This window comes from Triticum dicoccoides, chromosome 2A (genome assembly GCF_002162155.2).
Source record: "Triticum dicoccoides isolate Atlit2015 ecotype Zavitan chromosome 2A, WEW_v2.0, whole genome shotgun sequence".
NCBI lineage: Eukaryota > Viridiplantae > Streptophyta > Magnoliopsida > Poales > Poaceae > Triticum > Triticum dicoccoides.
The window spans coordinates 770,962,214-771,033,901 of NC_041382.1; the positions used below are offsets into that span (position 1 = coordinate 770,962,214).

The 71,688-nt window shown below is 42.4% G+C and overlaps 5 protein-coding genes across 5 annotated transcripts in view; 3 read left to right on the plus strand and 2 right to left on the minus strand.

Annotated features, from left to right (window-relative positions):
- Positions 1-34,049: 34,049 nt before the first annotated feature.
- Positions 34,050-39,448, minus strand: LOC119352437. Its single transcript, XM_037619071.1, has 9 exons — positions 39,195-39,448; positions 38,495-38,544; positions 36,811-36,889; positions 36,583-36,705; positions 36,408-36,488; positions 35,645-35,872; positions 35,447-35,542; positions 35,171-35,312; positions 34,050-34,490 (listed from the first exon to the last, which is right to left on the minus strand). Exons 2-9 carry the CDS (start codon positions 38,503-38,505, stop codon positions 34,345-34,347), a joined length of 906 nt encoding a protein of 301 aa, XP_037474968.1. The 5' UTR covers positions 38,506-38,544; positions 39,195-39,448; the 3' UTR covers positions 34,050-34,344.
- A 3,107-nt stretch (positions 39,449-42,555) lies between these two features.
- LOC119357172 (phosphomannomutase) lies at positions 42,556-45,351 on the plus strand. The gene is made up of 10 exons (XM_037624157.1): positions 42,556-42,967; positions 43,092-43,158; positions 43,290-43,366; positions 43,448-43,483; positions 43,577-43,632; positions 43,710-43,809; positions 43,908-44,003; positions 44,078-44,167; positions 44,376-44,427; positions 45,021-45,351. The coding sequence occupies exons 1-10, from the start codon at positions 42,848-42,850 to the stop codon at positions 45,074-45,076; spliced, it is 750 nt and encodes a 249-aa protein (XP_037480054.1). The 5' UTR covers positions 42,556-42,847; the 3' UTR covers positions 45,077-45,351.
- A 1,625-nt stretch (positions 45,352-46,976) lies between these two features.
- Positions 46,977-48,552, plus strand: LOC119357170 (F-box/FBD/LRR-repeat protein At5g22660-like). The gene is made up of 3 exons (XM_037624155.1): positions 46,977-47,803; positions 47,952-48,107; positions 48,190-48,552. Exons 1-3 carry the CDS (start codon positions 46,985-46,987, stop codon positions 48,373-48,375), a joined length of 1,161 nt encoding a protein of 386 aa, XP_037480052.1. The 5' UTR covers positions 46,977-46,984; the 3' UTR covers positions 48,376-48,552.
- Positions 48,553-66,830: 18,278 nt separating this feature from the next.
- LOC119357171 (F-box/FBD/LRR-repeat protein At5g22660-like) lies at positions 66,831-69,480 on the plus strand. The gene is made up of 4 exons (XM_037624156.1): positions 66,831-66,983; positions 67,502-68,334; positions 68,635-68,790; positions 68,880-69,480. Exons 2-4 carry the CDS (start codon positions 67,519-67,521, stop codon positions 69,063-69,065), a joined length of 1,158 nt encoding a protein of 385 aa, XP_037480053.1. The 5' UTR covers positions 66,831-66,983; positions 67,502-67,518; the 3' UTR covers positions 69,066-69,480.
- Positions 69,481-70,315: 835 nt separating this feature from the next.
- The window catches only part of LOC119357169 (multiple RNA-binding domain-containing protein 1-like), a 5,032-nt gene continuing 3,659 nt past the window's right edge, over positions 70,316-71,688 (minus strand). Inside the window, exon 2 of the mRNA XM_037624154.1 lies at positions 70,316-71,688. This exon is cut by the window's right edge and continues 1,958 nt beyond it. Coding sequence (XP_037480051.1) covers positions 70,711-71,688 — 978 coding nt within the window. The 3' untranslated portion in view covers positions 70,316-70,710.

The following is a 71,688-nucleotide window of genomic DNA, read 5'->3' on the forward strand; positions in this document are numbered from 1 at the left end:
GTAATGTTACCATCTATGAAGCTCGACTTGTGGGAAAGAGTCTTTTCACAAGTTCAAGGAGTTGACTACGATGAGAATTTCTCACCCGTAGCGATGCTTAAGTCTGTCGGAATCATGTTAGCATTAGCTGTATTTTTCGATTATGAAATCTGACAGATGGATGTCAAAACAAGTTTTCTTACCAGTTTTCGTAAGAAAAAGTTGTATGTGATATAATAAAAGGTTTTGTCGATCCTAAGGATGCTAAAAGGTATGCTGGCTCAAGCAATCCTTCTATGGACTAGAGCAAGCACCTCGGAGTCAGAATATATGCTTTGATGGAGTGATCAAAGCTTTTAGATTTATACAATGTTTGCTAGAAACTTGTATTTACAAGAAAGTGAGTGGGAGCACTACAACACTTCTCATAAGTATATGTGGATGACATATTGTTGATCCGAAATAATGTAGAATTTCTAGAAAGCATAAATGGTTCTTTGAAGAGTGTTTTTCAAAGGAAGACCTGGATAAAGCTGCTTACATATTGGGCATCAAGATCTATAGAGATAGATCAAAACGCCTGATGATACTTTCAAAGAACGCACACCTTGACATGTTTTTGAAGGAGTTCAAAATAGATCAGTCAAAGAAGGGGTTCTTACCTAAGTTGTAAGGTGTGAAGTTGAGTAAGACTCAAAGATTGACCACGGCAGAAGAAAGAGGAAGGACGAAGGTCGTCCCCTATGCTTTTGTCATAGGCTCTATACGGTATGCCATGATGAGTACCGCGCCAGATGTGTGCCTTGCGACATGTCTGGCAAGAGGGTACAAAGGTGATCTAGGATTGGATCACCAGATAGCGGTCAAAATTGTCCTTAGAGGAATAAGGAAATGTTTCTCAGTTATGGAGGTGATAAAGAGTTCGACATAAAGAGTTATGTCGATGCAAGCTTAACACCTATCCGGATAGCTCTGAGTAGCGATACCGGATACGTATAATGGAGCAACAATTTGGAATAGCTCCAAGTGGAACGTGGTAGTAGCATCCACGATATGACATAAAGTTTTGCGAAATACATAGGGATCTAAATATGGCAAGACCCATTGACTACAACCTCTCTCACAAGAATAACATGATCAAACCCAGAACTCATTGAGTGTTAATCACATAGTGATGTGAACTAGATTATTGAGTCTAGTAAACTCTTTGGATGTTGGTCACATGGCTATGTGACCTGTGAGTGTTAATCACATGGCGATGTGAACTAGATTATTGACTCTAGTGCAAGTGGGAGACTGTTCGAAATATGCCCTAGAGGCAATAATAAATTAGTTATTATTATTATGTTTCATTGTTCATGATAATCGTTTATTATCCATGCTAGAATTGTATTGATAGGAAACTCAGATACATGTGTGGATACATAGACAACACCATGTCCCTAGTAAGCCTCTAGTTGACTAGCTCGTTGATCAATAGATGGTTACAGTTTCCTGACCATGGACATTGGATGTCGTTAATAACGGGATCACATCATTAGGAGAATGATGTGATGGACAAGACCCAATCCTAAGCCTAGCACAAGATCGTTTAGTTCGTATGCTAAAGCTTTTCTAATGTCAAGTATCATTTCCTTAGACCATGAGATTGTGCAACTCCCGGTAGGAGTGCTTTGTGTGTACCAAACGTCACAACGTAACTGGGTGGCTATAAAGGTGCACTACGGGTATCTCCGAAAGTGTCTGTTGGGTTGGCACGAATCAAGACTGGGATTTGTCACTCCGTGTAAACGGAGAGGTATCTCTGGGCCCACTCGGTAGGACATCATCATAATGTGCACAATGTGACCAAGGAGTTGATCACGGGATGATGTGTTACGGAACGAGTAAAGAGACTTGCCGGTAACGAGGTTGAACAAGGTATGGGGATACCGACGATCGAATCTCGAGCAAGTATCGTACCGCTAGACAAAGGGAATTGTATATACGAGATTGATTGAATCCTTCGCATCATGGTTCATCCGATGAGATCATCGTGGAGCATGTGGGAACCAACATGAGTATCCAGATCCCGTTGTTGGTTATTGACCGGAGAGTTGTCTCGGCCATGTCTGCATGAGTCCCGAACCCATAGGGTCTACACACTTAAGGTTCGATGACGCTAGGGTTATAGGGAAAGTATGTATGCGGTTAACGAATGTTTCGGAGTCTCGGATGAGATCCCGGACGTCACGAGGAGTTCCGGAATGGTCCGGAGGTAAATATTTATATATAGGAAGTATGGTTTTGGCCACCGAAAGTGTTCCGAGTATCACCGGTAGTGTACTGGGACCACCGGAGGGTCCCGGAGGTCCACCGGGAGGGGCCACCAGCCCCGGAGGCCTACATGGGCCAATAGTGGGAAGGGACCAGCCCCTAGGTGGGCTGGGGCGCCTCCCACCAAGGCCCAAGGCGCCTCCAAGAGGGTAAGGGGGCAAACCCTAGGGCAGGTGGGCCCTAAGGCCCACCCCAGGTGCGCCTCCCCCTCTCCCCCTTGTGGCCGCCACCCTAGATGGGATCTAGGGCTGCCGCACCCCTTGGGGTGGGAACCCTAGTTGGGGGCGCAGCCCTCCCTCTCCCCCTATATATAGTGGAGGCAAAGGGGCAGCCCAACACACGATTCAATCTCCCTGTTGGTGCAGCCCTACCCCTCTCCCTCCTCACCTCTCGTAGTGCTTGGCGAAGCCCTGCTGGAGTCCCGCGCTCCTCCACCACCACCATGCCGTCGTGCTGCTGCTGGACGGAGTCTTCCCCAACCTATCCTTCTCCCCTTGCTGGATCAAGGCGTAGGAGACGTCACCGGGCTGCACGTGTGTTGAACGCGGAGGCGCGGTTGTTCGGCGGTTGGATCGGAATCAACCGTGATCGGAATCGCTGCGAGTACGACTCCTTCATCCGCGTTCTTGCAACGCTTCCGCTTAGCGATATACAAGGGTATGTAGATGCACTCCCCTTCCCCTCGTTTCTAGATTACTCCATAGATTGATCTTGGTGATGCGTAGAAAATTTTAAATTTCTGCTACGATCCCCAACACGGCGGTCGGTTGAGACTGGAACCGGTCGACCGGCACCTACCATCGCCCAAGTGAAATACATAATAGTTGTAAACATATTGTGTTTGTGGAAACAAGCTGGATGTCATGGAACTAATATGCACGGCTAAGAATCAGATCGACAATATTTTGGGGATGATTATTGACCTTGCTTTATTAGCTAAATTTGTTATTAGGAAAAAACCATAACTAAAGCAAATTATATTTCTCTTGGGCCATCAATGCTCTATGTATGTACCAAATCACATGAACCTTAATTGGCATGGAATATAACATGGTTATGTTGTGCAGTTGATTTTTTTAGTCAAATTATAACATGAAACATTTGTACTAATCGAGTGAGCCAACCACATCTCGTATGTGCATAAATAAATCATCTAGTCCAATGAAGCAACATTTAATCTAGCCGCCTCCGATTCCATTCCTTTGCCAGCCGCACAAGGGCATGGGACATAACCTTGCCCCTCTCATTTTCTTTCATGGCAGCGCACTAGAATCCTCATCCCCTACCTTCCTTCTCTAGGTCTAGATGACGACGGCGCTGCTTGCGTGAGGTGACAACGCAGGCTAGGAAGAAGGAGATAATCGAATGTGTCTACCCCTCGTGATGGTCTGGCGAAACAAATCCAACCTCCTCCACTCTTATCTAGCTACATGGAGCATGTCGATGACGTGGATCCGATGTCTTCTCAACCCATTGCGTCTTGAGGGAGCGGACCCAACTTCCTCCCACTTGGATCCTGGGACATATAATCTGTCACTTCAATCCTTCAAATTCCTGATTACTTTTGATATCTTTTTCTGATTGTTCTACCCCCCCCTGATTATCTGGAGCAAAAATTTCTACAGGGTTTCGGTGGCCAGGGATAGACAGGAGCTAACACGGGGTTAGGCGGAATCTTTGTGTTGGCAGCGAAAGCCAAGACCAACTATAGCGGCTCCTTCAACAAGAAGTGGCCTGCCGAGAAGCTAAATAAACTAAACGGCTACATGGTGACCATCCAGAGCATCCTTGTCTCCATTGGTTAATTCCATGTGCATGTGCATATGATATCCTAGCATGCTCTTGTTACTTGGATTGAAGTGGTATTGGGCATATGAAGCCCAAAATTACAATGTGGATGAGTAGGACTGACCCATGGGACCCCATTTGGAAATAGTTGGCTTATCCACCTTGTTTCTTACTCACAAGATGCTTATTGACATTAGTTTGTTGACAACCTCGTTCATACAAGTAGTCCCTGTAGATTGCAATTCTTTTACACATAAATGCAGACATTTTCTTGCTTTAATATCTTTGTTATAAGTACAAACCGAGGAAATTATGGAGATCGATTATAATGTCAGGACAAGCTTTGTGGTAAAATGTCTTTTTTAGTAAATAACACTTTCACATGATAAATTATGAATTTTTTGGGTACATGCGAGATAGAAAATCTTTAGCCTCTTATCTTTTATTCCCAGAACAATGACACTATAATTTCTTGTAAATTGATCACTCATTTGGTTTGCCTAAAGAATTGACTAACACTAATTTGCAACAAGAGTTTGCTCCACTTTCACATTTCTATCTAAGTGGAAAAAGTGCAACTTACACTTTTCACATATACAAAATTTACACAGAAAATTTGCAATATTCTCAATCTCATATTTGTTTTTCTCTCTTCCTTCTTTTCTCTCTTTTCTCTTCCCTTTATCTCTTCTATTTTCCCTCATCTCTCTTCTCATTTATAACATCACATTTCATACGAACATGTAAATTTGCAACCAATAGAAAAAATTGCAATCGCTTCATATATTTGATGTTTGTCACAATCATACAACCATTCATCACCATCACAAATCACAAAAGGCATTAAAATTAGAAATAAAAAGTGGCAGCCTACCTTGGGGCGGTAACGATAGTGGGAGTGGCTGGAGTAACTGGGAAGGAGGGTGGATGACAAATGGAGGTGGAGCTCGGCGACATGGAGGTCATGTCGGAGAAGATAAGAGGATCTTGGAAAGTGTCGGCAGTGGAACTCAGATGGGGCGAAGTGAGGAGGAGATGGGAGGGGAAGCATGCTGGGGGAAGGAGGGCCAGATGGCTAGCAGGGTGGCGAATGGGAGGCGGCGATGGAAGATAGGGTCGGCGCCAGTGGGAGAGGCACAGAAAAGGTATAGATGGTAGCTAGGGTTATGTGCGGCGTGTTCAAAATTGGTCATTGATTTGCCTAGAATTTAAAAAATTGATTTGCAATGAAAGTTTGCACTACTTGAATATTTCTAGTTAAGTGGAAAAAGTGCAACTTACATTTTCTATAAACTAAAGTTGCCCTTTTCTAAATCAATTGGTATATACCAAACAATCATTCAATTATGAGTTGTAGCATGAAGATCAACATGCAACGGGCTGAGAAATAAGTGGTCTAAAAATGACATTTACACTAGATATTAGTTCAATCATGGTTGCACGAATAAGGGCGCATCTTAGTGTTGCGGCTCGGGCCCAGGTATATAAGAAATAACCATGATCCTGGTCATAGGGTTCCTCCCCCTTCTGTTGTTATTATCCCTTCACCTACCTCATGTGTGTGTTTGCCCCCCTTTGTCCAACTCCGCTCTCCCTCTCTACCTCTCATTTGTCCCCGCGTTCTCCCCCTCCTTCCCGACTCTGTAGCAATATCTCCCATGATTGAAGTTATGTATGTAAGGTTGATCCATTGCATTTGTGTGCATGGCCTGGGCGCTGCCATAAAAGGCATTTTTTAGTATACACATTGTGCGAAACCTAAGGTACATTTGAGGATAGTAAAAATAAAGTATATTACTATGTTACATTAAATTATGTAATGCGAAGCACAAATGAATATTTGCATGCCTTACATTTAATCCTTTCAGAATTTTCAAGCTCAAACTACTTTTCTTTTGGAGGATACTTTGAGATAATAGAAGCTTCTTGCACACAGACTTGCCTTCTTGAGTCCTTGGTCAAACAATCGAGGCCACTGGCAACATTACTTTGACCACCGGCCGGCTTGTCGAGTAACAAAGGAGAAAATAGGAGCAAACATTGAGGGTAATGCTATATAAGAGTTCATTGATGAATGTTGGTGCATGTGACCTTAACTAAAGATGGGCTATGTAGGTGGACAGTTGACTTTGCTTTGTTTTTGCTATGTAGCAGATAGTGTAAATGATAAATAACGACACTTCATAGAAAAAGTTATAGTGGAATCAACTGTATTGCTACTGTACTTTTGTACCATAATCCAAATATTAACATTTTAGTTTTCCTATAAATTGGAGTTTTGTGTATTGCATATGACTTGCAATCATTTTCCTGTTTTTATTCCTTTCTTGTAAGTAAGACCCAAAGTAATCCTGCAAAAGGATTATAGCGGGAGGATGAGTTTTGTGGTAAAGATGTATCTTTTGATAAATAACTCTTTAGACTACATATTATGAATTTAATGGGCACAAGCTAGAAAGAAAATGTTTTGCCTCTTACCTTGTGTTTCCGAACCGTATATATGGCACAATTCCTTCTTGTAAATTGGTATCCCATTCAAATGGCTAACCAAAATGATATGATTTTACTCATTTTTCAAATGAGATAATATGCAAGGACGCTATCATTGGCTTAATTGGTATGTTGGCAAATACCAAACATATTTTGGTTGGTCAACAGATTGGCTTTAGAATATTTACAAATTTGTACATAATGAACTTTCCTAATGAATTCACTAACAATGACTTGCAGCAAGAGTTTGCTCCACTTGCCGAGTAGGGTGTAATAGCGTGCAAAATAGTGCAACTTACACTTTTAAAAAAACTTAAGTTGTCCTTTTGTGCTTTTTTGGTATCTATAGCAATCTGTCTATTAAGACATGGATGACCTGCATGAATACTACGATACCGGCACTATGAGCTCTAGCATGAAGATGAAAATTGCAATGGGGTGACAAATGGTGGTCTAGAATGGAATTTACACCAGATATTTGTTCAAGTACTATTGTATGATTAAGGTTCCATCTTGTTGCTAGGTCATTGGTCAATGATATGTGAGAACCAGCCCATGTCCTAGGATTCCTTATCTTTCACCGCCATGATCTACCACACAAAGCAATTTTTTCTAGTACATGTTGTGCTAAACCTAGAGTTCACTTGAGGATAGTAAAAAATAATGTGTATTAATAGGTTAAATTAAATTATTTAACAAAGCACAAATGTATATTTGCATGCCCTCCCTTTCATCCTTCTGACCTTGTCAAGCTCAATTGTCTTTTCTTTTGAAAGCAGCCTTGAGATAATAGGGGCATTTTGCACATCCATGCCTTCTTGAGTGTTTGGTCAATCAATCGAGGTCGTCCTTCATCTGCTCGATCGTGTGGATGTACGGTGGTCGGTTGAGACTGGAACCGGTCGACCGACACCTACCATCGCCCAAGTAAAATACATTATAGTTGTAAACATATTGTGTTTGTGGAAACAAGCTAGATGTCATGGAACTAATTTTCATGGCTAAGAATCAGATTGACAATATTTTGGGGATGATTGTTGACCTAGCTTTATTAGCTAAATTTGTTATTAGGAAATAAAAACCATAACTAAAGCAAATTATATTTCTCTTGGGCCATCATTGCTCTATGTATGTACCAAATCACACAAAACCTTAATTGGCATGGAATACCACATGATTATGTTGTGCAGTTGATTTTTTAGTCAAATTATAACATGAAAAATTCGTACTAATCGAATGAGCCAAACACATCTCATATGTGCATAAATAAATCATCTAGTCCAATGAAGCAACCTTTAATCTAGCCGCCTCCGATTCAATTCCTTTGCCAGCCGCACAAGGGCACGAGCCATAACCTTGCCCATCTCATTTTCTTTCATGGCGGCGCACTCGTATACTCATCCCCTACCTCCCTTCTCTAGGTCTAGATGACGACAGTGGTGCTTGCCCGAGGTGACAGTGCAGGCTAGGACGAAGGAGATAATCAAACGTGTCTACCACCTGTGATGGCCTGGCGAAACAAATCCAACCTCCTCCACTCTTATCTAGATACATGGAGCATGTCGATGACGTGGATCCGATGTCTCCTCAATCGTTGCATCTTGAGGGAGCGGACTCAACTTCCTCCCACTTGGATCCTGGGACATATAATCTGTCACTTCAATCCTTCAAATTCCTGATTACTTTTGATATCTTTTTATGATTGTTCTACCCCCCCCCCCCGATTATTTGGAGCAAAAATTTCTGCAAGGTTTCGGTGGGTCAGAGACAAACAGGAGCTAACATGGGGTTAGGCAGAATCTTTGTGATGGCAGCTAAAGCCAAGACCAACTATAGCGGCTCCTTCAACAAGAAGGGGCCTGTCGAGAAGCTAAATAAACTAAATGGCTACATGGCAACCATCCAGAGCATCCTTGTCTCCATTGGTTAATTCCATGTGCATGTGCGTCTGATATCCTAGCGTGCTCTTGTTACTTGGATTGAAGTGGTATTGGGCATGTGAAGCCCAAAATTACAATGTGGATGAGTAGGACTGACCCATGGGACCCCATTTGGAAATATTTGGCTTATCCACCTTGTTTCTTACTAACAAGATGCTTATTCGCATTAGTTTGTTGATAACCTGGTTCATACAAGTAGTCCTTATAGATTGCAATCCTTTTACCTATAAATGCAAACATTTTCTTGCTTTAATACCTTTGTTGTAAGCACAAACCGAGGAAATTATGGAGAACGATTATAATGTCAGGACTAGTTTTGTGGTAAAATGTCTTTTTTAGTAAATAACACTTTCACATGATAAATTATGAATTTTTTGAGTACATGCAAGATAGAAATTATTTAGCCTCTTATCTTTTATTCCCAGAACAATGACACTATAATTTCTTGTAAATTGATCACTCATTTGGTTTCCCTAAAGAATTGACTAACACTAATTTGCAACAAGAGTTTGCTCCACTTTCACATTTCTATCTAAGTGAAAAAGTGCAACTTACACTTTTCAACAAAAATTAGGTTGCCCTTTTTTAAATCAATTGGTATCTGCAAAACACTCAGTCCATTATGAGTCCTAGCATGAAGATGAATGTGCAGCAGGGTGACAAATAGGTGGTCTAAAAATGACATTTACACTAAATATTAGTTCAATCACTATTGTATGAATAAGGCCCTATCTTGTTGTTGTGGCTTGGGCCGCCAATATTCCAGGACCAGCCTAATCCTGGTCGTACGGTTCCTCCCCCTTTAACTGTCATTATCCCTTCACCTAACTCTGGTGTCTGTTTCCGCTCCCTCTGTCCAACTATGTTCTCCCTCTCTACCTCTCACTTCGTCCTTACCTTCTCCCCCTCCTGCCCAACTCTGTAGCGTGATATCTCCCACAATCAAAGGTATGCATTTAAGGTTAATCCATTTTATTTGTGTGCATGGCCTAGGAGCTGCCATAAAAGGCATTTTTCTAGTATACACGTTGTGCTGAACCTAAAGTTCATTTGAGGATAGTAAAAATAAAGTATATAGCAATTATACATTAAATAATGTAATGCCGAGCACAAATGAATATTTGCATGCCTTACCCTTCATCATGTCAGACTTTTCAAGCTCAGTCTACTCTTTTGGACGCTACCTTGAAATAACGTCAGCTTCTTGCACATAGACTTTCCTTCTTGACTACTTGGTCAAACAATCGAGGTCACTGCCAACATTACTTTTACCACCAGTTGGCTTGTTGAGTAACAAAGGAGAAAATAGGAGCAAACAATGAAGTTAATGCTATATAAGAATTCATTGATAATTGCCGGTGCGCGCGAACTTTATTGAAGATGGGCTATGTAGGTGAAAATTTTGCTTTGTTTTGCTAGGCCTCGGGTCAGCGATCTGTGAGAACCAACCCTAGTCCTAGGGTTTTTTCCCTTTCACCTCCATAATCTACCATACATAGCAAATTTTCCTTGTACATGTTGTGCTAAACCCAACTTCACTTGAGGATAGTAAAAATAAAGTGTATTCATAGGTTAAATTAAATTATTTAACAAAGCACAAATTTATATTTGCATTCCTTCCCTTTAATCCTCTTAATGTTCTCACACTCAATCTTGTTTTCTTTTGTATGCATCCTTGAGATAATAGGGACATTTTGCACAACCATACCTTCTTGAGTGCTTGTTAAACAATCGAGGTCATCCTTCATATGTTCGATCATGCCGCTATACGGTTGTTGGTTGAGGCTGGCACCAGTCGGCCGGGGCTGATAACCCACAAGTATAGCGGATCAATTGTAGCCTCTTTCGATAAGTAAGAGTGTCGAATCCAATGAGGAGCTAAAGGTAGAACAAATATTCCCTCAAGTTCTATCGACCACCGATACAACTCTATGCACGCTTGACGTTCGCTTTACCTAGAACAAGTATGAAACTAGAAGTACTTTGTAGGTGTTTTTGGGTAAGTTTGCAAGAAAGTAAAGAACACGAAAATAAAAGCTAGGGTCTGTTTAGATAAAGACACAACTAAATTAGTTTTAGTAGAGAGCTTGTTGTTACGAGAAAGTTATTTGTCCCTAGGCAATCGATAACTAGACCGGTAATCACTATTGCAATTTTATTTGAGGGAGAGGCATAAGCTAACATACTTTCTTTACTTGGATCATATGCACTTATGATTGGAACTCTAGCAGGCATCCGCAACTACTAAAGATTCATTAAGGTAAAACTCAACCACAACATTAAAGTATCAAGTCCCCTTTATCCCATACGCAAACAACCTACTTACTCGGGTCTGTGCTTCTGTCACTCACGCCACCCACCATAAGCAAATCATAAGCATATTGCAAACCCTACAGCGGGAATCCCTCACGCTTGCGCGACACGGAGAGCACCATAGGACAGCACCAATAATAAAACATACAACTCAAACCAATCACGATCATCAAATAGCCATTAGGACAAAACAGATCTACTCAAACATCATAGGATAGCCATACATCATTGCGAAATAATATATAGCGTTGAGCACCATGTTTAAGTAGAGATTACAGCGGGTAAGAGAGAGGTTACACCACTGCATAGAGGGGGGAAGAGTTGGTGATGATGGCGGTGAAGTTGTTGGTGAAGATGGCGGTGATGGTGATGGCCCCGGCAGCGCTCCGGCGCCACCGAAAGCAAGGGGGAGAGGCCCCCCTTCTTCTTCTTCTTCTTCCTTGACCTCCTCCCTAGATAGGATAAGGGTTTCCCCTATGGTCCTTGGCTCCCACGGTGTGGGAGGGGCGAGAGCCCCTCCGAGATTGGATCTATATCTCTGTCTCTCTCTGTTTTTGCGTTCTCCTCTGGCTCTGTTTCACCGTTTCGTATATATATGGAGATCCGTAACTCCGATTGGCCTGAAACCTTTGCCATGATTTTTTTCTGAATATTAGCTTTCTTGCGGCAAAAGAAGAATGTCAACCGCCTTACGATGGGCTCACGAGGGTAGGGGCGCGCCCTAGGGGGGGCGCCCCTACCTCGTGACCACCTTGGGCACTGGTTCGCGTTGATTGTCCTTCCGAATTTTCCATATTTTCCAAAAATAAGCTCCGTCTGTTTTTATCCCGTTTGGACTCCGTTTGATAAGGATATTCTGCGAAACCAAAAACATGCAACAGACAGGAACTGGCACTGGGCACTGGATCAATATGTTAGTCCCAAAAATAATATAAAAGTTGCCAAAAAGTATATGAAAGTTTAATAATATTGGCATGGAACAATAAAAAATTATAGATACGACAGAGACGTATCAGCATCCCCAAGCTTAATTCCTGCTCGTCCTCGAGTAGGTAAATGATAAAAAAGATAATTTTTGATGTGGAATGCTACCTAGCATAATCTTGATCATATGTCTAATCATGGCATGAATATTAAGACACGAGTGATTCAAAGCAATAGTCTATCATTTGACATTTAAGACAATAATACTTCAAGCATACCAACCAAGCAATTATGTCTTATTGAAATAACATAGCCAAAGAAAGCTCATCCCTACAAAATCATATAGTCTGGCTATGCTCCATCTTCACCACACAAAGCATTCACATCATGCACAACCCCGATGACAAGCCAAGCAATGGTTTCATACTTTTTGACGTTCTCAAACCTTTTCAACTTTCACGCAATACATGAGCGTGAGCCATGGACATAGCACTATAGGTGGAATAGAATATGATGGTGGGGGTTATGTGGAGAAGACAAAAAAGGAGAAAGTCTCACATCAACTAGGCGTATCAATGGGATATGGAGATGCCCATTAATAGATATCAATGTGAGTGAGTAGGTATTGCCATGCAACAGATGCACTAGAGCTATAAGTATATGAAAGCTCAAACTGAAACTAAGTGGGTGTGCATCCAACTTGCTTGCTCATGAAGACCTCGGGCATTTGAGGAGGCCCATCATCGGAATATACAAGCCAAGTTTTATAATGAAAATCCCCAGTAGTATATGAAAGTGTTAACTCAAGAGACTCTCTATATGAAGAACATGGTGCTACTTTGAAGCACAAGTGTGGTAAAAGGATAGTAACATTGCCCCCTTTTTGCGAGCTTCTTTTGCCCCCCCCCTTTTTTATTTAGGCTTCTTTAGCCTCTCTCTTTTTTGGGGGGCAATGCTCTAATAATGATGATCATCACACTTTTATTTACTTGCAACTCAATATTACAACTCGATATCTAGAACGAAGATATGACTCTATATGAATGCCTCCGGTGGTGTACCGGGATGTGCAATGATCTAGCGTAGCAATGACATCAAAAAATGGACAAGCCATGAAAACATCATGCTAGCTATCTTACGATCATGCAAAGCAATATGACAATGATGCTCAAGTCATGTATATGATGATGATGGAAGTTGCATGGCAATATATCTCGGAATGGCTATGGAAATGCCATAATAGGTAGGTATGGTGGCTGTTTTGAGGAAGGTATATGGTGGGTTTATGGTACTGGCGAAAGTTGCGCAGTACTAGAGAGGCTAGCAATGGTGGAAGGGTGAGAGTGCGTATAATCCATGGACTCAACATTAGTCATAAAGAACTCACATACTTATTGAAAAAATCTATTAGTCATTGAAACAAAGTACTATGCACATGCTCCTAGGGGGATAGATTGGTAGGAAAAGACCATCGCTCGTCCCCGACCGCCACTCATAAGGAAGACAATCAATAAACACCTCATGCTCCGACTTCGTTACATAACGGTTCACCATACGTGCATGCTACGGGACTTGCAAACCTCAACACAAGTATTTCTCAATTTCACAATTACTCGACTAGCATGACTCTAATATCACCATCTTTATATCGCAAAAGTATTGCAAGGAATCAAACATATCATATTCAGCGATCTACAAGTTTATGTAGGATTTTATGACTAACCATGTGAACGACCAGTTCCTGTCATCTCTCTAAATAGATATAAGTGAAGCACGAGAGTTTAATTCTTTCTACAAAAGATATGCCCGTGCTCTAACAAATATAAGTGAAGAAAAATAGCATTCTACAAATGGCGGTTGTCTAAGTGAAGAGAAACAGTTAATCCAAACTTCAAATGATATAAGTGAAGCACATGAAGCATTCTATAAAGCCATACTCAAAAGATATAAGTGAAGTGCAATGAGCATTCTATAAATCAACCAAGGACTATCTCATACCAGCATGGTGCATAAAAAGAAAAAGAAAAACCTAAATGCAAAAGAGGCTCCAAGACTTGCACATATCGCATGAACGAAACGAATCCGAAAACATACCGATATTTGTTGAAGAAAGAGGGGATGCCTCCCCAGCATCCCCAAGCTTAGAAGCTTGAGTCTCCTTGAATATTTACTTGGGGTGCCTCGGGCATCCCCAAGCTTGAGCTCTTGCCTCTCTTCCTTCTTCTCACATCGAAACCTTCTCAATCATCGAACACTTCATCCACACAAAACTTCAACAGAAAACTCGGTAAGATCCGTTAGTATAATAAAGCAAATCACTACTCTAAGTACTGTTGCAAACCAATTCATATTTTGTTTTTTGCATTGTGTCTACTGTAATATAACTTTTTCATGGCTTAATCCACTGATATAAATTGATAGGATCATCAAAACAAGCAAACTATGCATCAAAAACAGAATATGTGAAAAACAGAACAGTCTGTAACAATCTCAACATTCACCATACTTTTGATACTTGAAAAATTCTACCAAAATTAGGAAAAATAAAAAATTTGTATAGGAAGACAATGCAAAAATAATCAGAACCATTTGACGTTCCACCTAAAAATGTAAAATCGCGCACTACAGCCAAAGTTTCTGTCCTGCACCGTCCAAACTATCAAGCAAATGTAAACATCCTAAAGGCAAACCTTGGCACATTATTTTTATAATACAATGGAATTTTAAAAGGGTATAATTATCTTTGTTGAAAGGTTTCTGTAATTAAGATTCACAAAGTTCCCATGGGCATGAACAAAGTTCAAGGACGTCCCCCACTTTCACAATGCTCGTCTCTCTCACTTACACTTATCTTTTAGAAAAAGTTTTAGGTTCCCCTCTTTATTTTTGTTGTTTTTAAACTATATGAAAGCAGTCAACAGAAATAAATGACTCTCTAAAACTTTCGGGTTGTCTCCCTGGCAGCCCTTTCTTTAAAGCCGTTAAGCTAGGCATATAGTGCTCAAGTAGTGAATCCACCCGGATCCTAAGGTATATCAAAGCCAATTTTAATTAGCAATGATTTGTAATTTAGTGGTGAGCACAAGGTCACATATATCATGTAATGACGAAGTCTAACTCTCTTCCTATGCATCGGCATGTCATAAAAGAACAATTCATGCACACATAGTAAAGGCCAATGCATAGTATAAACAATTTCTTGCAATTTTGTCATATTGGAAACATAGAGAGGTGGAGATATAGTTCCTCTCTCATAATAATTTCAAGTAGGAGCAGCAAGCACATGCATATTATATTCATCAAAATCATCATGTGCAACGGTAAAAGGCAACCCATCAATATATGCCTTAATAAGAGCAAACTTCTCTGATATAGTGTAGTCGGGAGAATTCAAAAAGATAATATGACTATCATGCATGGGTGCAATAGCAACAATTTCATGTTAAACATAAGGAACTATAGCAAGTTCATCTCCATAAGCATAATTCATATTGGCATCTTGGCCACAGGCATAGCAAGCATCATCAAAAAGGGATATTTTAAAAGAATCAACGGGATCATAACAGTCATCATAGCAATCATCCTTCGGTAAGCACGAAGGGAATTTAAACAATGTATGAGTTGAAGAGTTACTCTCATTAGAAGGTGGGCACGGGTAGCTAATCCGCTCTTCCTCCTTTTGTTCTTCGCTCTCCTCCTCATCTTTTTCATCCAATGAGCTCACAGTTTATCAAATTCTTCTTCCATAGATTCCTGCAAAATATTAGTCTCTTCTTGGACAGCGGAGACTTTCTTAATAAGCGCATTAATTTCATAATTGTATTCATAATTCTCATAACACTATTTCAGGATAGCTAAATTTTCAGGTCTATAAACAGCATCATCAAAATCTTCAAACTCTTTAAACATAGATTCAATTTCATAAGCACCCTTAAAAGCAACAAATTCTTCTATTTGTTCCACATCATAGTAATCATATATACCATTAGCATAAGAAGGTAAGGTTTCATTATCATTAAATTCAGATGAAAAGGGAAGGTGTGGAGCCTTCACCTTAGAGCAACAAGTATAATCATATCTCAAGCATAGTTGCCTAGCATACCAATTCAATATATGAATTTGATCCCATAATAGTTTCCCTTTTTGTGTCAAGCGGTAATCCCTAAAGTATTCACATTGATCCAACGTTACTCCCATTACATAATTGAATGGGGTTTTCTCAGGATTATTGAAGTAGTACATAATATCTTTCAAATAACCAGCATCGAGGGTTTTAGGAGGTTCCCCATCTCCATGAGTAGCAATTACACCTAATTTTTTGGTATTTCGTGTTCCATATCCATAACTAAAGATAAAGAACAACTAAGAATAGCAAATAAAAATTACTTAGTGATAAAGCAAACAAGCACACACGAGAATATTCACCCCACGCTATTGCTCCCCGGCAACGGCGCCAGAAAAAAGTCTTGATAACCCACAAGTATAGGGGATCAATTGTAGCCTCTTTCAATAAGTAAGAGTGTCGAACCCAAAGAGGAGCTAAAGGTAGAACAAATATTCCCTCAAGTTCTATCGACCACCGATACAACTCTACACACGCTTGACGTTCACTTTACCTAGAACAAGTATGAAACTAGAAGTACTTTGTACGTGTTTTTGGGTAAGTTTGCAAGAAAGTAAAGAACACGAAAATAAAAGCTAGGGTCTGTTTAGATAAAGACACAACTAAATTAGTTTCAGTAGAGAGCTTGTTGTTACAAGAAAGTTATTTGTCCCTAGGCAATCGATAACTAGACCGGTAATCATTATTTCAATTTTATTTGAGGGAGAGGCATAAGCTAACATACTTTCTCTACTTGGATCATATGCACTTATGATTGGACCTCTAGCAAGCATCCGCAACTACTAAAGATTCATTAAGGTAAAACCCAACCATAGCATTAAAGTATCATATCCCCTTTATCCCATATGCAAACAACCTACTTACTCAGGTCTGTGCTTCTGTCACTCACGCCACCCACCATAAGCAAATCATAAGCATATTGCAAACCCTACAGCGGGAATCCCTCATGCTTGCGCGACACGGAGAGCACCATAGGACAGCACCAATAATAAAACATACAACTCAAACCAATCACGATCATCAAATAGCCATTAGGACAAAACAGATCTACTCAAACATCATAGGATAGCCATACATCATTGGGAAATAATATATAGCGTTGAGCACCATGTTTAAGTAGAGATTATAGCGGGTAAGTGAGAGGTTACACCGCTGCATAGAGGGGGGAAGAGTTGGTGAAGATGGCGGTGATGGTGATGGCCCCGGCAGCGCTCCGGCGCCACCGAAAGCAAGGGGGAGAGGGGTCCCCCTTCTTCTTCTTCTTCCTTGACCTCCTCCCTAGATGGGAGAAGGGTTTCCCCTATGGTCCTTGGCTCCCATGGCATGGGAGGGGCGAGAGCCCCTCCGAGATTGGATCTATCTCTCTGTCTCTCTCTGTTTCTGCGTTCTCCTCTAGCTCTGTTTCACCATTTTGTATATATATGGAGATCCGTAACTCCGATTGGCCTGAAACCTTTGCCGTGATTTTTTTTTCCGAATATTAGCTTTCTTGTGGCAAAATAAGAGCGTCAACCGCCTTACGGTGGGCTCACGAGGGTAGGGGCGCACCCTGGGGGGCGCCCCCTGCCTCGTGACCACCTCGAGCACTGGTTCGCGTTGATTTTCCTTCCGAATTTTCCATATTTTCCAAAAATAAGCTCCTTCCGTTTTTATCCCGTTTGGACTCCGTTTGATATGGATATTCTGCGAAACCAAAAACATGCAACATACAGGAACTGGCACTGGGCACTGGATCAATATGTTAGCCCCAAAAATAATATAAAAAGTTGCTAAAAAGTATATGAAAGTTTAATAATATTGGCATGGAACAATCAAAAATTATAGATACGATGGAGACGTATCAGGGGCCTAGCATCGCCCAAGTAAAATATATTAAAATGGTAAACATATTGTCTTTGTGGAAGAAATTGCATTCCATGGAAATAATTTGCATGGCTAAGAATCAGATCTACCATATTTTGGGGATTACTAATCATGCTTTGTTAGCTAAAGTTATTTAGTATATGTTGCTCATACTAACCTGGAAACAAAGTAGACCTAGCCAAAATAACGTTGGAGAAAAGAGACGCACCTCGATTTTGTAATTGCCAAGGTGATGTTCCATGATGATGGGTTTCTTTGCAGCCATCAACCTCCTTGCTCGCTTTTCTCTGTCGGACATCACCATCAACATATCTTAGGTAGTATCCTCTCTCTCTCTCTCTCCCTCCCTCCCCCTTTCTCTCTCGTGAAACCAAGGTGCATTTCTGAAGAGTTGATCATTACATGGAAGTTGTCAATGTCGTTGTGGCACAAAACTTTAATTTATGGGGCATCTTCATCCGAGGTGATATGCAACCTCCAAAGTTAGAATACAATCTCCTGATTCCATACAATATCTGACACATGTCTGGTATATGGTGTCGCTGATTCGGTCCTCAAGATGGATTTAAAAGGGAAACTGCCCAACTTGAAAGTTCCTCTCCTCACCAAATTGAGCAACTTTGGTTTTTGGTTCATCTTAATTCAATGTACATATGTGACCTCTAGAGCCGATGCAATATGACAATCTCTTAACTCTTGTCAAATTTATGAAGTAAAGAGTGATGTCACTTTTATGATCCGTCAAACTTATAAATTGGAACCGCCATATCACTTGTATGCTCATTTGGTTTTACACAATGTCGACATGTGCACATAATTCATTCATTTTAACTTGGTTATTTAACTTGACATTAATTAACTTTCTATTATTTTTAGTTGAGCATTTGAATTTTTAAGTCGATGATCACAGGTTTACATGGCGTTCTGAACCTTCTAGAGCGTGTGAAGACATGAATAACTGATGGTCACATCCATCGGCGGCTGTGTAGGGCACATTGAGAGGTAGCTTATGACTTAGTGATATTTTTGTTTGTCACGCTTCTAATGTTCGTGTTCGAATTGTATGTTAGTGATGTTCATGTTGTGCTTCATAATCTTCCTAGTTGTATGTTTGATTACAAGTGTGTGTGTGTGTGTATGTGGCTCAGCTATTCGTATGTGCTGCTATTTTTTGGGATGTTTTCCTAAAGATATCATTGACCGATCAATTGTGAAGTACTGGCTAGTGATGATGTCCTCTAAATTTTTTACTAATGGTCCGGGCATCAGCTATGAGTCATCACAGACCATTTTTTGGCTGGTCAGTGATGCGAGTTCTGATCAATGACCCAGATGCACTAAACAACCATTTTGTCCGTTTAGGAGCATTTTAGTAGTGTACACATCTTGACAATAAGACAAGAGAATGTGTTTTCTGATAACAATAGGGGGATCCTACAGGAACTTTGTTTTAGAATCGAGGAGGGCATGGAAACAAACCCAATCTAAACATCCTCAGGATATCCAAAAAGCGTAAACAATTCGGAAGAGTATTTTTATAAATATGCAAAGACTTGCATATTTATAGATATAACCCTCGAGAAACGGGATACGACTATGCCACTTTACTAGCTGATGTAACAAAGGTTGACAAATCAGACAAAAAATGAAGATCACACTTTAACAAAAACTGATTTGAACAAACAAACAAACACACCCACCCACCCACACACACACACACACATAGTGGTTTTTAGTCGAACAACTTATTTTTCATAACTCACACATAGAAACATTTATATAGAAAAATTGTATAGTGAAATTTTCTTTACAAAGAAAATTTTGCAATGTCATACCATGTCGCTTTACTGTCATACATGATTCTAGACATAGCAAAATTAGCATGGCATATGAAGTTTTCACAAATATACGGAATTTACATAGAAAATTTGCAATATTCTCAATAACTCTTCTCATATTTATTCTTTCTTCCATCTTCTCTCTTCACTTTTCTCTCCTCTCTCTTCCCTTTATATCTTCTCTATTCCCTCATCTCTCTTCTCATTTATAACATCGCAATTCATACAAGCATGCAAATTTCCAACCAATAGCAAAAAATTGCAACCACTTCACATATTCGATGTACATCACAATCATACAACCATTAATAACAATCACAAAAGGAATTAAAATTAGAAATAAAAAATGGCAGGTTACATTGGGGCGGTGACGATGGTGGGAGTGGCGGGTGCAGCAGGGTTGGATGGCAGATCTCAAATGGCGGTGGAGCTCGGCCACAGGGAGGACGTGTCGAGGAACATGGGAGGATCTTTGAAGGAGTCGATGGTGGAGCTCATATGGGTTAAAGTGAGGAGGAGATGGGGACGGAAGGCACGCTGGAGGAAGAAGGGGCCGATGGCTGGCAGGGTGGCAAATGGGAGGCAGCGATTGGAAGGCATTGTCAGGGTTGGTGGTAGTGATCGAGCCGAAGTATAGAGGGGAGCTAGGGTTATGTGCGGCGTGTTCAAATTTTGGGATGAAATGGGTGTGGCTAGAGTTTTGGCTATGTCCCGGGTCCAAATGTTTGCTTAGTGGCCAAGTAAACACAAGGAAAAATTCCTTTTATTTATATTCTTCCTTTTCTTTTATTTCTTTTGTTCTCTTTCTTTTCTTTATTTCTTTGCCTTTTCTTTCCTTTCTTTCTTTTCCTATCTTTAGTCTCTTTTTCTCTTTCTTTCTTTGTTTTGCTTTTCTTTCCTTTTATTTATTTATTTAATTATTTTCTTTTCTTTCTATCATTTTCTTCCCTTCATTTGTTCTCTTCTTTTTCTTTCCATGACTCAAACTAATAAGCTCCATATTGGTGGTCGAGTATTTCCACCCAGATGTTGGGAATTCCTATTCTTTTCTTAGATAAGCCTAGTAATAGATTCAAACGCAAATAAGATTTTTCCACCCACTTCTACGTCTTTAGTTGTCACTTGAGCAGAAGTAGATGCATTCATTTCCACTCCCTCGGTGCAGAGAGCCGGTGCCAACATTATAGATTACAATTTTTGTGTACATGCTAGAAAGAAAATCTTTAGCCTCTACTCTTGTGCATCCTTAAACCATGACACTATAACTTCTTGTAAATTGGTCACTCATTTGGGTTACCTAGAATTGACAAAAAATGATTTGCAACAAAAGTTTGCTCCACTTGCACATTTCTAGTAAAGTAGAAAAAGTGGAACTTACACTTTCTATAAAACTAAAGTTTCCTTTTCTAAATCAATTGGTATCTACAAAATAATTAGTCAATTATGAGTTGTAGCATGAAAATCAACATGTAATGGGCTGACAAATGGGCCGCCTAAAAATTACATTTACACTAGATATAGTTCAATCACTATTGTATGAATATGGGCCCATCATCTTGTTGTTGCGGCCCAGGCTTCCAATATACAAGGACCAACCCTGATCCTAGTCATAGGGTTACTTCCTCTTCTACTGTCAAATTTATAAACTAAATAGTCATGTCACATGTATGTTCTGTCAAACTTATAAATTGTAACAACCATATCACTTGTATGTTCATTTGGTTTTACACAATGTCGACATGTGCACACAATTCATTCATTTTAACTTCATTATTTAACTTGCTATTGATTAACTTCCTATTCTTTGTAGTTGAGTATTTGAATTTTGAAGTCAATGATCAAAGCTTTGCATGGCGTTCTTAACCTTCTAGATCGTGTGAAGACATGGATAACTGATGGTCACATGCATAGGTGGCTATGCATGGCAGATTGAGGTGTAGCATAGGAATTAGTGATATGTTTGTTTGTCACGGTTCATAAAGTTTGAGTTCGAATTGTATGTTAGTGATGTTTCTATTGTGCTTCATAGTTTTCCTATTTGTATTTTTGATTCCAAGTGTGTGTATATGTGACTCAGCTATTCGAATGTGTCTTGAGATTCTGCTATTTTTTGGGGTGTTTTCCTAAAGATATCATTGACCCTCAATTGTGAAGTGTTGGTTAGTGATGATGTCCCCTAAATTAAAATATTAATGGTCAATCCATCAGCTATGAGTCATCATAGACTAGTTTATGACTGGTCAGTGATGCGAGTTGTGATCACTGACCCGGATGCACCGAACGACCATTTGGCCCGTTTAGCAGCATTGTAGTACTGTACACATCTAGAAAATAAGACAAGGGAATGTGTATTCTGAGAGCAACAGGGGGATGCTATTAAAACTTTGTCTCAGGATGAAGGAGAGCATTGAAACAAACCCAATCTACACATTCTAGGGTTGTCGAGAAATTGTAATCAATTTGAAAGAGTACTTTTTATATATATGCAAAGACTTGCATATTTATAAATATAATTGCAATGTCATACCATGTCTCTTTAAATATAAAAAATAGCAATAGGAAAAACTTGCAAAGTCATGTTTCTTGACTTGCAATGTCAAACGAACATGTAAATTTGCAACCAATAGCAAAAAATTGCAACCACTTCATATATTTGATGTACGCCACAATCATACAACCATTAATCACCATCACAAATCACAAAAGGCATTAAATTAGAAATAAAAAATATCAGCTTACCTTGGGGTGGTGACGATGGTGGGAGTGGAGGGTGCAGCCGGTATGGAGGGTGGATCTCAAATGGAGGTGGAGCACGGTGACAGCGAGGACGTGTCGGAGAAGACGGAAGGATCTTTGAAGCTGTCGACACTGGAGCACGGATGGGGAGAAGTGAGAAGGAGATGGGGACAGGACGTGCCCTGGGGGAAGGAGGGGCAGATGGCTGGCAGGGTGGCGAATGGGAGGCGGGAATGGAAGGCAGGGTCGGGGCCAGTGGCAGAGGTAGAGGAAAGGTATAGAGGGGAGCTAGGGATATGTGCGGCTCTCAAAATTGGTCACTAATTTGGGTTGCCTAGAATTGACAAAAAATGATTTGCAACAAAAGTTTGCTCCACTTGCACATTTCTAGCTAAGTGGACAAAGTGCAACTTACACTTTCTATAAAACTAAAGTTGCCCCTTTCTAAATCAATTGGTATCTACAAAACAATTAGTCAGTTATGAGTTGTAGCATGAAGATCAACATGCAATGGGGTGACAAATAAGTGGTCCAAAACTGACATTTACACTAGATATTATTACACTCACTATTGTATGAATAAGGGCCCATCTTGTTGTTGCGGCCTGATATGTCTCCAACATATCTAGTATTTTTGATTGTTTCATGCTATTATATTATCTGCTTTGGACTCTTCCTGCTACTTCTTGAGCTTGAGTTGATTTTTCCCGTGAAGAGGAAAGAGTGATGTGACAACGTAGAGATAAGTATTTCCCTCAGTTAAGAACCAAGCTTTCAATTCAGTAGGAGGCACAAGCAAGTCTCCAATATATGCACCTGCACAAACTAACAAACATTTGCACACAACGCAAAAAAGGGCTTGTCAATCCCTTCATGGTCACTTGCAAGAGTGAGATCTAATAGACATAGATATAAAATATAAGAAAAAGGAAAAATAAAGTAAATAGAAATAAATTGCAGCGAGGTAATTTTGGATGTTTATATTTATAGATCTGAAAATAATATGATGAAAAATAGACCCGGGGGCCATAGGTTTCACTATAGGCGTCTCTCTTGAAGAAAGCATACGGTGGGTAAACAAATTACTGTTGAGCAATTGATAGAAAAGCGCAAAGTTATGACAATATCTAAGGCAATGACCATAAATATAGGCATCACGTCCGTGACAAGTAGACCGACTCCTACCTGCATCTACTACTATTACTCCACACATCGACCGCTATCCAGCATGCATCTAGAGTATTAAGTTCATAAGAACGGAGTAACGCCTTAAGCAAGATGACTTGATGTAGATGGATAGATCCAATCAATATGGTAAAAAACCATCTTTTACCCTTAATGGCAACAATACAAATACGTGCCTCGCTACCCTACTGTCACTAGGTGAGGACATCGCAGGATTGAACCCATCACAAAGCACCTCTCGCATTGCAAGAAAAACCAATCTAGTTGGCTAAACCAAATCGATAGATCGGAGAGAAATACAAAGCTATCTTAATCATGCATAAAAGAGTTCATAGAAGACTCCAATAATATTCATAGATAATCTGATCATAAATCCACAATTCATCAGATCTCAACAAACGCACCGCAAAAGAAGATTACATCGAATAGATCTCCAAGAACATCAAGGAGAACATTGTATTGAAGATCAAAGAGAGAGAAGAAGCCATCTAGCTACTAGCTATGGACCCGTAGGTATGTGGTAAACTACTCACACATCATCGGAAGGGCGGCAAGGTTGGTGTAGAGGCCCTCCGTGATCGAATCCTCCTTTGGCGGAGTGCCAAAAAAGGCCCCAAGATGGGATATCACGAGAACAGAAGCTTGCGGCAGCGGAAAAGTACTTTTGGTGTGCCTTCTAATGTAAGGGGAATATTTGGGTATTTATAGAGCTGAGATTAGGGTTAGGAGGGCTACGAGGGGCCCACAAGCCCTGAGGGCACCCCCCCGGGGCGCGGCCAGGAGGCTTGTGGCCCCTCCCAAAGCTTTTGTAGGTGTCTTGTTGTCCAAGAAAAAATGTCAAAAAGTTTCGTTCCGTTTGGTATTGCTTTTTTGTAAAAGACAAAAACAAGGAAAAAATAGCAACTCGCATTGGGCACTAGGTTAATAGGTTAGTCCCAAAAAATGATATAAATAGCATATTAATGCATATAAAACATCCAAGAATGATAATATAATAGCATGGAACAATCAAAAATTATAGATACGTTGGAGACGTATCACCCTCCGATTCCATTCCTTTGCTAACCACACAAGGGCACGAGCCGCAACTTTGCCCCTCTCATTTCTTTTCATGGCGGTGCAGTCGAATCATCATCCCCTACCTCCCTTCACTAGGTCTAGATGACGACGTCTTCTTGGTGCTTGCGGGAGGTGACAGCACATGCTAGGACGAAGGCGCTAATCCAATATGTTTGCCACCCATGATGGCCTAGCAAAACGAATCCAACCTCCTCCCACTCGGATCTGGCGACATGGAGCATGTCGATGATGTGGATTCAATATCTCCTCAGCCCGTTGCATCTTGAGGGAGCGGACCTGACTTCCTACCACTTGGATCCTAGGGCATATAATATGTCACTGCAATCCTTCAAATTCCTGATTACTTTTGAGATCTTTTTTTGATGGTTCTTCCCCGAGTTTGTTTCAAGAAAAAATTTCTATAGGGTTTCGGTGGTTCAGTGATGGACAGGACCTCATACAAGGTTACGCGAAATATTCGTGATGGCAACTAAAGCTAAGACCAAACTATAGCCGCTCCTTCAGCAAGAAGAGGCCTGCCGAGGAGCTAAATAAACTAAATGGCTACATGGCGAGCATCCAGGGCATCCTTGTGCATGTGCATATGATAGCCTAGCGTGCTCTTGTTACTTGGATTAGAGTGGTATTGGGTAGGTGAAGCCCAAAATTACAATGTGTATGAGTAGGTCTGACCCCTGAGACCCCATTTGGAAATATTTGGCTTATCCACCTTGTTTCTTACTCGCATGATCCTTATTGGCATAAGTTTGTTGACAACCTAGTTTATACAAGTAGTCTGCTTCATATAGATTGCAATTCTATGTTTAAATCCCAACATTTTGTTGTTTTTATTCCTTTGTTGTAAGAACAAACCGAATAAACTATGGAGAAGGATTATATTGTCAGGACGGGTTTTGTGGTAAAATGTCTCTTTTAGTAAATAACACTTTCGCATGATAAATTACGAACTTTTTTGGTACATGCCATGAAGAAAATCTTTATCCTCTTATCTTTTGTTTCCCAAAACAATGACACTATAATTTCTTGTAAATTGGTCACTGATTTGGTTTGTTGAAAGAATTGACTAATGCTGTTTTGCAACAAGAGTTTGCTCCACATGCACATTTCTAGTTAAGTGGAAAAAGTGCAACTTGCACTTTTCAAGAAAACTTAAGTTGCCCTATTATAAATCAATTGTTATCTGCAAAACAATCAGACAATTATGAGTTCTAGCATGACGGCGAATGTGCAATGGGGAGACAACATGAAGATGACATTTACACTAGATATTTGTTCAATCACTATTGTATGAATAAGGGCCCATCTTCTTGTTGTGGCCAGGGCCCCAGTATACAAGGACCAACCCTGATCCTAGTCATAGGGTTCCTCCCCCTGTCGTTGTCATTATCCCTTCACCTACCTCATGTGTCTGTTTGCCCTCCCTTTGTCCAACTCTGCTCTCCCTCTGTACCTCTCATTTCGTCCCCGCCTTCTCTCCCTCCTGCCCAACTCTGTAGTGTGATATCTTCCACGATTAAAGCTATGCATTTAAGGTTGATCCATCTTATTATTGTAGAAGGCCTAGGCGCTGCCATAAAAGACATTTTTTAGTATACACATTATTCTAAACCTAAGGTACATTTGAGGATAGTAAAAATAAAGTATATTACTGAAGGAAATATGCCCTAGAGGCAATAATAAAGTTGTTATTTTATATTTCCTTATATCATGATAAATGTTTATTATCCATGCTAGAATTGTATTAACCGGAAACTTGATACTTGTATGGATACATAGACAAAACACCGTGTCCCTAGTAAGCCTCTACTAGAGTAGCTCGTTAATCAAAGATGGTTAAGTTTCCTAACCATAGACATGTGTTGTCATTTGATGAACGGGACCACATCATTAGGAGAATGATGTGATGGACAAGACCCATCTGTTAGCTTAGCATGTTGATCGTTCAGTTTTATTGCTATTGCTTTCTTCATGTCAAATACATATTCCTTCGACTAGGAGATTATGCAACTCCCGGATACCGGAGGAATAAATTGTGTGCTATCAAACGTTACAACGTAACTGGGTGATTATAAAGATGCTTGTAGCGACCAGACCTCAAACGGTCCAATCTCTATGCTCCGGTGTCATCCTTGGATCAGTAATGCTGACACCACACAGTACTTGAAGGATTTATAACAGAGTAGCAATCACACACTTATTACATCGACTGTCTCAAAAGAGAACTTATTACAATAAATATGGCTTAAGGCCATCTAATAACGATAACAACGGAAGGCTTGGAAGATAAGTGAGTCCATCAACTCCAACGGCATCACTGAGTATAGAACCACGACCTAAAAACACCTTACTCGTCGTCTGAAAAGTCTGCAACATGAACGTTGCAGCCCGAAACGGGTCAGCACATGGAATATGCTGGTAATGTAACACATAGAGAGCAATAAAATAATAAGACTATACTACATGCATATTTGGCTGGTGGAAAGCTCTATAGTTACAGTTTTGCGTAAAGCCAATTTTTCCCTACTGCAAAGGAATAAATTTTATTTAACTATCATGATGGTTGTTAAACATTGAGAGTGTAGACACCCTCTCAATCCCAATTAAGCATCATCATTAAAACCCAACAAAATTAATTAGAGTAACATGATGAGATTCACATGATAATCCAAGTACTAGATACTCAAGATGTCAATAACCGGGGACACGGCTAACCATGATTAGTTTATACGCTCTGCAGAGCTTTGTGCAGTTTCCCCCACAAGACTCGATCTCCTCCGTTGGGATTCTCGCACTACATGGTGTTTGAGAAACGGATGACCGAGACATAGTCTTTCAGAAGCGCTCACACCTTACGATCGGGTAGACCGTTACACCTACTTTTCCTACATCTGCTAGTCTACCACTATAAGAGTTCGCACAACTTAGTCAACTATGCTAGAGCCCATAGTAGCTTGTGGCTGCACACGGAAGTTTCTAGTATGAATAATCTAATGATCCCTTTGGGCCTGGGTGGCGGTCCAAAACACAAACATGCAATCGCTGGAATACCCAGGTGCCTCAATCCACCCAGATGTGTATTTAAGTTGCCACCTTAGATAAACCATTAATTTTAACAAACTCACATCTGTCATGGATACACTCAACCAATCCACGTCTACTAGCATAGCATGACATAATAAGCAAACGTAGAAGTAACTCCCAAAGGTTTGATAATAACAGGTGATAGGTACTACATCATCTACTTCCCAAACCCATAATTTAATTAGATCCTAATCATGCAATGTGTGAGGTTTGATCTAATGCAATAGAAACTGGGTAGTAGGGGGTATGATCAAAGTGTTACTTGCCTTGCTGATGATCCACAAAACCTAGCGATTCGAAGTAGCAAGCGGCGCACTCCGGGTACTCGATCGCAAACAAACAAGCATACAATAAGTACTCAACTAATGCACAGGTAAAACTCAAATAAGAGACCTAACCAGAAAGTTCAACTTAAGAACTCCGGTTGGCAAAAAGAATCAAATCGAACGAAGCAACGAAAGACAAACGGCAAAAGAAACAAGCTTCATTTACTATTCTGGATCTAGGTCAAATTTTACAAAGGCAAAAACTGGTTTGAGTTGGTTAAACAGAAAGAGGGTTTCGAGACGAAACTCTAGGCGCTTGAATCGCCTGATTCTGATAAACGAGCGAAAAGTTATACTAGAACGAAAATCGGATCAGAAATCGCGATCAGAAAAATCGCGGATTTAATCCGAGAAAAAGAAAACGACGAACAGATTAATGGACGAACGTTCGTTATCTGGATCTAAACAAAGAACGCGTTCTTTAAAACGAACGAACGAGCGAACGCTCGCTAATTAACTAAACCGAGAAAAAAACCGATCTATCTAAAAACGAATCTAAAAAACCCGAAAATAAACCGGTGAAAACCAACGGTTTTCTAAAAAAATGGCGGGCGGCTCGACCTCGTCGGCGGCGAACTCCGGCGACGGCAGCGGCGGCTAGGGTTTGCAGGGCGGGGCGCGGCTTGGGCTGGGGGCGGCGCTATATAAAGCCCCGGCCAGGCGGAGTCCTGGCCGGACACGGCCCAAGGTCGGTTCGGACTTTTTTTTAAATAATTACGCTCAGAAAAAAAAGAATACTAAACTGACTTCAAAAATTCCAAAATAAATTTTCCCCGGCTTCTAAAATCAAGCCGCACAGGATGAACATTTATTTGGGGCCTAAATGCAATTTTGAAAAACGCGCATTTTTTCCTAAATTCAAATAAAATAGCAAATAAATCCAAAATAAAATCTTATTTGATTTTTTCATTAAATCCTCAATATTTCTTTATTTTTTGAGAGTCATTTTATTCCCTCTCTCATATTTTTATAATAGAAATAATTGAAGATAAAATAAATAAAATCAAATGATCCTATTTTTCAAAATTTGAGAAAACTCAAATATGAAAATAACGAAATCCCCAACTCTCTCCGAGGGTCCTTGAGTTGCGTGAAATTTCTGGATCAACCAAAATGCAATAAAATATGATATGCAATGATGATCTATTGTATAACATTCCAAATTGAAAATTTGGGATGTTACAATGCTCTACAGGTATATCCGAAGGTGTTTGTTGGGTTGGCATAGATTGAGATTAGGATTTGTCACTCCAAGTATCGGAGAGGTATCTCTGGTCCCTCTCGGTAATGCACATCATAATAAGCCTTGCAAGCAATGTGACTAATGAGTTAGTTGCAGGATGATGCATTACGGAATGAGTAAAGAGACTTGCTAGTAACGAGCTTGAACTAGGTATGAAGATACCGACGATCAAATCTCTGTCAAGTAACATATACCGATGACAAAGAAAATAACGTATGTTGTCATAACGGTTTGACGGATAAAGATCTTCGTAGAATATGTAGGAATCAATACGAGCATCTAGGTTCCTCTATTGGTTATTGACCGGAGAGGTGTCTCGGTCATATCTACATAGTTCTCGAACCCGTAGGGTCCGCACGCTTAACGTTCGATGACGATTTTGTATTATATGAGTTATATGATTCGGTGACCGAATGTTGTTCGGAGTCCCGGATGAGATCACGGACATAACGAGGAGTCTTGAAATGGTCGAGAGGTAAAGATCGATATATAGGACGATGGTATTCGGACACCGGAAGTGTTTCGGGATGCACCGGGTACTTATCGGGTCACCGGAAGGGGTTCCAGACACCCCGGGCAAAAGATATGGGCCTTATGGGCCAAGAGGGGAAACACACCAGCCACAAAGGGTCTGGTGCGCCTCCCCCATCCCATATGGGCTGGCCAAATTGGAGAAGGAAAGGGGAAGAAGGAAAGGAAAAAGGGAATATGATTCCCCCTTCCCCCTCTTCCTTCCTACTCCGAATAGGAATAGGAAAGGGGGAGGCCGAATTGGGAGGACCCCAAGTAGGATTCCTCCTACTTGGGGCGCCCCCTTGGCTGCCTCTCCTCCCCTCCAACCAATATATATGAGGGAGGGCACCGCTAGAACACAGACCAACAATTGTTAGCCGTGTGCGGCGCCCCCCTTCACAGTTTACGCCTCCGATCATATCTTCGTAGTCCTTAGGCGAAGCCCTGTACGGATCACTTCACCATCACCGTCACCACGCCGTCGTGCTGATGGAACTCATCTACTTCCTCGATACTTTGCTGGATCAAGAGTTCGAGGGACGTCATCAAGCTGAACGTGTGCAGAACTCGGTGTCGTACGTTCGGTGCTTGCTCGGTCAGAACGAGAAGAAGTTCGACTATATCAACCGCGTTATCAAATGCTTCCGCTTTCGGTCTACAAGGGTACATAGACACACTCTCCCCTTCTTGTTGCCATGCATCTTCTAGATAGATCTTGTGTGAGCGTAGGAAATTTTTGAAATTGCATGCTATGTTCCCCAACAATTACTATGTTACATTAAACTATGTAATGCCGAGCACAAATGAATGTTTGCATGCCTTACCTTTCATTCTTTGGAATTTTCAAGCTCAATCTAAATTTTTTTTTGTAGGATACCTAGAGATAACAGAACCTTCTTGCACACAGACTTGCCTTCCTGAGTCATTGGTCAAACAATTGAGGCAACTGGCAACATTACTGTTATCACCGGTCGGCTTGTCGAGTAACAACGAAGAAAATAGGAGCAAGCATTGAGGGTAATGCTATATAAGAGTTCATTGATGATTGTCGGTGTGTGCGACCTTTACTGAAGATGGGCTATGTAGGTCGATAGTTGACTTTGTTTTGTTTTTGCTAAGCAGTAATATGTGTTGATTTTGTTTTTTCCGTCAACAATACCACAAAACTCATTTCTTCGTAAAAAAAGTGCAAGTGTAATGCTTAGCCAGGTTCGTTGTTAAAACAAATCGTGATTTCGACCATATTTACAGTTACTTTTTTTTGGGAAAAAATGGGTGCACCTACCCCAGGTGCCCTTCGTTCAATGCATGAAGCTAGAGGTCCTGCTTGTCTCCGCAAAGGGCCTTGACGACTCCGATTTCTTCAGTAGCTAACCAGACACACACAAGCCTCTACTCTCATCAGAACAAGATGCCAGAAGTGTCATAGTCCTCGAAGCGTTCTGAACTGACATGTATCATGTATGTAATGCACTGAACATTTTCCTGAGCATCCCTCTGGAGACGGTGCTACAGGAGTGCATCCTGCCGCCGGGCGTGCACCAGGTCGTCAAGGAGGAGTACTGCGGCAAGATCAAGATCGCGCTCACCTTCATTCTGGCAGAGATAATCACACACGCACACATGGCCTTGACGTGTCGTCGTCGTCATGGTCGTCGTCGCCAGGAAAACAAGGAGGAGTGCTGTGGCGGCTGGAACTTTTATCTGCCTGAAAAGCTAGTACGCATCCACAACCAAGATAGTGCTGGCGTGTTGTATGTCATAATCACACCCGACAAAATTGATAACTACTTTTTCTTAAACACGGTACAGACATAGACACTCATACGCACATACATACACTCATCCATATAAATAACTAGCAAAATGGCCCGTGCGTTGCAACGGGAACAAATTATTATTTAATAATATATACCCCTAACTCAATAAACTAATTTAAATAATGCCCTAATTTTGTAGAATGCATCGAAATGCATTGAATAAACAGTAAACCAAATATTAAAATTTATTATAGAAAAACAAAAAGATGTATTGTTTACCATCCAGCAGGTAGGGATGTTAATAAAGCTCGGACTTCACAAACTGTTCAAGATCAAGTTCTGCCAAAAAGCTTTGCTGGAAGAACAGGAAGGAAACACTGAATTAATCTAGTTGTTAAACAACTCAAGAAAATCAATGACGCTATACATACCATTTTTTTTCATCGGATATTTGTACAAGGTTCAAGATCAAACCATCCACACTTAGCAACAAAATACATACAACATTGGATTCATAGTCACACTCACGTCAGAATAAAAGTACTGCATGTGTAGTAATTTCGGAAGAAAAACTTAGTCGTTAAGATAAGTCTTTTGTGAGCTCAAAAAATGTCGGTGCTCTTTTCCGTCATTGCTTTTTCACCGTCTACATGTTATGTATGATAAGCTTGTCATTCTATATGAAATTAATGTGGCAACAACATGTGTTATCATGCAATATGTCAGATATACAACCTTCTCAATCAAGATGCTCAATCCAACTCAGTTGGCCTGCATTGAGAAAAGAAAGAACATGCATTAGCATCTTCCAAGATGTACACATAATGTAATCTTTGTTTAAACCATAATTTCCATACTCAGAGAAATATAAAATGTTCTCACAAGAAAAAAAACGCCACTATAGCATGCTATAAGTTTCCATGGTGCAAATAATTTGTTTATTTTTACAGGATAAAATCACTATTCTTGAAAACAAAATGCTATGCTTTCAAAAGGCAATACTTTTAAGGTCTTGGTGGCAGCCCTCCAATAGCTAGTGCAACAGGTACTCATCGCTCCCAGTCTGCTCCTTCAGTCTCAGCACGAATGCAGGAAAACGCCCCCACCGCGCTGCTGATCCCCGTCTCACTGCGTCATACCAACATGGTCCGGCTGGGCGCCGCCCCGGCGAACCATGCGACACCATAAAGTTATATTTGACTGTTTGAAACAACGAGATTTAAGTAAGACTATATATAATAATGAAAGACAGTCAATCTTCAATCAATCAAGCAAAGTGGCGAGTACCTCTCCAAGACTGAGCTACGTACAACCCCAGCTTTTGACTGTTGGCCGAGCATGATCTCTATGTCCATACCTAGAGTCATCATTGCCAGAGCTAGTTTGTATGTGCATTCCTTGAAAACCAAACCTTGCTAGCGTCTTCGCTCTTCTTCTCCAAGTTCTTATATCATTTCATACTCATCACACGAGGCCTAGAAAAGTTGTGAATGCACGGATTGATGGAGTGCAATACATCCATGAACGCGCCGTAAGCCACAGACATCTTGAGGCTCGCCTCAACGTCGGTCTCCTACGAAGACTAAGTTGGGAAGTGCGCCGCCGGCATGGTGTCCGTCCGAGCCTGGTGGTTTACCCAATTAGCTCGGAAAAGACCAGTCGCTGCATGCCCAACGTGGTTTCCAGGGAAGCGACCTTATCTCGGAGCGTGGAGATCTGCGCCTCCGGTCAGAGAGTGACTCGGACCCGCCGGCACCAGATCCCAAGGTTGCCCAAAGCTTCGAAACCTTGATGGAGAGGCGAGCAGGGGAATCTGGGAAGTACTCGCCAGAGTGAGGACCAGGGCTGCACGATGGACGGAAACTTGGCGGAGATCCGCTTGGAGTCTATGAGGTGAGCATGGAGGAGACGACGATGCCGGCCTTGGCCTGCAGCGCCTGGAGCGCACGCGGAGGACGGGGGTCGATTGGGCGGCGTGTTGGCACTTGGGAGAGGGATACGGTTTGGGTCGGGAGTCTTTCGTGGGCTGCCGAGATTTTGTTGGCTGGTTTGCTCTATGGGTTAGATTTTTCAGATCTTTGTGCACACAAAAACCGAGCATGAGACGTGAACCAAACCGTACATGAAACGTATCTGTGCATGTGTGCACGCACGCACGCTTTTGTTTTCGGTTTTCTTCTCGTATTGCAAGAGGAGATGTGGAGTTTTTTCTCAATCTATTACATAGATCTACTTTTAAATCTCGGTCATCAATCTTTATGATTAACGTAAAATTAACGAATATAAAAGGGTGACGTATGGAGAACTATGAAAGCTTCCGCCCTTTATTATTCGGTAAAGATAAAGATAAATACACACACAATTCCTTTTGATCGACAGCTTGAGCTCCTTAATGCCTAAATGCTTATGATGTTTCGTTGTTAAAACCTACCTGTCTGCCAGAACCAGAGCCATGTAATGCCGTATAGACGATTACAGTTCAGGAAACGAGTAAAATCAGAGAAAATCCAAATATATTTCGGCACCAATTAAACAATTCACAAAATCATTCTGTTCCACGGCAAGGCTAAGTTCTCAGGAGGTAAAACACAAAAGCAAAAATAGAAAAAAAGCAAACAAGGTTCAACACACCGAGGAGGTCCAATCCCATACTCGGAGTCGGACAATGGGACGAAAACCTCCTACGACTGTCACCTTTGGTTGCAAGTTTCACGACAAACCCACCATATAATTAAGTTCACAACACAAGGTGGAAATAGCTTCGCAACGACAGTGTTCCTTTTTCTTTTTGTTTAAGCGGGAAAAATGCTGCCATTGATCACTCTAGTTTTGTTCACTGATTTTCTTCAATTTTTCTCTTGGCCTTGATTGATTCCTAGCAGCCCAGCCTGTGAGCAGGTCATTGCCTCGTCGGCTTCGGTGCTTGTAGTCTTAGGCTTCTTTTGCTTGGGCTCATGTTGACCGTCTAAGTCTTTTTCATCTGCAACTGTAACTGTAAAAAAAAGAGTCAAATTAATAGGTAGGATGGAAAGAATAATGAAATCCCCCGCCAAAAAAAAGAGGGGAAAGAATAATGAAATGGAAGCAATTTTGTAAAAAGAAGGATGAGCTATGAGCTTATTAGTGCCTGAGTGCACGTCCTATACGTGCTCCCAAAAAATCATCAATTTTTTCCTGATGCTTCCTCGTTGACGGTATTTCTCCACTATCTACTAAGAACAAACGCACAATCTAAAAGAAATTTTTTGTATGTAAAAAAGACAACCTTGAGACATGGTGCAACAGCCATGATACATAATTTGAAGACCAAATTTGATTCACAACTCAAGAACAGAAAGAAAGATAAAAGTACACAGTTATTTGTTGTGAATATTTGATGCTTGTAACTATTCATATCATTTTTTTGTTTATTTATATATGTATCAAGTTTTGAAATTAAATTATGTGGGAACTTTAGACACATCTTGTCTCAACTTTGTCAGAAAATTCAGAAATGTAGGTTTGCATGGAAGCACCGTAAAAAAGATAAGAGAACCCACTAGATATCTCCTCTCATTATATGAAACTTTGGCGAGAACAGTATTCCCTCTGTAAGTGATCTAAACGTTCTTATATTTCTTTACGGAGGGAGTACATCTCAACGAGTTGTGAAAAAACAGGAGCAACAATTACCAAGCAAGTCTTTGTACTTCTTGGTGACACTCTGTGTCGGTTTCCAGGAATCTTTAGGACGTTCTCCAGTCCAGAAGTATTTCGTTGCATCCTTCTTCGTACGGAACACGAGATACTCAGAACTGGAAGGGTCGGTAAAATACTGCAGAAGACCAAAAGGATTAAAGAATAGAAAACTGAAACCAATGAAAAAAAAATGGATAAGCACAGCGTGTGTTTGCAATTTGCATGCATATTTAACAAAAAAATAGGCCAATATGACATGTTTAGATATACCGTGTCTTTCTTTTTTTTGTCGTCTGGTCTGAAGTAGGTTTCCTTCACCCATCCAGCGGACAAACGCTCAGTATAGAAGTCAAGCTGTGCAATCATCTATAATACATAAGACTGAATGTTAGCAGTCTTGAGAATTTATAGCATTAAGATCACCCTAGAAGTATGTATGTATGTGGTGCTATGTAGAGATGTACATACGTTATCCTGAGAGCTCGTGTCGCACTCTACTGCGTCTTTGCAGGCTCTGGGGGTCTTCCTCTTTTTTATTGGTTCTTCAAAGAGCAGCACGTCTTTTTTAGACACATCTTGTTTAGACCCATCTTCTTTGGATGGCAGTGGCATCTTTGGCACTCGTACTATTTTTTCAAAGGCCTCTACATCATCTTTGTTTGTAAATCGCACCCCGGAGGACTTATGGACGAAGAACTGCATGAGGGTATGTTCAAGTTTAGTGAGTTGCTTAGATGAACAAGTATCTTTGCTTGGTTCTCATCTGACTAATGGTGCATTCCAAGATAAAAATATATGTTATATTATCTAGCCATTTAATTTCTCACACACATATATAACTAAATACAATGATCCATCTATTCCAAATCATTTTTTAGAAAAAGAAAAGAGGTGTATTTGTGCAATGTCGTTGTCGTGGTTGTAATCATTACTACTCCGTTCCAAAATACTTGGCTTCCATTTGTCCAAAAATGAATGTACATATATACTAAAACATGTCTAGATACATCTATATTTTGACAAAGGGAAGGCATGTATTGTGGAACGGAGGGAGTACATCTTGGATGAATGTATAAATAAGGCTCTACACAATGAAATATGAAATGTCAGACATTTTCTGTTGCAAAAAGTGTCCAAACAATATAGTTTGCCAAGGCTAGCCACATAATCAAGCTATTCACCACCTGCTGGAAACTTATTAAACAAGTGCATTTTTTTTTGTTTTACATACCTTGAATATTTTTTTGTTCACCCCCTCCCCTTCAGCCCTTATCTCCATTGCCCAACCCTCCGGGATCCAGCTATAGTTGCCCTGAACATATAACACAACCGTGGTTCACACCTCAGATCTCAACACCATCAACAACATCTATGTAAGTCTGTATCACACATAATTCATCGCTCACCTGTAGTGTCTTCACATCACCACACGTTGACCTCCCCCTGATCACGCACTTCTTGAACCTGCGGTATTGCGTGACCTTGTTCTTCATCATGGACATCATGCTCGTAATAGGAGATGTGTAGTACTACAAAGCGTGCAAGAACGAAGAGGTCATTCGGTATATGTTGATCATACTAACCTGGAAACAAAGTAGACCTGAACAAAACAACATGGGAGAAAAGAGACGCACCTCGATGTTGCCATTGCCAAGGTGATGTGCCTTGATGATGGGTTTCTCGGCAGCCATCAACCTCTCTCCTCGCTTTTCTCTGTCGGACATTACCATGGGCATATCTCAGTTAGTATCCCTCTCTCTCTCTCTCTATCTATCTATCTATCTATCTATCTATCTATCTCTCTCTCTCTCTCTCTCTCTCTCTCTCTCACACACACACACACACACACAATATATCATTGGTGAAACCTAAGGTCCATTTATGAAGGGTTGATCAATACATGAAAGTTGTCAACATTGTTGAGGCACAAAACATTAGTTTATAGGCCATCTCCATCCGAGGTGATATGCAACCTCCGAAGTTAGAATACAATCGCCTGATTCCATACAATCGCATACCTCCAAAGTTAGAATACAACATTGTTGAGGCACAAAACATTAGTCTGGTGTATGGCGTCGCTTATTCGGCCCTCAAGATGGATTTAAAAGAAAAATTGCCCAACAAGAAAGTTGTTCTCCTCACCAAATTGAACAACTTCGTTTTTTTCATCTTAATTCAATGTACGTATGCGACCTCTAGAGACGATGCAATATGACAATCTTTTGACCCTTGTCAAATTTTGTAAAATAAACAATCATGTCACTTGTACTCCCTCCGTCCGAAAAAACTTGTCCCAAGCTGGTTCCTCAAATGGATGTATCTAGCACTAACTTGGTGCTAGATACATCCATTTGAGGGACAAGTTTTTTAGTTTTTTCGGACGGAGGGAGTATGTTCTATCAAACTTATAAATTGTAACAGCCATATCACTTGTATGTTCATTTGGTTTTACACAATGTCAACATGTGCACACAATTCATTCATTTTAACTTGGTTATTTAACTTTCTATTGAATAACATTCTATTCTCTATTGTTCATCATTTCAATTTTGAAGTTGATGATTAGAGGTTTACATGGTTGTATGAACCTTTTAGATCGTGTGGAGGCATGGGTAACTGATGGTCACATGCATCGACGGTGATGTAGAGCACATTGCGAGTTAGTTTACGACTTAGTGATATTTTTGTTTGACACGCTTCATAATGTTCGAGTTTGATTTGTATGTTAGTGATGTTCTTGTTGTGCTTCATATAGTCTTCCTAGTTCTATGTTTGATTACAAGCATGTGTATATGTGGCTCAACTATTCGTATTTGAATTGAGATTCTGCTATTTTTGGGGTATTTTTCTAAAGATATCACTGACCGGTCAATTGTGAAGTACTGGTTAGTGATGATGTCCTCTAAATTACATTACTAATGCTCCAGCCATCAGTTGTGAGTCAACACAGACCAGTTTTTGGCTGGCTAGTGATGCGGGTTGTGATCACTGAAGCGGACGCACTGAATAACCATTTGGCTGATTTAGCAGCATTGTAGTAGTGTACACATCTTGACTACAAGACAAGAGAATGAGTATTCTGATAACAACAGGGGGATGCTATTGAAACTTTGTCTTGGAATGGAGGAGATCATGGAAACAAGCACAATCTATACATCCTCGTTATCCAAAAATCATAAACAATTTGAAAGGGTATTTTAATAAATATGCGAAGACTTGCATATTTATGATATAACTCCCAAGAAATGGGATACATCTATGTTACTTGACTAGGTGATGTAAAAAATAAATGAACATACACATGAATAGAGATATTACCCTTGAAGCATGGCCGGGGACAAAGACCGGTGTCTCTCCTGTTGAAAGGCCTACAAGAAAGATCAATCCCTAAAGATTCACCACCACAAAGGTTTTACATTGCAACAAAATTTGACATGTCATACAAGAAAAAGATCACACTTAAACAGAAACTGTTTTGAACCACACACACACACACACACACACACACACACGGTGGTTTTTAGCCAAACAACTCATTTTTCATAACTCACACATACACACGTAAACACTTACATATCAAAATTGTACACTAAAATTTTATTTACAAGACAATTTTGTAATGTCATACCATGTCTCTTTACATATAAAAAATAGCAATAGGAAACAATTGCAATGTCATACAATGTTTCTTGACATAGCAAAATTAGCAATGGCATATGCAGTTTTGACATATACAAAATTTGCATAGCAAATCTCAATCTCTCTTCTTATATTTATTCTCTCCTCCCTATTTCCTCTTCCCTTTTCTCTCTTCTCTCCTCCCTTTTATCTCTTCTCTTTTCCCTCATCTCTCTTCTCATTTATGAATTCACATTTCATACGAACATGAAAATTTGCAACCAAGCAAAAAAAATGCAACCACTTCACATATATGATGTACGTCACTACCATACAACCATTCATCACCATCACAAATCACAAAAGGCATTAAAAAATTGAAATAAAAATGGCGGCTTACCTTGGGGCAGTGACGACGGTGAGAGTGGCAGGTGGAACCAGGGTGGAAGGCGGATCTCAAACGGCGGTGGAGCTCGGCGACGGGGAGGACGTGTCGAGGGAGGTGGGAGGATCTTGGAAGGCTTTGGCGAGGAAGCTCGGATGGGCCGAAGATAGGAGGATAAGGGGAGAGGAGGTGCGCCGAGGGAAGGAGGGGCCGATGGTTGGCAGGGTTGAGAATTGGAGGCGGTGATGGAAGGTAAGGTCGGGGCGGCGGCGGCGGAGGAGGAGGCAAGGTATAAAGGGGAGCTAGGGTTATATGCGGCGGGTTCAAAATTTGAGGATGAAATGGGTGTGGCTGGAGTTTGGGCCAAGTCGCGGGCCCAAATGTTTGCTTAGTGGCCAAGTAGAAACGCTATGGGAAAATTCCTTTTATTTCTTTTCTTTTTTTCCTTTTATTTCTTTTGTTCTCTTTCTTTTCCTTCTTTCTTTGCTTTGCTTTTCTTTCCTTTTTCTTTCTTTTCCTATCTTTAGTCTCCTCTTTTCTTTCTTTCTGAGTTTCTTTCTTTCTTTCTTTACTTTGCTTTTCCTTCCTTTTATTTATTTATTTTCTTTTCTTTCTTCCATTTTCTTCTTTTCTTCTCTTGTTTTTCTTTCCATGACTCAAACCGATAAACTCCATATTGGCGGTCGAGTATTGCCACCTAGATGTTGAAATTCATTTTCGTTTCTTAGATAAGCCTAATAAAATATGATTGTTCACCCATTTCTACGTCTTTAGTCATCGCCTTGAGTAGAAGCAGATGTATTCATTTCCACTCCCTCGGTGCAGACAGACGGTGCCAACACCAAGTCACTACTGCAGGAATGCCTAGCAGTGGCAGGTAAGGCTCTCAGGGGTGCCCGCTACGGACCTCCCGCCACTGCTAAGATGGCATCAATGGCGGGCGAGGGCCTGCCACTGGTTGCACTACTGTAGTGGCGGGTGGGTTGTACCGCCCGCCACGACTATTGTAGCTACCAAGTGATGCATTGGTCTCTGCTCGCCACTGCCGTGCGTAGCAGCATTGGCATGCACCTTTGCCACTCGCTACTGGTAGTGATCTAGGCATATAGAAGAATTGCTGTCGCGACAGCGTTATTCTGCTGTCGTGGCAGCATTTTAATGGCATTGTTGCAATAATTTGCACTTGATCATCCCATTGCATTACATATATAGAATATTGTCTTAGCATTCAAACAATCATATTACAATGGTGATACAATAATTAAGAGCATTAATGGAGCAAACATATAGTATAAGAAGTGCAGGGCAACAAATAAAAACATGCATGTCTCAACTCATATAATGAACAACGAATCACGCTGTTTTGAAGAGGTGTATGTATCAACTTGACTATTCGCTCGCAATCGATGACCGCAATATGTCTTCGACTCGGTGAAGTCATTTCTCATCTCGCTCTGGCTCGTAGTGGAACTTTCCAAGCATAATTGGTTTGATGCCAACATTCTGCATTGCCAATATTTGGCAAGCCAACATTTGGCAAAATCAAAAGTCACCAAAATTTGGCAACTTTTTGTGAGATTGACAAGAAAAGTTGGTAGCCAACATTTGACATTTGCCAAATATTGTCATGCCAACTTTTGGCAGCGAACCAATTATGCTCTCCGTCCTCATTTAGAACCTCTTTGTTAATGATTTTGGCCAACACCTTTTGGATGCGCTCATACTCTGTTAATAATTCCCCTATGTCTATGTCCCTCTCCATCTATTCGGACCACTTGACGATCTGGCTATGTTTTTGCAAATATTTGCTTTTCTTCAAAAAGTCGTATATGATGGCCATGGCACAATAGCAAGACCTATGAGAGGATTTGACATTTGGTTTTCTATAGCAACAAGCGCTAGTGAAGAACTTAATTTCGGAACGCTTTGTTATCGTCTCGTTGTAGTTCTTACACTTGGCTAGAGCATCATTTAGAACCTTCTTCAATCTGGTCCATTGCTTTTTAGGGTGTCTCGTCGAATCGAAAAAACAAGCCAAGCCCTGCGTCGGTAGTAGCGTGATTACGATCCAATATCGGTCGCTGCGTAAAAAAAGAAGAAATTGGCATTGATGAGGTGAAACCAGAAGGTCATTTATATGTTTCAAAATAAATGAGTGAATGTTAACGACTTACTTGTCACAATATGGCACTAGTAAGGTGTCCTTACATGGATGATTCACAAGCATGCACGGGAACAGTAGTCCAAGATGAGCTCCTACTATTTCCGGTTTCCAGGTTGTGGCAGTGCATGTAAAAAGATCGAGTAAGGACACTTTACGATGCTGGAGTAGGCGATGTGAAGCTCCTTGAAGTACCCAAAGCCTTATTAACTCTGGGGAGACTGCGCTGACAGAGAAGATATTCACATGGATCACCTCATTGAAGACTAGATCAATTTTATCGGCCGAAAACTCTTGGATGAAATTGTAACCTTCTATGACCTTGGCCGTGTATCCATGTTGACCTTGTTTTGATTTATCTACAACATGGGCGTGTAGAAGTTGAAGATCGAGCGACCTTGCTGGGTGGCATTGGGCGTGCACAAGCCTACATGCCAGAGCCTGGCCGAGCCCGCCTGTCGGTGTGTACGCCCCACACCAGGCTCGTCCGGTCACGACAAGCGGTTCATGCGTTGCGATCGCTCCACTGGCCGTATGTTGTGTCCGTCTTAGACGGCTCGTACATGGGGCTAGGCATCCAAGATGCGTACCTGGGCAATCCATGCCGGGTAGCTCTATGGGTGTTGGTTCGTCCGTGCAAGCATTGTTCTCCGCGAGCTAGACATGCGCACTCGCCTGGTGCACCCAGCCGGCTATGCAGAGGGATGTCCAGCCGTTTGTGCTTGTCTGGGTCTTCTGGCGCTTGTCTGGGTCTATGCAGAGGGATGTCCAGCCGGCTATGTTCGTTATGCATCCAACGAAACTGGTCGGAAACGATCTGCCCGGTTGGAGTTGGCTAACACATTTTTTCACATGCGGGCTACCACATTGTGTTTGACCGCGAGGATGCTCAAAGGACCTATTTGTAATGTTTTCTATGTGCGGTTCGCTCTGCAATGTTTCGTGAACATTTGTCATGTTTTCGTCTTTCTGCTAGTTTTATATGCAGTTGTATCCTGTTTTTTAGTATCCCTCTGTAAAGTAATATAAGAGCGTTTAGTTCAGTATTTCTTTACTGAGAGAGTATTAATTAATAATTCAATTAATATAATGTGTGCGGTAAAAAAAGTCCATAGTGATTTTAGCCCCAGCGTGTCTCCTACGTGGGGGGTGTGGATACGAACTCTGCGCGCAGTGCGCCACTCCGCGACCGCCACGTCGCCGGAAGCACGTCGAGGCGGCTGACGTGGCGCCCGGTCGTCGGCCCGCGCCGACCCGCGTGGGCCGACGTCATCCCCGTCGTCGCCGTCGCCGCCTCGTGGCCTCGTGGGGGGAGCGAGAAGAGATAGAGGAGCAGCCCCGGCGCATCTGGATCCGCGCCGCAAAGCTGACTTCTTTCTCCGCCGCACGCATCCTCCACCTCCTCCTCCCGGCGACCACCCCGGGGGCGCTATATCACGCGGCCGCCGCGAGGAGCTGCGCCCCGTCCCTTCTTCTTCCTCGTAGCAGCCTCAGCAGCAGGAGGAAGATGGCGGCGGCGAGGAAGGACGCCGGTGTGCTCGCGCTCTTCGACGTCGACGGCACCCTCACCGCGCCCCGCAAGGAGGTGACGCCGGAGATGCTCGAGTTCATGAAGCGCCTGCGCGAGGTGAGGCCCGAATGTGACCCTGTCTGTCGTTCTCTCGTTTCAGTTTCTTTTCCGTACAATTCTCAGGCGAGATTGCTCACTGTATGTCTGGGTTGTGGCACTCTGGTTTTCTTCCTGGGAGCAGAATGTGACCGTCGGCGTGGTGGGGGGATCCGATCTGGTCAAGATCTCCGAGCAGCTCGGCAAATCAGGTACCCGCCCTGCTTGGATTCAGCAGGACACTCTGCTTGGATTCAGAGTCCCCCCTAACCGCACTCTTTACTCACCTTGTCTGTAACTGTAACTGCAAGACTGAGCTTGATATTTGTTCTCCCCACTGCAGTCATCACCGACTATGACTACGTCTTCTCCGAGAACGGCCTGGTCGCGCACAAGGACGGCAAGCTCATCGGGACGCAAGTAAGTGCCCACGCCGCATAATGCGCGCTGTTTTAGCACAGATGTACAACTGAATTTTGCCTGGTGTTCTTCACTCTGCAGAGCTTGAAAACGTATCTTGGAGATGACCAGCTTAAGGTGAGCCTGTGTTGTGTGACGTTTTTTTTTCTTGTACTGCTGTTGAAGATGAGTTTTGAGGCCTTGGTAGTGATGTTTATGTGTTCTTTGCAGGAATTCATTAACTTCACTCTTCATTACATCGCGGATTTGGATATCCCAATTAAAAGGTCAGTGCGGAATCCTGTTCGAGAATTCCCTCGGACGCTTGCCCTTTACTGACCGGGTAAAGTAAATGTTTCCACAGGGGTACATTCATAGAGTTCAGGAGTGGAATGATCAATGTGTCGCCTATAGGGAGGAACTGTAGTCAAGAAGAACGTGATGATTTTGAGAAGTATGATAAGGTACAGATTGTCTTATAAGAACAAGTAGTTAGTCAATAATCAGAAAGGGGGGATAGCTATTAGAAAAACATGAAACTGAACCGACTCGTTTTGTTTAGGTACATAACGTTCGGCCTAAAATGGTGTCAGTGCTTCGTGAAAAGTTTGCACACCTGAACCTGACTTTTTCTATTGGAGGGCAGATCAGTTTTGATGTAAGTGTTCTGAACTCATAAAAATCTGCTAGAAATCTTCAGTTTGGTATTTACTACTGCATCACTGAATTCAGGTATTCCCACAAGGCTGGGACAAAACCTACTGCTTGAGATATCTGGAAGAATTCAAAGAAATCCATTTCTTTGGGGACAAAACCTACAAGGTAAGATACTTTAGTTGTGCAGTGCTTCCAAGTAAAGAAATCTCCTTTTCTTTTTTTGAAGTACCTTTGTGCACACAAGATGTTGTTTGATAAACTTTTCAAGCCACTGTTAACGACATCCCATTTAATTACTACAGTACAAACTTAGCTGTACTGTATACTACAAACTGAAACTGACATTCGTTTTTCCTCTGATTATATTTAATAGGGTGGCAATGATCATGAGATATTTGAATCTGACAGAACAGTTGGTCATACAGGTATGCTCGTTGTATGTTAAAAGCTATTCTTCTGATGGTTATGAAATCTAGGAGGCATTTATATTTATATAGAGGACATCCCTGAACGAGCAATTTTGCATTGTAAAAAATATCATAGCTTAACAGGAGATTTCTTGAAGGGTTGGTTAATAAGTAAACAGGAGAGACAGAGAGAACCTCTTTGTAGCAAACGATATTATTAGTTGCCAACTGATTCCATATTTGGCATTGTGCTCAACCATGAGGGGCAGTATCATTAATATCTAACCACTCTGAATTGTTGATGATCGAGCTGTAGTGGCTGTCAGAAACTACCTTTTCACCATCATATCTAATCATCCGGAGTAGCACCTTTTCAAGTCATATTCGTCCCTGAAGAGTGCACCTCGGGCTGTAACCGAGTAAATAATAGGGCATCAATAGCCCTTCAGAAACATTACACAGCTCCCATTGTAATTTAGTTGCAAAACATTACTCTGTTACTCCGCTTTGTTAGCGAGACTAGAGCTGGTGTCTGGCCCAGTTTTTTAGCCGAGTCCCACCCATGATTTATTTATCGGGATTTGGTGCTGACAGACCGTTTACATGTGCAGTTACCAGCCCCAATGACACTGTGCAGCAGTGCAAATCCATCTTCCTGTCGGAGTGATCGCCAGACTACCGTGCCGTTTACATTCATTTGTTCACCTGCACCCCTCGAACACTTGCCGTCTCGAAATAATTCCTCTATAGATCTCCCTTTGAACTCAGTACATTTTTTGTGTTCCTCCCCGTTGGGAGTAGCTTATCACTATTGTTGTTGTAAACAGAACTGTATTGGTATACATACATTCACAAGCAGCGGATTTTGTATACGCGCATTGGGCGCAATTGTATGAGGGCATGTTTGATCTAAGATATTTCCTGCTCAGCCCATTTTTCGTTGATTGGTGTGGTGCGTAAGGCCTACATGTTTTCCTAGGAAAGTCTTCTCGCGCATTCTATTGATTATCAAACGGAGTTGCATAGTTCAAAAGCAAAGGCAAGAGGAAACAAACTCTTGGGTTGGTTTATTGACTCAAGTGCAAACTTAAGAATTTACAGAGACTGATTCACAAAAAAATGTTCATTAATTCGGAAAAGTATCCCAGCAAGCCGACATTTTATTTTGGTTTTTCTGCATACCGTCTTTCAATGCTAGTAGGTTTTATTTGAATTTAAAAATATTTATTAATTCGCAAAACTATTCATGAATTCAAAAACATAAGTGTAGAAAATTTTGAAGAAATAAAAAATACAAGTGTAGAAAATGTTGATAAATTCAAAAAATTGTCACGGATCCAAAATATTTATTGAAAAAATGCTTGTCACTACAAAAAATTGTTCACGAATTCGATAATATGTTTGCGAGTTCAAAAATTGTTCAAAAAAATTGAGAAAGTTTATGAATTCAATTTTTAATGAATTTGAAAATGTACACGGATTTAAAGAATGTCTGTGAAATTGAAATATGTTCGTGTATTCAAAACTTGTTCACAAAATTGAGAAAGTTCTTGAACTAAAAAGCATTCGTGAATTTCAAAAATCATCACGGGTTTTGAAAAAATTATAAATTTTGAAAAAAAATCGCGAATTCAGAAAGTTCATCAATTCAAAAATTGTTGTTCCCAGAATTGTGTGAGTTAGCAAATTCAAAAAAATGTTCGTGTCATATTTTACAGATTTGTGGCCCAAAAACGGCAGCATGGCCTGAGCCCAGCAAGGCCGCTCCCGTCACTTCCTCTCGTGTCGCTGAAAGAAAGAAAAAGGAAACCGTTCCTCTCCTGCGTCAGAGAGAGAAGCGAGGCGGCGCCGCAGCCAGCGCCGCTCCCCTGCCAGACGTCGCCGATCGGCCGCCCTCCTTCCGCTCGCCGGCTCGCCGCCCTCTCCCCTGTCAGGTGTCGCGGAGACGCCGACGCCAGCTAGCCCGATCCCATCACGGCGCCGGCTGGCCGCGCGGTCCCCTCCCCTCGCCGGCTCGCCTCCAACCCGCAGGGTGCCGTAGCAAGTTAAGCAAGGTACAATTGAACTTCCTGCAGATCTGGGAAGATGAAGCTGAATAAAACTGTTGCATACAGAGCTTCTGCCTATACTGCCATACAGTAGAATTGATGCCAATCCATGTTCATGTCATACCGCCATTGATGCAAATCATGCAATGCTACTTCCTGCTTATATACAACTGAATAACTGACGCCATTGCTTTCAAATCTGCACATTTGGAACATATTTCCTGAACTGAAATGTTTGTGAGACTTGACTGGGCTATTTATGTTATTCTTTAGCCCAATACTGAGCTTATTGCAGCTTAAACTTTCCACAATTTTCTCTCAAGGCTGCATATGTATTTCCCTTTCCTGAACTGTATGCGTTTGCATAAGGATGCATTGTGTGATTGCCAACACCGTTGCTTCATGATTGAAACAGTTTCATTTACTCGTGTGTATCTAGGGTTTCTGCAATGTGTATACCTGTGATTTTGATTATTTAGCATTGCCCTTGCCCTTTGTGGATTCATGCAGCCGTCCTGTTTGACGAAATGTCGGCACCAACATCCATTCCCTGTGGCTCAAAGAGTGTGGGACGCAACAGGAATGGTGTTGACAGGCTCAGCAGCCTGTCCGACGATCTGCTCCACCATGTGATGTCCTTCCTGCCGATGCCCCAGGTCGTGCGCACAAGCCTTCTCTCACCAAGATGGCGCTTTCTTTGGTGCTCTACACCGTTCATCCGCATCGACGGCAAAGACTTCGTGGATAATAGCAAGTTGGAGAATTTCATTGATTGCTTGCTGCTCTTGCGCGACTATACCGCTTCCTTGGATGAAGCCCGAATCTCTCCCTGCTGCGTTGATTGTACCAAATGTTCCGTGTGGATTCGTCATGCCATCATGCACAAAGTTCGTGTCCTTGATATTTCTGGACCTCTCAGTTTGGATAAGACAGCAATATTTCCTTCTCAGCACCTGAAAACAATCAGGCTCCAAGCTGCCATGTTGAGACATGGGTTTTTTAGGCCGTTGAACTACGACTGCCCTGTGCTTGAACATTTAGGGCTGAAGTTGTGCACTTTCTGGGGCCATGAGGAGATCTCATCAAGGTCACTCAAGGTTCTGCATATCAGTCAGTGCTACCTCACCCCCAGTCTCCTGATTTGTGCTAGGAACCTTACCAATCTCTCTATCCTTGACACAGACATTGGTGGTATAGTAACTAGGGATCTGTCTTCTCTGGTAACAGCTTCGATTAGTCTAGTATCCAAACATTTTTATCATAGGGACACAGTAGTAGTGGGGCATCATCTACTTGATGGCCTTTCACATGCCACAACGTTGGAGTTGCATGCGCCATTACATGAGGTAAGAACGGGTTCTTTTCTTTTCTTACCCATATGATGAAACATGCCATTTTTGCTATTAGTCTAGGAATGCCTCGTATATGTTGGTATTAAGTTTTCTTTGCAACTCTGTAACATGCTGGTTTCGTGTCTGATGGATGAATTTGAAGCGCGCATTTGAGGGAGGTTTGCCAACATGCCCCATGTTCAGCAATCTGACAAGCTTGGTCCTGGGCGATTGGGTCATGACTGCTGACTTCTACCCACTGCACAGTATTCTCCAGCGCTCGGACAAGCTGAAGGAGCTAACTCTGAAGCTCAAAATGGTACTTGCTCAGAAGTATGTCCAAGTACCTGTTGATCTGCTAGAACTCTTACTGATACTACCTTCATGTTGATATTCTGCAGGAGGAATGCAGCATATGCAAAGCCTTGCCGTCAACAAGGAGAGCGCCGCTGTCAGGCTCAGACAGCCACCCTTGCATCGAGAGGATCAAAATCTACTGCCGGAAAGATCATGCGAGGGTCGGTGAGCTGGTGCAGGCGTTGGTACCGACTGCCTGCAATGCGAAAATCAGCATCGAGCAGCCCTGATCCATGTTAACCAAGACCTCGTTCTCAAAGTTAATTTCTTAAGACAAGAGTGTTTTGTTGACACTGACGTTCCCTGGTCCATGTGTGTGATGGTTGTTGGATCTGAACTGCTTCGTCAATGTAGGCTGGTTGGATGTTGGCACTGGGCGCGTTGATGGATTCTGGACATTGCCTTGTCTGTACAACGGCTGAGAAAATCTTTGGAATGCGAATTTGAGCTTCTGAATTATTAGCAAATTTGCGGTTCCCTGGTTATATTAATTAGCCATTAACTTCCAAAAAATAAACTAGCTAGCTTTTGACTAACAATCTTTCAACTTACATGTGCTGGGGAGAAAAGAATATGGATATATATGGGCATCTATAAAAAATAATTTGGGCTGTCACCATGTACATTAAAGGATTCTCTCGTGCTTTCAGAAAATGCCAGTTTTTGCTAATACATTACTGATGATAGATGTTTGGATAAAAGCTTATAGCTTAACAATTACAAATATCAGGTGATTTGTTCTTTAAAAAAAGTGTTTTCACAGATTTTCTTAACAAAAACCAAAATGACACTTCACATTAGAATTTGTCTTTTTTGTTCTTGATGTGCATTTTGAATTTTGACTTGAAATTCTTACAGATTGTAGACATGTGTCTTGCTAACACTCATAATTGTTTGAATTTTTTGAAACATTTAAAAGTGGTTTTAAGAAAATGGTAGCACCTAATGTGTGGTAGACTGGTAGTACAGGGAGCCATGCACTCTGTGTGAATTATAATGTAGCTAAGCCTCCTATGCCAGTGCATGCCAACTTTTTTGGAAGGGTAGAAAGATTTTGCCACCCATGATTACAAATTCATTGTCACAAATTACTCATAAGAAATACTCTAGTAAGATAAGAAAAGTCATCATTAAACACTAAGAAAAAAGGTGTAGGCTGAGAAAGAAATGAAAAGGGGACTGAATAGCTCGCTGCAAGAAAACTGAGTTCTGCTTCAACCAGCTTTGCCCTGAGAATAAGACCACCGGGAGCAAGATTCACAAGGCATTTTCAATTGTGAACACCAACACATGAAAGAAAAGCTATTTGAAACTTAAGTCGAGAAATTAGAGTTGTGGTACTACAGACTATGAAACATGATCATTACTTTCTTAATTAGTTGAAGAATAAATGACATGATTTCTGTGCAAAGATCTAGATCTCCAGCCGAGAGCACACAGATTCCCAACACAAAACCAGTATCTTATATGTAGATTTAACTTAAACCTGATGCTCTCTCCTTTCCTGAAAACAGAACAGAACCGAAGTGAAAAAATACACTTGTACAGTGTATTTTTGACGGACGGTGCACCCGTAGCACCATAAGGATTGGTGCAGGCAGTCGGGATAAGTTCAAGTGAATTGCAAAAAACTGCCACATTTCAAGTTCAATTCTGGATTGCTACCACATTCCTTGGGCGCCCCAAAAATCTACCAGTGTTCTGACTAATTTTCTCAATGAACTCTCATGACTGGTTTGGAGAGGTTTAAACTGATTACTGACAGAAAAGGTCCACCTGTAAGCACTTGAACTCTTTTTTGAAATCTAGTTTGATGACCGAACTGAACACAGATTTCTTTTAGAAGGGATAGCCAGAAGACCGAATTGAACTCTGTTTTGAAATCTAGCTTGATGACAAGTGCGGGAGCTTTGGTATGGGTGCAACAGTAGAGAATGTCCGTTGTGTTGAGAAAATTTTCAGAGATATTTCTGCCAGAGAGAAAACATGTTTGGTTGGCGTGCACTAGCAGCAGGATTTTCTCATGTGTTTTCGTCCCTGTCGATGAGCGAACCTTGCCATGTTGGACCCAATATGCCACATTTTCTCTCACCTTTTGTCTGATGGTTTTGATAACGATTTTTCGGAGAGAGCTCCACGGCCCGGAGCGAGTGGGCTGCCTCTACGGTGAGGCGGTCCTTTCGGAGTTGGCTTGGTGTGTTCGGTACCATGGTGACCAGTGGTTTCTTCAAGCGGCCCGCCTCCGGTCTTGTCCAGTAGTAGTGGGTGTTATGTGTTAGGGATGGTGTGTCCCGGTTTCCTGTTCGGTGTTGGGTTAGTGGTACGTGTGCCACTAGATCAGTGCCGTTATATTTTTCTTTCGACCTGCTTGTATGAGGGTCTCCTCACCACTATGTATCAGTTTGGCCGTTCGTGCCTTTATTTATAAAGGGGGCGAAAGCTTGTTTCAAGAGTACAGGGTGTGAGAGAGGCTGGTCTTCCTCTAACACATCAAGAATGTTGATGAAAAACTTACAAGTGTTCTCTCCAGTTCTCAGTGTGATAGATAGTTTCATCATCATTTGAGATGGGTTCTCAAAAATTTAGCACGGAAGCGAGAGATAGAGCGTTGTTTGAACGCTGAAGGGCCAAAGCCCAAGTGCACTGGAATGCGGCTCAGCAGCCCGGCCTTTTGGCCCAGGAGTTTTCAAATTGGAGAAGTGCGGGACGTGGAATCACCGTGTCAACGGAGATTAACTGAGGTATGTGATCGGAGGTACTCCCTCCGTTCCAAAATACTTGACTTCCATTTGTTCAAAAATAGATGTACCTATATACTAAAATATGTCTATATACATCTATATTTTGACAAATGAAAGTCATGTATTATGAAACGGAGGGAGTATATTGTATGAGAGATGAGAGGGATGAGTTTGGGAACAGTTGATACCATGGGAGCTTTATAAAAACTCGATCAATATTTTCTAGTGTTGGAAAAACACACTAGGATAGCCTAACGTCTCCATGGCATTGCCACAACACAAAAGGCTAGCTGGTCATTACCATTGGGAGCCTCGGCCGAGTGAAATATAACAGAAATTGCACCACTGAAATAAAAGAGAGAGAAAATGCTGGTGGATCGTATGCATTATAGTTGTACCCATGCTTCTTAGTTATAGTACTCGTTCCGATGCAGAGGCTGAGGGTGATCCTCTTTTTCTTAAAAAAACCATGCTTCTCATTTATGGTACTCGTTCTTGTGCACATTAAATTTCGAAATACTAGTTTTTATTTTTCTAGTGATCGATAAAATTGAACAAGGATGATAAGCAAGTAGAAAATTGTTGTTGTTATCTTACAACTGCAATACATACGCCATAACATAAGAGTCGAGTCATGGATCATTGCTGTTATCTATATCAGGAGGTATCATAAAAGAATTGAATGGCCGCACTAGCATATCTCTCTTGCGGAAGAACTCTTTTTTGTGATCTGGCTTTCCACAGACAAATTCTGCATCGCTTGGGTGCAAAATATTGGATTCTTCTGGACAAAATGCACATGAGCTGCTAAAGCGGCACAACGGCTTTTCTGTTGACATTATAGAGAGAGAATTAGCTGCAAGTTGCATAATAATATGCTATACTTAAGTGGCTAGCAAACATAGTACGTCCGAATGTAAAGATAAATTTAGGTAGTATCTAAGACGGTGCATGTTTGAACGGCTAGTTGGCGGAACTGTCTATGAAAATATAGCTCGGCGAAGAAATGCTGCTTCTCGGCGGTGGCGTCCATCGGGCGAGCCGAAAAGCTAAGGTGGTACCAGAAAGTTCCTCTAAAACCGACGCAGGCGGCCTTCATCTCCGATGTCGGCTGGGGAGGATACTCATGCTACTCGAACTTGGCACCCTACATCGCAGCAATCGATCTCAAATTCTCAATCAGAAGAATTAAGCACTCACCTGGATGTATGAGAGAAAGAGAGAGTATCATACCGGATTGTTGGAGTTGTAATGATGGAGGGCGATGTCGACCAGCGTAGAAATTCGGAAGGCGATGTCCTCTCTGTCGCCAAATAAACAAGTGTACACCAAATAAATAAACATAATCCTTTTCTAAAAGAATAAACATAATGGATGGATGTTTCGTTTGATGGTTGGTTATTCTTATTCAGGGCAACAATCAGACGTTCATCCAGGGAATTAATCTCATATATCTCTTATAGGGTCTAATGCGTTTTTCAAGACTGTCTTTGACTATTGACAAGATTAATATTACATAACATGCATAATGTGAAAATTACATCATTGAAAGCTCCTTTCACATACGAATTTGACGATATGCTTTGTGTAAGTTGCATGTCATATATTATTGCTCTAACATTTGGTCAAAGTTAGCCTCAGAAAACGCATTAGGTCCTATATAGATGGAAGGAGTAGCAAGAATATAAGAATAGATCCCATGCAAGCAGTTAAGCAAAATTTTGTAAGAAAATTGCCCAGTACGAAGCTAGGAATTACATACTCTTTTTTCACAGTGGAGCGGCCGATGTACTCGTCGGAGTCCCGGAGAGCGTTGGCGTAATCGTAGCTGCCGTCGCCGCCGGCGGCGGCTGGGGAAGAGAATAAGGAACCCATGGATCAATCGATCTCTAGTGTTTGTCCGGTGGCTCTTGGCGGCCGGGCCAAAGTATAAATACAAAGATTTCCCCGTATGTGGTTACCTAAGCCGATCGGGAATAGGGAGACGGAGATAAATAAACAGCCTGCGTTCGCTTGTGTAGGCAGGCAGGCTGGTTGGATCGGAACCGGATCCTCTAACATCAAGGAGGAAAGTCACCTAAGTTACAAGGGTGTGTCTAGGGCATATCTAGATGTGCTCTAATTATTGAACATCTAAGTAAGTGAATCAAGCATAAAGAGAAAAAAAAAGGAAAATATCCACACGAATCTCGACGTAAGATCAATGACATAGGACTTAGATGTGCAATATTTATGGCACATCTAGATGTGCTTTAGCAAAACTGAAGTTACAATACTTTAACTTCCCTCCTTCACATCCATATGACTAAGACTATAATGACTTGAATTAATTTGCAAATCAAAATCTGTTGTATGAATTTACAAAAATTACATACAAACAAAAATTACAGTGCAATAAAATTAGTTTTATATTTATTTTTGTCAAACAGTAACTACGCATAGTACCTGCTACAGTAGATCATACAGTATTCGCTAAAGTACTCTAACTTTCCTTCTTTGCATTGCACTATTTTGCACTGTAGTTTAGGTGACTTCTCTCCTTGATGTTAGAGGATCCGGTTCCGGTTAGATGTGCCATAAGAATGTTTGGTTAGGATTAGTACTACTGTAATCAGCGTTGCCGGTTGATTATTACTGGGGTTTAGACTTCCTCCGGCGGTCAACCTGCCGTGATTTTGAATCCCTCTAGACCTTGACTGCTCGGCCGGATGCGCGCGCTGCATCTGCTCAGTGACCTTGGTTTGCTAGGGGTCTCTTTCTCCCTCGCTAAAACCTTGGGTTTCGTCACGAGCCATCATGAAGCGTCTGGATCGGGTCATGGGAAAGAACGAGTGGAGGAATTGCTGGGCGAGGATCCATTGGGACTGAACGTGAATCAAATGGCGAGCTGGCGCCATAACGCCCTGTTCAAGTAGGCGGGGCATGGACATTGAGAACAACCAGGGAAACAATAACAAAATTCTTCTCAGGCTTCTAGGACGGGAAATCTACTTGGAAAGAGAGGTCTGTATGATTTAGTATATGGGAATGCTGTAGAAATAAATAAACCTTGCTCTTGTCCCTGTGAAAAATGTAACATCTTAAAATGTTGCTAAGATAGTTGAAAGATTTGAGGGTGACGGTGAACCCAACACGTCAAGTACAGATCCGACCAACACTCCTCAAAAGAGTGCACACACACACAAAAAAGGATAGAATGGGGAAGCAACGGACAATGGGGTGGAGTTGGAAAAAAGATGGGATCGGCGGCCTCCCTCGAGGAGAGAGCCGTAAGCATGGTGGGGGTGCCGGTGCTTAGGCAGTGCCCCATTGTTCATGGTGCTGCAATGAATCCGGTGGATCATCCTCATGAAGGAGGTGCGGGACGCACGGAAGGAGGTAGACCTTCGGTGTCACCTTGGGGAAAGCTCACCAAAGCAGTATTTCGGGCAATAGTAAGGGTGGTGAAACTTTAGATGTCAAATGACAACAATTTTCTGCTCAACTTAGAATGTAGTCACTAGTAGAAAAAGGGTCAAACGTGAAGCACATTAGTGTCGGTTTGAATTTGAGCCGGCACTAATGTGTGCATTAGTGCCGGTTCCAACGGCTAGCCGGCCGCTCTCATTAGTACCGGTTCGTGGCGAACCTTTAGCACCGGTTCGTGCCACGAACCGGTACTAAAGTGAGTGGTGGCAGGATGTTGTCAGTCCGGGGCCCCTCCAGCACCTTTAGTACCGGGTCGTATCACGAACCGGTACTAAAGGTCGTCCTACATAGACCCTTCATCCATCCGAGCTCGCTCTGTTCTTTCCCTTTCCCCTCTCCTCTCTGTTCTTTTCCCTCTTCCTCTCAAGCTCATCACACATTTTGTCCAAAATTGTCAAGATTTGAATGCCCCCATCCATTCAAATGATCACAAAGGTTAGCAACTTTGTCTTTTCATCTCTCATTGCTAGATTAGCTCGTGCAATGCTTTATATAGTGATTGATTTTTGAGTTTATTAATTTGGGAGGAATTATATATATGTGCTAGTATTTGATTTATATGCAATTTGAGGTCAAAAATAACACTTAGTTTGATATGTAGGTGTGGTTTACTTAGTACCTTCTAAATCTCCGTCGTAACCACCGTCGATCGCTCGCAACGTCCCGTTGCCGGCACCACCTTGTGGTGAGCCTCTTGTTCATGATTTTTTATATAAAAATTGATGTTTGTGTGATTTGGATATATAGTTACTCGTATAATTATCTTACTCATACGTTGTTTGTTATACATAGTGCCATGGTTTTGATATCCGTCCCCGTCGGCCCTCGTCCGGGTTATGATTCGGATGTGGTATATTCTTTTTTAAAACTATTCACTGCATTTCGTGTTTATGACAAATTATGTCCATCAAGTTGACATAGATATTTGTATGTAGGAGGTAGTTGAACCGGAAATTCCAACCGACCCTATTGTCGAGAGGTTAAATTTAGTTGAAAGAGAAAACGAGGATTTGAAGGAAAAATTGAAAAGAATTGAGGGGGAGAAGATGGAATTGGAGTTGCATGTTGCCGATGTCGTCGATGATCACAAGATTAAGATGGAGAAAATGCGCTTGAAGATTAGAAAGATTAGAAAATATGCCATTCATAGTGAGGCTTGGTATCATTATGCTGTTGGATCAATTGTTACCTTAGTTGCGATCTTGATCGCATTTGTTGTTGCATTTAAATTCTTTAGCTAGAGAGTTATTTGTTTGTTGCATTTAAGTGTTGTATGATCTTTATGTATGAACTTTATGTATTGTATTAATTTGGTGTTCTCGGTGTTGTATATTGAAGATGAGCCGGCAATGGATGTATGATGACCGATGCTCTCCCGAGTTCATTAATGGAGTGCATACTTTTCTGCTTGCGGCTGAGGCAAACAAGCGGGCGGATGGTTTTATGCCTTGTCCATGTGCTGGCTGTAAGAATGGTCACAATTACTCTACGTCAAGAACCATTCACGTCCACCTGTTTGAGTCTGGTTTCATGCCCCACTATAATGTTTGGACCAAGCATGGAGAAAGAGGGGTTATGATGGAAGACAATGAAGAAGAAGAGGACGACGACAACTATCCTGGCCATGGGTTTCCTAAATACGATGATACAACAATGAGGGAAGAAGCTGAGCCGGTAATGCGGGAAGAAGCTGAGCCGGCAATGCGGGAAGAAGCTGAAGAAGAGGCATCGGATGAGCCCGTTGATGATCTAGGTCGGGCCATTGCCGATGCAAAGAGAAACTGCGCAAGTGATTTGGAGAAGAAGAAGTTGCAGCGCATGTTAGAGGATCACAAAAAATTGTTGTACCCGAATTGCGTAGGTGACAAGAAAAAGTTGGGCACCACACTGAAATTGCTACAATAGAAAACAGAGAATGGTGTATCTGACAAGGGATTTGGAAAGTTACTGGTAATAATAAAGAATATGCTTCCAAAGGACAACGAATTGCCCGAGAGTACGTACGAAGCAAAGAAGGCTGTCTGCCCTCTAGGGTTAGAGGTGCAGAAGATACATGCATGTCCTAATGATTGCATCCTCTACCGCAGTGAATACGAGGATTTCAACGTTTGCCCAGTATGTGGTGCATTGCGCTATAAGATCAGCCGCGATGATCCTGGTGATGTCGAGGGCGAGCGCCCCAGGAAGAAGATTCCTGCCAAGGTGATGTGGTATGCTCCTATAATACCACGGTTGAAACGTTTGTTCCAAAACAAAGAGCATGTCAAGGCGATGCGATGGCATAGAGAAGACTGTAAGAAAGACGGAAAGTTGAGAGTACCCGCTGACGGGTCACAGTGGAGAAAAATCGAAAGAAAGTACGGGAAAGAGTTTGAAGATGACGCAAGGAACGTATGGTTTGATCTAAGCGCAGATGGCATTAATCCTTTTGGGGAGCAGAGAAGCAACCATAGCATCTGGCCTGTGACTCTATGTTTGTATAACCTTTCTCCTTGGTTGTGCATGAAGCGGAAATTCATTATGATGCCAGTGCTCATCCAAGGCCCTAAGCAACCCGGCAACGACATTGATGTGTACCTAAGGCCATTAGTTGAAGAACTCTTACAACTGTGGAATGGAACAGGTGTACGTGCGTGGGATGAGCACATGGGGGAAGAATTTGACCTAAAGGCGTTGTTGTTCGTGACCATCAATGATTGGCCTGCTCTCAGTAACCTTTCAGGACAGACAAACAAGAGATGTCGCGCATGCATGCACTGTTTGAACGATACTAACAGTATATATTTGGCTAATTGTAAGAAGAATGTGTACCTGGGACATCGTCGATTTCTTCCGAGCAGGCATCCCGTAAAAAATAAAGGCAAGCATTTCAAAGGTGAGGCGGATCACCGGACGAAGCCTCGCCGCCGTACTAGTGCTGACATACATGATATGGTCAAGGATTTGAAGGTGGTCTTTGGAAAGGGTCCTGGTGGACAACCTGTTCCGAATGACGCTGACGGACGCGCACCCATGTGGAAGAAGAAATCTATATTTTGGGACCTGCCCTATTGGAAAGACCTAGAGGTCCGCTCCGCAATCGACGTGATGCACGTGACGAAGAATCTTTGTGTGACCCTGCTTGGCTTCATGGGCGTGTATGGGAAGACAAAAGATACACCTGAGGCACTGGAGGACCAGCAACGTATGCACGGAAAAGACGGCATACATCAGGGTCATGCAAGCTACGCTCTTACCAAAGAAGAGAAGGAAATCTTCTTTGAATGCCTGCTCAGTATTAAGGTACCGTCTGGCTTCTCCTCGAATATAAAGGGAATAATAAACATGGCAGAGAAAAAGTTCCAGAACCTAAAGTCTCATGACTGTCACGTGATTATGACGCAACTGCTTCTGGTTGCATGAGGGGGCTTCTAGCGGAAAACGTTCGATTAGCCATTGTGAAGCTATGTGCATTACTCAATGCAATCTCTCAGAAGGTAATCGATCCAGAAATCATACCAAGGTTAGAGAATGATTTGGTGCAATGTCTTGTCAGTTTCGAGTTGGTGTTCCCACCATTCTTCTTCAACATCATGACGCACGTCCTAGTTCACCTATGTGAAGAGATTAACATTTTGGGTCCTGTATTTCTACACAATATGTTCCCCTTTGAGAGGTTCATGGGAGTCTTAAAGAAATATGTTCATAACCGTGCTAGGCCAGAAGGAAGCATCTCCAAGGTCCATGAAAATGAGGAGGTCATTGAGTTTTGTATTGACTTTATTCCTGACCTTAAGCCGATTGGTGTTCCTGAATCGCGGCATAAGGGCGGACTGGATGGAAAAGGCATGCTAGGAGGGGAACAAATAATATGTATGGACGGACATTCTCTCACTGAAGCACACTACACAGTTCTACAGAATTCCGCCTTGGTGGCTCCGTATATGGATGAACACAAGAATTTGCTACGCTCCAAACACCCGGAGCGGTCTGATGACTGGATTACACGTGAACAAACCAGGAGTTTCGCCAGCTGGTTGCAAACACGTACCATGCATGACGCCTCTATTGAAGATGACCTGTACTTGCTGTCCCAGTTACCATCTTCGAATATAATGACTTTCAAAGGGTACGAGATAAATGGTAATACATTTTACACGCTCGCCCAAGATAAGAAGAGCATCAACCAAAACAGTGGTGTCCGCTTTGATGCAGAAACCAAGACGGGAAAAGAAACATATTATGGTTATATACAGGACATATGGGAACTTGACTATCGACGTGGTTTGAAGGTCCCTTTGTTTCGGTGCAAATGGGTCAATATGACACGAGGTGGGGTAACGGAAGACCCACAGTACGGAATGACAATAGTGGATCTCAACAATCTTGCGTATGCAGACGAACCATTCGTCCTAGTCAATGATGTGGCACATGTTTTTTATGTGAAGGACATGTCTACCAAGCCGAGAAAAAGAAAAGATAAGGAAGCGAATACATCGTACGATGAGCCAAAGCGGCACATAGTTTTTTCTGGGAAGAGAAACATCGTGGGAGTGGATGACAAGACAGACATTTCAGGAGATTATGAAAAGTTTGATGAAATTGCTCCATTCACAGTGAATACTGACCCGAGCATCCAATTAAATGATGAAGATTTTCCATGGCTACGGCGCAAAGGGACACACGCGAAGAAAAAGTTTCACACCCAAAGATCTAGGTTGTGATCGGCTCCACTATCATCTCTTTCTTCTGTGTTTCACACCCAGGAGGGAATCTCTGTAATAGTTAGGGTAGCTAATTATATGTTTTGGCATTTGAAACGCGAAGAAATTTTATATGCAAGCAAATTTTTCATGCATTTACTGATTTTTTCAGCTAAATGACCCTGAAATTGAAAAGCATTTCAAATGAACTCAGAAAAGGTTGAAAGTTGGCATGGTATCATAATTTCACCCACATAGCATGTGCAAAAAAGTAGAGAGGGTTACCGCGAAAACTGGATGCACTTTGTGTACAAAATGGACAATCTCTTTCGAAGTATCAGGGTTTCAGACGAAAACTCATCTGTTACAAAGGCATTTCATTTTTTAAATAACCTAAGCATTACCAAATTGAATATAATGATAAAACACACTAATATTAAACATAAGAAAAAAGAATCACTGAAAAATCTATTTTCAAAGTTAAGTTATTCACAAACTAATGATTCACACAAATTTCAAATAATTCAAAATTTAAACTATTCAAATTTGTAAACTACCGGTACTAACAGAAAGTTTGTAGTTTTTTGTACCTAAAGCAAAAATATTCACAAACAAACTCTAAATACAGCAAAAAAAACAACTCTAAAATAAATAAAACAAAAATAAATAAAGAAAAAAATACGAAAAAAAGCCCACCTATTGGGCCACAACGGCCTGCATACGACTAGAAACCCAAATCCTAGTTGGGCCAGGATGCAGGCCCGCTAGCCCAGTAGGCCCAACAGGGCATCGCAGAAGAGGTAGGCCTAGAAGGCCTGCTTAAGAGAGGAGCTCGAGACAGCAGCGACGGCGGGGCTTATAAGCAGGTGCGAGTGCCCCTCGGCTATCGAGGTGGGACTAAACTTTTGCGCCCCTCGCCTGGCAGCGCACACCCTTTAGTACCGGGTCGTGGCTCCAACCGGTACTAAAGGGGGGGCCTTTAGTACCGGTTGGTGCCACGACCCGGTAGTAAAGGGGGTGCGGTTCCCGCCGCTTCGCCTGGCCAAAACAGACCTTTAGTATCGGTTTGTGGCTCCAACCGGTACTAAAGGTGGGTTCTATATAAGAAAACACTTCAAAAAAATTGTCACTTTCTCATCTCTCCCTGCTTCTTTCTCCTCTGCCCCGTCGCCGCCGCCCCTCGTCGCCGCCCTCGTCGTCGTCCGTCCCCGTTCCCGTCGCCGTGCCGCGCCCCGCCCCGTCCTCCCGTACGTCGTCCCCACCCGGCCCGTCCCCGTCCCCGTTGTCGCCGCCCCGTCTCCGTCTCCGTCCCCGTCCCCGTCGCCGCCCACCGTCATCGCGCCTCACCGGTGAGCTGCTGCCCGGCCGCCAACCACACACACACACATACATTATTATAGAATTGTTAGCAATCTTTCTGTTTTTTAGTTATAGAATTATTAGAAATGTTAGTTTTAGTTATAGAAATGTTAGTTATATAGAAATATTAGAAATGTTAGTTATATAGAAATGTTTTTTAGTTATAGAAATATTAGAAATGTTAGTTTTAGTTATAGAAATATTAGAAATGTTAGTTTTAGTTATAAAATTTAGAATTTGCATATATGAAATCACAATCCATCATTTAAAAATGTTACTTTACTTTTGCGGCATATAGTATTTGTTGTCGACGATGCCCGGCCCGCATCCTCGCCGTTGACCCGTTCGCGACGACGTCCTGCTTCAGAGGACCCATGTCCGGGACTGGGCTCCGCCGGGCTGGCACTGGGAGGTGCTACCTTCGGGGGCGCGACGCTTGGTGAGGAACCCGGCCCCGGGTCCTGTCGTCGACCCTCATCTCCTTTGGTGGCGTTCGCGTGGGCCACTTTCGGTGCGCAGGGAGCCGGCCCCGCCAGAGGTGGTACGTCGTCGTGTCAGAGAGGAGGACGAGCACGTCCATCGCTACATGGCTGCTATGGACGTCAGGTACTCCAATACCTGGCAGGTTCTTTTGGAAGATCACCCGAGCTATGATCCAGTGATGGTTCCTTCTCTTTGGGTGTCCACCGCCCGCACCTCAGGAACCGTGAGTGGCCTAGATTACTCTGTAGTATTCGATCTTTATTAGCTTGCTAGCTAGCTAGCTAGTGATGTATTCGATATTATATCTATTATTCGAGACGATGTATTCGAGATTATATCTATTATTTGAGACGATGTATTCGAAATTATATCTATTATTCGAGACGACGTATTCGAGATTATATTCGATGATGCTTATTATGTACTATGATTGATTCAGTTTTTCCTTATTAATTGATTGCATCCATGCATTGTAATTTGAATATATTTCTTTTGGATTAGTTAAAAAAACATATGGCGGACAATACTGGCAGAGAGGGAGAAGAGGCCCTGTTCAATATCATACGCAATCCTCGCGGGCCAGATGATGATCAGATGAAGAAGATTATGACGGCTCCGAATATCTAAACAACACCGGGGAGGGTGATATGATATTCGATCGCGACGACCGAATTGATGAAGTCATGAACTATGAACATGACGAAGAAAATGTTGATCTTGAAACAACAAAGACCGACGAGGTATATATATTTATATAAGCAGGTATCTGGTGATCATCACATGTTTTAAATGACTTGAAGATATATTAACGAATCGATCTTTCTTCTTTCAGCCATCCGGATCGAGCAAATCTTCAGGCAACAGGAAACGAGGCCCGAATAAAAAGTTGAAGGAGGGCGTAAAGTACAATATCGAGGCCATCAAACCTAATGGCGAACCATTAGCGCCTAAGAAGATTGCGGACAAGTTCATTCGTCAGTGCGGAGTTCTTGTGAAGGACCAACTCCCGATCTCCCTTCAAGAATGGAGAGAGCCAACAAAGCCACGTCCAGGAGTTACTTTTGTCGACAAAAGACAAAAACTTCTGCTTTGGGAAAAGCTCATGGAACATTTCACCCTACCAGATCATTTCATAGATGCAGATGTGGAGAAAGTCAAGGACGCTGCTCTTAGGAAGATGGCGGTTGCATTCAAGAACCACAAGATTCATGAATGGGCCAAGTACGTCAAGGGAGGAAGGAAGACTCCAGTATTCGAGGGAACACTAGAGAAGCAAAGTGCTCATTGGGACGATTTCGTGAAATTCAAGGATTCGAAATTATCTAAGGAACGGTCGAAAATAAACAAGGCCAATGCCGCAAAAAAGGATAAGTTCCATAAGCTGGGGCCAGGTGGCTATGCGGTGGGAATGCCTAAGTGGGATAAGTCCGAGAAAGAGATGCTGGATGCAGGTGTCACTCCAGAAACATTGAGCTGGCCCCCCAGGTGCAGGACTTGGTTCTATGCGCATGGGGGGAGTTGGACTCGAAGACAGGCAAAGTTTCGAAGAAGGCATGTCTGGACGGAGCCGAAGATAAGCTACTTATTGCAATAGAAGAGGCTCGATCGGGGGTGTTCGAGCCCAACAGAGAGAACGACGAGCTTACGCGTTCCCTGGGAAATCCTGAACACCCGGGAAGAACACGAGGCATGGGCGCTATGCCGTGGTATGAGGGGTTTTCGGACTGGAACGCCGACTACAGAACCCGTGCAAGAAAGAAGATTGCGGAGGAGAATAAGAGAAAGATGGAGGAGGAGCAGAGGAAGCTAGACTATGAACGCCTTCAAGGCCTAGAATCAGCGCACGCGGACTTGGCAGTCAAATTCCAGCGGCAGCAGGAGCAGATCGACTCACTTAGCCAGCAAAGGGGGTCTCAGCAGCTAGCGGATGATCCACCATTGGATAGCACCGTCCCATCCATGCCGAGAAGCAGCGTGGGTTCCGCCCCGGGCGACGCATTGCTGGATAGCTACCCAGTGGATGACATCATGGAGAACACTAACTGCGAGCTACACTTCAAAATGAAGAACATATCCATGAAGGTGGCGGACGCCCTTGCTTTTACAAATCCCCCCGAGGCAACCTTCCATTGCAACCCGATTCCAGCGGGCTATGCTCGTGTCTTGGTTGATGAGATGGTGGACCAATATTCGGGGCTAGAGCTTGACATTCCTGAAGGTGACGATGAGCACACACTGGAAGAGGCCAACCATCGTATCATCCTATGGAGAAAGGATTGCATCATCTTTCGAAGGCCACCGACACCGCGTCATCCGACTCCTCGTCAAAGTCCGCCACCGAGTCAGCAGACTCCCGCTCCTCCAAGTCCACCAACGCGTCAAGCCACTCCTCCTCCAAGTCCGGCACAGCTTCAGGCCACTCCTCCTCCTCCAAGTCCGGCAAAGCGTTAGGCCACTCCTCCTCCAAGTCCGGCACAGCTTTAGGCCACTCCTCCTCCTTCAACTCAGCCACATCAGCCGTCTTCGCCGCCTTAGCAATCACGGAAGAGAGCCACCTCAGCTATGGTGCGTAGCGGTACAAGTCGAGGTAGTACTGGAGGTACAGGCGGAGGCAAGCGATTTCAATATGGTCCAAGCCTCGCGCCTCTTCCGCAGAGGCCTTATGACAAATCCGAGGAGGAAAACGTAGCCATATCGAAGGCCGAGGTGGAAGCCCATTTTGCACCGAAACCGCCATCGCCGCCAAGGGAGAAAGTGTCTGTGGAAAAGATTGACCACTCCAGTCGTATGACCAGAGCACCAGCTCCCAAGCCTATTGACACAGACTATGAGCGCCACATCAAGAAGTTAAATCGAGCACGTCTACAGAAAGAGGCGAGCTCGAGCTCGAGCAAATCAGCCGGCAAAAGGAGCGGTAAAACCGTTCCCTAGCTGGGAGAACAGGCGGCGCAATCAATCCCCCCGCTTGTTGTGCCAACAACACATGAGAGTAGGCGCGCCCAATATTATTGTGGGCAAACCGTTAACGTTCCCGGGGTGGGCGATGTGGTAATAAACGAGGAGCATATTGCGCAGGCTAAAGCGATCGGGATCACTGTTGGACAACTCCTCGATATCGAGCCCATGTCTCCGACTAGAGAGGAGGAAATAAAATGGAAATATGTACAGGGCCAACCTTTGGTCGAGCCAGACGAGGTCAAGAACCTCCCATCGAGAATGTATGAATTGCATCGATGGTACATGGACATTACCAAGATTTCCAATCGAGAGTCCCTCATGGTGAATGTCAAGGAGGAGCATTACTACCATGAGAAAGCTCTGGCCGTTGAGTATTCAGAACTGTTTCAGCTATACAATCAAGACGCACTCGACAAATCTATCATCTGTAAGTGATTTCTTCCTGTAATTTAACTTTCAAGCTAGCTGTAGTGATCATTTTGATCAACCGTTACCTGTAATTATCCTCACTATATTCTTTTCTGTGGTATTATGCAGAATGAAGATTTATAAAATGAAAAAAGGTGGACGATATGGCATTGGGTTCGTTGACCCAAATACCATTAATGAATACACATGGAAATTAGATCCATATTACGAAAAAAAGTGTAAAGGAAAGCATGCTAGAGTTCTTCAAGCGCCTCAAATACAATGAAGATATACTACTTCCTTACAACTTCGAGTGAGTCACACTGTCTTATACTACAAATTCTGTTTTTGCCTACTAGCTAGCTACATGTTTTTGCTTACATATGCCCGCTTAATTAAGACATGCAAACGTGTGTGCATGCAGATTTCACTGGATCTTGTTAATCATTAAAGTTGATAAAGGAACAGTTGAAGTACTAGACTCACTACTTAAGAAAGCAAGTGACTACACCATCGTGAAGGGGATAGTCAACAGGTAATTTCAATCATTATTAACTATATCTCAGCCTATTTAATTAGTTCGTCATTTCCTGATAACAACTATTTAATAACCCATTTATTCATTTTCTTTGTCGGCAGGCAGGGCTTGGGCAAAGTTCATCAGGGCCACTCCAGGCCCATGGAACCAAAATCTGAAATGGTATCGACCCCAGGTAAGTAATTAAGTAGTACTAGCTAGCTGCCATCTCTTTAATTATCATGCTTGATTAATTATTATCTGATCAAATTCCATTCTCGTAAAGGCCCTGAAGCAGGCGCCGGAGAATAATCTGTGTGCATACTATGTTTGCGAGAACATTCGCATGATGGCGTCCGAAAGGAGCAAATCTCAAAGACAGAAGTGGGTACGTTTGTCATAACACTATTCACAATTTTTACACCATTATCGATATCTAGTCACACAACTAATACACATGCATATTGATCTCCTTCTTAACAGTTCAAAGAGGTGCGGGAGCAGCTCCTACCAACGGAGCGCATACAAGCAATTCAAAGGAAATAGCGGGATTTTTGCTCGACCAGATCATAGATCCTAAAGGAGAATACTATTACCCGCTACCGCCCCCATGAACCACTTTCAATTGTTATCGTGCTTCGAAGGCACCAATTAGGCTAATGGCACTGGCTCCGAAGGCACCAATTAGGAGAAATTGTATATATACATGTGTGTATATATGTGTGAATTAATTAATCGTGGTTGTGAGACATTCGAATATATATATATATATATTATGATCGGTTCTACTAGAAATTCTATTTATATATATGCATAATGTGTACAATATGTAGTATCGTAAAATACCAGCAAACGAAAAAGAATTAAATGAAAAACACAAAATTAAATAAAAAAGAAATCATAAACCCAAACCCCCCAACCTTTTAATACCGCTTGGTGACACCAACCGGTACTAAAGGGCTCCCTGCCCCCGAAGCTGGCTCGTGCCACGTGGTTGCCCTTTACGCCGGGGGGGGGGGGGCTTTAGTGCCTACACTTTAGCGCCGGTTACGAAACCGACACTAAAGGACCTTACGAACTGGTGCTATTGCCCGGTTCTGCACTAGTGAGTTTTCCAAAGTTAATTGGCCAGTTCCTTTTAAAATGTTTTTAAGCGAAAACAACCGGGCTTTATTAATCAATCAAAGTGTTTATATTGATCAATAAAGGATCGTGGGGGTTGCCCAGCCAAACGTGTCTCCCTGGAGTGCGATAGACACCAAATCTAGCTAACCTATGAGCATCGGCATTCAAACCTCTAGATTCATGAAATAAGTTACAAGAAATAAGAGTCTTTTCCTCATCTCTAATCTCTTTAATAATTTCTTCACAGCTTCCTCCCCACCCTTCTAAATGTAATCAACAACCAGTTTGCAGTCTGAAGCCACCAAAGGGTGACGGATTCCCAGATCGTCCACCAATGTCAGTGCTTCTCGGCACGCTATTTCTTCAACTGTCCCCAAGTCTAGAAGGCCCCGAATAACCAACATTGGTGATCCAAGATAGGTGCCATCACGGTCGCGACATACTGCAGTAGCTACACCAACATCATGATCGTGGGAGATCCCTGCATCGACATTGAATTTAGTGCACCCTTCAGGAGGTGATCCCCATCTTGGCACAACTACACTCATCGGACAAGCTGGTCTTGCTTGTGGCACTGTTAGGACGCGAATCTGTTCCAGCTCGGCAATGTGTCCAGTCACGAACAAATGAGTTGTTTTTTTGAGCCAAACGAACAAATGAGTTGACAATCGACTCTGTTTTTTTTAGGGTTCAATGGACTCTGGTTAGAGTGGATATAATTGATATATTGTTTACTGGGAGTCCCGACCGTGGCCCACCGAGAATTCTGAGGATTTTTTTTATCATGTCATCATATTTGACAGATTTCGAGGCCCAAAATAGCAACCCATCGGCCTCAGCCCAGTGAGGCAGCAGCCCGCTCCCATTACTTCCTCTCCTTCGCCTAAAGAAAAAAAAATCACTTCCTCTCCTAACCGCAGAGAGGGACGCGGACGCCACCTAGCCCACTCCCATCACGCCGCCGGCCGGCTGGCCGCACGGTCCTCTCCACTCGCCGGCTCGCCTCCAACCTGCAGGGCGTCCGCATTCCGCACCATCACTGGCTCCTCCGCGGCGCCAGACCGGCACTGCCGACCTGCCGTAGCAAGTTAAGCAAGGTACATTTGACCTTCCTGCAGATCTGGTATGATGAAGATGAATCATTGATGCATACACTGCTCCTGCTTATACTGCCATTGATGCCAATTCATGTTCATGTCAGCCATACAATTGATGTCAATTCATGTTCATGTCATATCTCCTTTGATGCAAATCATGCAATTCTGCTTCCTGCTTATATACAACTGAATAATTGATGCAATTGCTTCGAAATGTACACATTTGGAACATATTTCCTGAACTGAAATGTTGTGAGACTTGGTTGAGCTATTTATGTCAAGGATGGTGGTATTTACAGCTTAAACTTTCCACAATTTTTCGCTCAAGGCTGCATATGTGTTTCCCTTTCCTAATCTGTATGCTTTTACATATAAGATTTCATTGTGTGATTGCCAACATGGTTGCTTCATGATTGAAATCGTTTCATGTCTTCGTGTGTATCAAGGATTTTTTGAAATGTGTATACCTGTGATTTTGATTATTTAGCTTTGCCCTTGCCCTTTGTGGATTCATGCAGCCGTCCTGCTTGATGAAATGCCAGCACCAACATCCATTCCCTGTGGTTCAAAAAGTGCGGGAGGCAACGGGAATGGTGTCGACAGGCTCAGCAGCCTGTCAGACGATCTGCTCCACCATGTGATGTCCTTCTTGCCGATGCCGGAGGTCGTGCGCACAAGTCTTCTCTCACCAAGATGGCGCTTTCTTTGGTGCTCTACACCATTCATCCGCATCGACGGCGAAGACTTTGTGGATCAATGCAAGCTGGAGAAGTTCGGGGACCGCTTGCTGCTCTTGCGTGACGGTGCTATTTCCTTGGATGAAGCCCGAATCCATGCCTACCGTGCTGATAGTACCACGTGTTCCGCATGGATTCGTCATGCCATTATGCACAAAGTTCGTCTCCTTCATATTTCTGGATTTCTCCGTTTGGATAGCACAGCAGTGTTTCCTTCTCGGCACCTCAAAATAATCAGGCTGCAATCTGTCACGTTGAAACATGGGTTATTTAGGCCGTTGAACTACGACTGCCCTGTTCTTGAACATTTAGAGCTGGAGTTGTGCAGTGTCTGTGACCATGAGGAGATCTCATCAAGGTCACTCAAGGTTCTGGATATCAGTCACTGCCTCATTATCTCCAGTCTCCTGATTTGTGCTAGGAACCTTACCCATCTCTCTATCCTTCACCCATATGCTGGTGCTATAGTAACTAGGGATCTGTCTTCTCTGGTGACAGCTTTGATTAATCTAAGGTCTAAATCTTTTCATCATATGGGCACAGTAATGGATCATCATCTACTTGATGGCCTTCCGCATGCCACAACGTTGGAGCTGCATGCGCCATTACATGAGGTAAGAATGTCTTTTTTTCTTTTCTTACCCATACAAGTGTAGGTGAATGTATTTATCTGCTTTGCTGCACTTGAACTTGTTGTACGAACATGGTGTTTGCTTTCTTTATTTATAAAACGGGGTGAAAGCCTATTTCGAGAGAGAATGTATTTGCTTGCCTAGTTAGTCTGCTTCTGGGTTCAAAGTTAAGGGACGGTCTTCTTTTTTTAAACTGACAGTTTCCCCTTGTATATGTTAGTATTATATTTTCTTTGCAACACTGTAACATGTTCCTTTGGTGTCTGATGGATGAATTTGAAGCGCGCATTTGAGGGAGGTATGCTAACATGCCCAACGTTTAGCAACCTGACAAGCCTGGTGCTGGTTGATTGGGTCATGACTGCTGACTTCTACCCATTGCACCGCATTCTCCAGCTCTCAGACAAGCTGAAGGAGCTAACTTTGAAGCTCGAAATGGTACTTACTGAGAAGTATATATGTCCAAGTACCAATTGGTCTGCTAGAACTCTTACTAACACTACCACCTTCGTGTTGATATTCTGCAGGAGGAATGCAGCACATGCAAAGCCTTGCCGCCAACAAGGAGAGCGCCGCCGTCGGCCTCAGGCAGCTACCCTTGCATCGAGAGGATCAAAATCTACTGCCGAGAAGAACATCCGAGGGTCGATGAGTTGGTGCAGGCGTTGCTGCCCATTGCCGGCAATGCGAAGATCAGCATCGAGTGGCCCTGATCCATGCTAAAGCAAGACCTCGTTCAAATATCTCTGCAAACACCACGAATAATAATTTATAACATGGTTTCTCTTCAAATATCTCTCCCCAAAAGCACATATATCAAGCATTGATATCAGGATGGGACGGCGCTGGAACTTGTGCTCTGTATCCACCAGGAAACTTCTTTGTTTGCGCAAGACTGACTTCTGAGTTATGTGTTGTGCGAAGTATTATTTCTCTGTAGATTAATCTGCCTTGTTTTTTTTTGCAAAATAATCTGATTAGTTAGTTACTGGTGCTAGCTGACTTGTACTATTCTGGTAGCATGATGCTACTGACTTATTTTGCCTCTCTTTTTATGAAGTATAAGTAGAGAGTCAGTCAGTCAGTACTCTGGTTTTACTTGAGCAAACGAGTGAATCTACTTCAGGATTACTCCATCCGTAAAGAAATATAAGTTACCTATATATACATCTGTGATCAGTGATGTGATACCTTCAGTGTAGACACAAGTGGAGTACTGCATAATGAAAACAAATAAGTACTCCCTCCGTAAAGAAATTTAAGAGTGTTTAGAGATCTAAATGCTCTTATATTTCTTTACAGAGGGAGTACTACCTTAACAGTAACAGGCATCTAGATGGTTGTTTCTCACAGAGAAGTATCTTCACAGATTTGCTTACACATGCAATACCTCATTTGCTGACACATGGTGTGCCAATCAATCGCTTCTTTTTTGCCTTGTTTCCATTTTGCGCTTATCACATGGTGTGCCAATGCATGCATCCATCTTTTTAGAAGCCACAAATTTATGGGCACAAAATACTCATGAGAAATAAAATGCAAACATCATTAAAGGTTAAGAAAAAACAGGCAACTGGATAGCTCACTGCAAGGAAACAGAGCTCTACTTCAACTACTTCAATCAGTTTTGCGCTTATATTTTTCAAGAGATAAACTAAAGGAAAAACAAAATGCAGGCTGCATGCCAGTGAAACTTAGGAGCTAGAATGGCAGTGCTGATTGGGCAAGGCAAACACCAACACCTGGAAGAAAAACTATTTGAAACTCGGTTGAAAAATTAGAAGCACAAATGAATAATTATACTTTTTAAAATAAATAATAATGGCATGATTTATGTTCAAAGATGTCGACTCAACAAAAAACCAGCGAAATCCAGCAGGCGCGTGAGTTTATCATCTCATGAGTAAATTTAACTGAAACCAAAACAGAAAAGAACTGAACTGAAACTTGACTGAACAAATAATACATTGATAGCATAGTTAAAAGTTCAGAATGCATCACACCAGCAAGCATTGATAGCATGGGAATGGAACTGAAACTGGTGAAATGGTGGTCATCAGTTGGCATCACAAATAACCATGCAAGGCTGCTATATGCATGCAGGTTAATTAACAATACGATTACACTGACAATTAATTTTCTTCATTTTACCAGCAGCTCGAGCTCGCCCTAACTACCAAAGTCTACTACTACAGTACTAGTTAAGTACATGGCTAAACCAAATGATGCTAATTAGCACATGGGTTTTTCTTTCTGCCAGAAGCAATGCAAGAGATCCACTGAGCACAAAAGAACATCATCTGGGGCCGATTGAGGGCTCCATGGACCACAAGTGTGCCCTGAAGGAAGCAGATGGTGCTAGACGATGGAACGCCTTTTCTGGCTGCCTCCTGACTCTGCCAGATGGACCTTGGAGCAAGGCTGGGAAGGTTTAGTCGCGGTGGCGCCATCTTCCTTCTTGGGGATGGAATGGGGCTCAAAGCCTGGCGGGCCAGCCCAAGGTACCACTGGCGGAGGAGGAGAGACTGCCGCATGCGCATGGAGGGGCTCGAAGCCAGGCGGACCGGCCCAGCCTGCTGAAGGCTGCTGCTGAGAGCTGTCGGCGACATGGCTTGACACAGGAGACCAATCCCTTTCAGCAGCAAATGATGAACTGGCTGACACAGATTCAGGCAGCTGAGACGTTTGAGAAGCAGCAGCATCAGTTCCCTGCCCCCGATAATCCTCTGCGTAAGCTGATTCAGCAGAATAGCACGGCGGCCAATACGACGATGTTGGCACTCCAACCGCCATGGTAGAGGGATCAGGGACTTTGAACTGGGAGTAGAGACGCGCCATGTAGCTGCTCATATCATTTGGATGGACATTGGCTATTCTGACCGCCAAGATGTGCCCCTCCAGCGGGTAACCGTTCATGTAACTCAGAGCCGCAGCAGCAGCATAAGTATCAGCGAATTTGACGAATCCGAATCCCTTGCTCACTCCGGTGTGCCGGTCAACGACTACCTTTGCTTGAGTGATTTGGCCGCATGGCAGAAAGATCTCGGTCAGCCTTTCGGTGGTGATATAGAGCGGGAGATGGCCTACATATAGGTTGGTCAAGTCAACCTCTTTCTGCTCATTGCCAGGAGGCACCTGTGGTGCTGTTAGACAATCCACCCGAGGCATTAGATTAGGAAGGCCTGCTACTCTCACAGCCAGGGTACTTGCTCCGATTTGGTAACCATCCATTTCATCAATTGCAGCAGCAGCAGACAAAGGATCACTGTACCTCACCATGCCATACCCATGAAACATCCTGGATTGCACAATTCGTCCAAATGGCCGGAAAAGCTC

Excerpts from the sequence above, each read along its gene's own strand:
- LOC119352437 (XM_037619071.1), bottom strand. Across the intron at positions 36,706-36,810 it reads TTGGCAATGGCAACATCGAG|TACTACACATCTCCTATTAC; the intron begins GTGCGTCTCTTT and ends CACGCTTTGTAG. Across the intron at positions 34,491-35,170 it reads GAAGTACAAAGACTTGCTTG|TTACAGTTGCAGATGAAAAA; the intron begins GTAATTGTTGCT and ends TTTTTTTTACAG.
- LOC119357171 (XM_037624156.1), top strand. The coding sequence starts at position 67,519 with ATGCCAGCACCAACATCCATTCCCTGTGGTTCAAAAAGTGCGGGAGGC. Across the intron at positions 68,335-68,634 it reads TGCATGCGCCATTACATGAG|CGCGCATTTGAGGGAGGTAT; the intron begins GTAAGAATGTCT and ends ATGAATTTGAAG. Across the intron at positions 68,791-68,879 it reads TAACTTTGAAGCTCGAAATG|GAGGAATGCAGCACATGCAA; the intron begins GTACTTACTGAG and ends GATATTCTGCAG.
- LOC119357172 (XM_037624157.1), top strand. The coding sequence starts at position 42,848 with ATGGCGGCGGCGAGGAAGGACGCCGGTGTGCTCGCGCTCTTCGACGTC. Across the intron at positions 42,968-43,091 it reads TCATGAAGCGCCTGCGCGAG|AATGTGACCGTCGGCGTGGT; the intron begins GTGAGGCCCGAA and ends TCCTGGGAGCAG. Across the intron at positions 43,484-43,576 it reads TTGGAGATGACCAGCTTAAG|GAATTCATTAACTTCACTCT; the intron begins GTGAGCCTGTGT and ends TGTTCTTTGCAG.
- LOC119357170 (XM_037624155.1), top strand. The coding sequence starts at position 46,985 with ATGTCGGCACCAACATCCATTCCCTGTGGCTCAAAGAGTGTGGGACGC. Across the intron at positions 47,804-47,951 it reads TGCATGCGCCATTACATGAG|CGCGCATTTGAGGGAGGTTT; the intron begins GTAAGAACGGGT and ends ATGAATTTGAAG. Across the intron at positions 48,108-48,189 it reads TAACTCTGAAGCTCAAAATG|GAGGAATGCAGCATATGCAA; the intron begins GTACTTGCTCAG and ends GATATTCTGCAG.